Source organism: Diadema antillarum, unplaced genomic scaffold, assembly GCF_040938485.1.
Source record: "Diadema antillarum isolate AM-2024a unplaced genomic scaffold, OU_Dant_1.0 scf00000183, whole genome shotgun sequence".
NCBI lineage: Eukaryota > Metazoa > Echinodermata > Echinoidea > Diadematoida > Diadematidae > Diadema > Diadema antillarum.
The window spans coordinates 437986-510074 of NW_027271072.1; the positions used below are offsets into that span (position 1 = coordinate 437986).

At 36.2% G+C, this 72089-nt stretch overlaps 2 protein-coding genes across 2 annotated transcripts in view; one reads left to right on the top strand and one right to left on the bottom strand.

Moving 5' to 3' along the window:
- The window catches only part of LOC139723221 (circularly permutated Ras protein 1-like), a 24422-nt gene extending 19604 nt beyond the window's left edge, over nt 1-4818 (top strand). The window contains exons 16-18 of the mRNA XM_071634481.1: nt 1039-1130; nt 2830-2962; nt 3832-4818. Coding sequence (XP_071490582.1) covers nt 1039-1130; nt 2830-2962; nt 3832-3978 — 372 coding nt within the window. The 3' untranslated portion in view covers nt 3979-4818. The remainder of the gene's footprint in view (nt 1-1038; nt 1131-2829; nt 2963-3831) is intronic.
- Nucleotides 4819-28591: 23773 nt separating this feature from the next.
- On the bottom strand, nt 28592-55897 carry LOC139723223 (equilibrative nucleoside transporter 3-like). The gene is made up of 11 exons (XM_071634482.1): nt 55791-55897; nt 54368-54494; nt 53059-53137; nt 51062-51195; nt 50178-50269; nt 49065-49115; nt 47912-48009; nt 47468-47519; nt 46692-46789; nt 43697-43894; nt 28592-28747 (listed from the first exon to the last, which is right to left on the bottom strand). The coding sequence occupies exons 2-11, from the start codon at nt 54475-54477 to the stop codon at nt 28592-28594; spliced, it is 1068 nt and encodes a 355-aa protein (XP_071490583.1). The 5' UTR covers nt 54478-54494; nt 55791-55897.
- Between the last annotated feature and the right edge of the window lie 16192 nt (nt 55898-72089).

The following is a 72089-nucleotide window of genomic DNA, read 5'->3' on the forward strand; positions in this document are numbered from 1 at the left end:
CAAATGGCTTTATAGTAACTCTTTTATTGTTAGGGATGAAAGTGTTGGAAGAGCTGCCAAATGCCTAAAAAAGCCACTGAATACTACTGGTGAAAATTCTGTTATCTTACAATACTTGAGCTATTTTTCTCTTTTTAGTCTGAGCTGGAAATTACATACAGTCAATTCTGTGTTAGTCGATGACATTTATGTTGAAATTATAGGCTAGGTTGATTAAAATGAGTCCCAATTTACATTCATAGCCTTATGTCTGTTCTTCCTCTGCACACCCAAAATTCAAATACTGCTGAAATCAATGCATATTTCCCCAGTTGTGCCAAGAATGACATACAATGTATTCAGCATGAACCCGGGTATACATTGTATTTTGTATGACACGCATTGTTCCTCCTATGGCAACTTTCTCGGGAAAATTTCTTTCACAGATTTTCTTTGTATCTGTTTCAACTGAAAAGTTTGATCAGGTGGCTTTTTTTTTTCTTACACATTTTATTGATGATACTTTTGTTTGTATTTTCTGTCTGATGCATACTGTTCAACATGGTAAATTGTGCAAAATCCTGTGTGCACTGCTTTGAATGAATAACCAAATCAAAATAAAACCACCAAACCTTATTCAAATCGACATCCCCCCCCCCCAAAAAAAAAAAAACCCAAACAGATAAACTGTCTTAGGGAGTGGCATGCTAAGTAGTCACATAACACAGTAAATTGTCAGCGTGAAACCATTTGCTCAGAAAAAAAAACAACAACAACAACACCAACAACAATTAATGGAAGGATAGTCAACTTGCAAGAGTCACCCATGAGGGATTGAATTCTTCCAATATTTTCTCTTTTCTCCTCCAGTGATAGACCTCTGCTGTCTCACCTGTACATTGTCCTGGAAGGTGGTAGAAAAAGAAACAAACTTTTGTTGTTGTCTTTTCCACATGATTTTGGGTTTCTTTTTTTCTACCAAAGCTGCACTCAGGAGTCAAACCTATGACTCTATGATATTTTAATCAATCAGTCTTCCTTTCTGTGGTCTCCCTGCAGGAGCTGGACCCCGCTGTGACAGGACTGGCTGCCGTTCAGCAGGCGGCAAAGTTCGGCGAGAAGGGTGAAAAGACCAAAGCCAGGGGCCACATGTGAGTCGCAGTGGAATCTCCTGTTAACTCTCTTGTTCCTACTGTCTCCCTGTTTGGTTCTGTTTGTTTGTTTGTTTGTTTGTTTGCTTGTTTGTTTGTTTGTTTGTTTTCTTTGTTTTCCTGTGTAGTCCTAGAACTACATTACTTGCAGTTGAATATCAACAGAGGGAGATTTTATCCAGGGAGCAAGGAATGGAATACACTGAATTGCATTTTGAAGTTTTGCAAGGAAGTGCATTAAAATTGCTGACGTGTACAGGGTCACAACTTTCTTTTCAGTAATCTGGTTTTGCTCAAATTTCTATTAACCCTTTAGCAACTGAAGATTCAATACATAATGGCCTTTTGTTCGTGGAAGGTACGGCAATATTACCTTCATTTCGACAATATTCTAAATCATGCAAAATAGATCTCTGCATGTGTATTTTTGTCTATTATAGGTTGTGTTTATTTGAAAGCCTATTCAGTCTTTACCAAGAGACTTGTGTGCCATAGCGTTAATTCTGACGTACTTTTGTTGACCTTTGACCTCTTTAAAATTACGTAGTTATATATTCTACATGAAAACAATAAGAATAGTAAAGCATAAAACTGTAACAAATCGGACGGGCAGTTTCGGACGTTTTAGGGAGTAATCTGACAGGTGGTTTCAGGTGGTTCAGTTACTAATGGGTTAACCCTAATCAGGCTGGGGGGGGGGGGCGGAATCCGCCCCCCCTCGACGTTTCGCGCAATATCTTTGCAACACGATAAGCTCCCGCCGCGATGTTTCATGACTTTTTTCTTTCAAGTATCGCGCAACTTTTGAGACCCAAATTGTTGCGCCCACGCATACCGTTTTGACGCGACGCCCATTTGAAGAAAATTTGTCAACCCCAAAATTGCTCCAAAACGTGATTTGTGTACAAATCCAATGCAAATTGTGTTTTTTCAATTAATTCACATAAAAATTCATATCTTCACTTAGAATGGCCGAAATTAATTTATTTTAGCATAATAATGCTTCGAAAAATGTCTGTGACAAATTTTGGCCAAAAAACAAACAAAAACAAAAGGTCAAAAAACAAAGAAATACATAAGAAATTCAAAAAACAATAAAATACATAAGAAATTAATTTCGATACAGATTTTTTTTTATCCTATGTCTCAGAAGAATGATACAAGAAACATTTTTAAAAAGAAATTAGCTTAATTGGAGCATTAATAAGTGATTTAGAGCCAAAAGTGATTTTATGCATAAATTACAATAATTAATTAATATCAAATATAAGAAAAATTTTTCAGAGAAAGCAACCATACATTTTGATAGAATACGTCGCGGGTGTCGCGTGTGCCGATTTTTGGCGCGATCGCGCGTTCCATAGGCGAGATCTGAAGGGGGGGCAGAATCCGCCCCCCCCCCCCCCCTTATTAGGGTTAAACTAACACTCTCATTAATTGTATTTCATTCAGAATTTTTAATTGGGTATGTGCATCCTCAGCTTTCACTGGTATACTTTTCCAGTTTTGCATGTGCCCACCTCCCCTTTGATGTCCATTATGCCTGTGCAAGTGCATGACATATGATGTGAAAGTTGGTTCACTTATACCGCCCTGCGACATATTGAAAGCCACTATGCAGGTATGTCAAGGAAGTGGTTAACTTCAATGTCCCAGTGTGTTGCCAATCTCTGACTTTTTTTTTTCTCGCCCTGTTCAGGTGGGCAGCTGCCAAGATGATGCAGCGGACCAGTGCATCACCACAGGCCAAAAGTCACCAGGTGGAATCTACGGTGCAGTTCCTGAACAAGGCCTCTGCCCTCGACGATGTGTATGGGGAACCGGAGCATGAGGTGGGTGCAAGGGTATTTCAGTCCCATATTAAAGAATGATAGAAGTACCAGAATCTAACTAGCCAGGGGGGTGTTTCATAAAGCTGTTCTTAAAGTTACGAACGATTTAAGAACGATTGGTGATCAGTTCTAATGTGCTATACTTAGCAGAATTTCAATAATTCAGCACAAGAACTGATCACTAGTCGTTCTTAAGTCATTTGTAACCTTAAGAACAGCTTGATGAAACACCCTCCCTGTCTGACAGTGTCTTTGCTATCAGGCTTGTGTTGTCATGGGTCGCATTTTTAGACATATAAGATATAAGATGTCTTGTCCTCACTATCATTTATAACATTTTTCTTCCAAAAAGCTATCACAGAAAAGGAACGAAAGCTGGCTACCACATCAGTGTTAATGGTTTTTCTGAATTCACTATAAGTCTCGGCCTCACAATGATATAAAACTATTTCCCTCCCAAAAAACTGTCACAAAGATGGCAAGGAGGGAGACTGACATATCACATTGATAATCGTACTGCTGTTGCCTCTTTGATAGGGAACATTGATCTTAAAACCCAACTGGTTACAAGGAAGCTTGACAAGAAATTCAGCAGGGAGATCAGAGTACTCTTTGTTTATGTGACATTCTTACCCTGATAAAGTCACAACATTTTAGAGCTTTTCTCACCAGCAAAATGCAGTCTTCGCCTTGCCCACAAGTTATTGCTTGGGATCAGGCCCATTAATCTCTGCAAATTCCGTAATTCAGATGGGCTAGAACAAACAAAAGTGTATTCTATCATGCGTCAGGATAGGTAATGATAAGACATGATATATGCGAATAAAGTCATTTCTTTACAAATCATTCTGCTTTAATTTTTGTTACAGCATTCGGATTTCATGCATGCCCAGACCAATCTCTGCCTGAACCTTCATAACACCGCATTCCAGTCAGCGGAGGGCAAATCTCGCATGATGTCAGCCAAGTATGGCAAGGGGGCTGCATTCAGGAAGAAATACTACGATTACAAGTGAACAAACTAATGGAAGCTTGGCTGACCAATTCCTTGTCCAACATCTCTCTCTCTCTCTCTCTCTCTCTCTCTCTCTCTCACTCGCACACACACACACACACACACACACCCAGGTCGAAAAACCAGTACAAACCCATAGATCTAGAAACAAGTTAAAATTTTCAACTGTTCTTTACTGGTTTTAACTGGTCTTAACTGGTTTCAACTGGTACCAGTTGAAACCAGAAAGCAACTCCAATCTTCCAGTAACAAAATAAGCAGTTCTTATGAAAACCAATTGATACAAGTTGAAATCACACTGTTTACCAGTTGACATCAGTAAAAGTCTACTGGTGGCAAGTTGATGCACACACACACACACACACACACACACACACATTTTCTGCGAGGTGGCGTCATCAGGATAACCAAAATATGACCCATTTCCCATTGTGACATTTTGAGAAATTTGCTTGTGAAGATTTCATCTCTTTATGACTTACTTTGAGATTAAAAAAAAACCTCTATTTTGTAAAATGTGGGGATTCTTCACATACTATACACAACCTTTCCCACAACAGAATATAATGCAAGCAGTCCCCTAGACTTTGAGACACATCTGATTCCAGCAATCTACAACTTTCCATGTCATAGTGTAATTCATGCAGTCTTAACCTGTAGTGTTGAAGACTAGTCCTCAGTATACTTGAGCAGGTGTCTATGGGAAATGAGTGTTGTAGCAAAATCAGCCCATCCTCAATGGGATAATGCAGCTTCCAACTGGTATATTTTATCATAATTATTTAGTTGGTTTTTTGTTTTTGTTTTTTGTTTTTGTTTTTGTTTTTGTTTTGTTTTTTTTTGGGGGGGGCATTGTCATGCAGAATTATTAGAATATGTCTTTGAGATTTAATTTTGCAAGCCTGATATGTGCAATTTCTCAACATCTTGAAGTGAAATATGTCATTTGTCTTCAGATTTTTTTTTTTTGTTGTTTTTTTTTGTTGGGGTGGGATTGTTTATGGTGCATTGGGATTATTTGATTTATTTGTTTTCTTTCTTTTTTTGTTTGGCAGCCCTGTTACAGAATGTAGTCACTTTTAATTCCTGTTTGACCAACCTATCTGCATTCCATGAATGGGGTAGACAGAACAGATGGCCATAGAGATTTTAGTCTCCTTTTGTTTCTCTCTGTCTCTGTCTGTCTCTCTGTCTTTCTGGGTCATCCATAGAAAGGATTCAGGATGCCAATTTTGAATATCCCATTCTAAACTCAATGCATTGATTAAATGTAATTTTGTATCATTTGTATACAAAATGTCTGCTAAATGGATGATGATAGAGAGAAAATTTGGCATAAATATAATAGGTACGATTGTAGGGTATATGTTATATACAATATAGGAATATGATTTTTGTGATAAAATGGCATGAGATCCATATACACTGTAATGCTCAGGACTGTTTTTCTCTTTCAAATTGTTGATATCATATATTTTTGTGCATCTTATGATATTGAAATTTGTTCCATTGTCAACAGTGGTTAAAATTATAAATGTGTTTGATTTTAGATACAGGGTTTATGAATGATTGCATCTAATGTAGAGTAACCATTGTAATTGTCTTGGATTAATGTTCTTTCAGCAGTCAACCAAATGAACACTAGCCTCTGAAATGTAGTGCAATCTTACACACAGAATTTATTAGCTGAAATGTCACACCCTATTGTGTGTAAATATATTTTGATGCCATTTATCTACATTGACTTTTGTTTTGTTTTCGTGTGAGAGTCACAGGCTCTTGTGACAGTCATTTAAAGATTATATTAAAATGTATTATATTCAGTCTCTTATAGAATGAAACAGGAGTTTCAGTTACCAGTATATGCATATGTGACATGTGTACACTTGAATATACTTTTTTAAGAAAGGAGTTTATAGAAAAAATGTGGGCTGTATTTTATATAGAGTAAGGAGAGAGCAGTATAACTTTTCTTGAAGATGTCATGTACCTATTGAAACCTATAAGACAGTGTTCTTCAGCCAGATACTGTGGTATGATCTATTCCTCTTCAATTTGATACACTTTTTTTAGTCTATTTGATCTTTGTTATTCCTTCTCTGTATAGTTTTGTTGTTGTTGTTCCTTTGAATATCCAAGGCTTCAAAGTATACCTATAGCAGAATGGACAAGTATGGCTGCAATTAAATGGCTTTTATCTGTATTGTTCGTAGATATGTTCATATAGTTGTGTTCATATGTTTTACAGCAATTGAGTGTAAAAGAACAATGATAATTGTATCAAACTATGAAAAGAAAATTTGCCCACTTGATTTTTTTTCCTTCGCCTCTCTATGTCACTGTTGCTTGTATCAATACACTTCGATGAAGGTGCATTTGGGTTTTGATGCTTCTCGTTTGTGTGTGATTTTCTGTTTCAAAGAACAGTATCGCACCACCTTCAGTCTCGTTGCCAGAGACTGAAACTTGTTTTCTGGTCGCCCAATGTTCTTCTAATGGTTTTATCCTATTTCAAGGGTGCTGTAGGTTACCATTATGGTAAACATTTGGAAACGACTATAGCTGCTTTGACAAATTTGCTCTACTGAAATGTATATATATATATATATATACACTGTATACAACATGAAGATTTGAGATTTTGGCCGCCATTTTGAATATTTCTGTGGTCTGTGGATAGCACCTTGGACTAGGGTAAAGCCAGTCATTTTTTTTTCCAGTGCTAACAGTACACATATTTACAATTTACAGTAAATATATGATACATTATTGGGATACCTCAATGTACATTACCATTCTGGTGGACATTTTGGATACAGTTTTGGCCGATTAGACAAATTTGCTCTACTGAAATGTAAATTCAGTTACAAATTGAGTAACAAATTATCTCATGCAGCACCCTTGAAATAGGAATAAACCTTTTTTTTAATTTTGATATAAGGCAATATAAAGTAATTTCAGATTTTGATGGCCACTTTGAAAGCCATTTTGAGTAAGAAATCATCTCATAATCCTCAAGGATGCATTGAGCCCCAAATCATACATTCTTATGGTGAGGCTGCCATGTCATCATCCTTGTTCATTGCCATTTGGTATAGATTTTGAAAACATTCTTATTTCTCATCTTAAACACAATATATTCTGAAACTCTGTACTCAGTATAACTAACTTAAAAGTCTGAAAATCATCCGGAGGTATTCTTTAAATTCATTACTCGTAGTTTGAGATCTAGTGTACACCTCCAACAAAAACCGCGAACAAGATGAGCTGATATAAGTTTATTTCACTTGGATGTACACTTTCCGTGATTATATATTCGCCTTAAGACATACTTTTCTTCTTTTTTTTTTCTAACACTGGTCATTCTCCCTTAAACTCTTTGACACATTATTTTCGCCAAAAAATCACTCTACGAATAGTAATAGGAGGTAATTAGTAGAATGCCTTTAATATTCTCATTTATTCAAGCATATTTTAAAACTATGTAGACTATGTAAATGCCCATGTATCATTATCTGTCTTTATCTGTTTACATGTATACGAATATGAATATACATGCATCGATATGAGTATACGGACACATTCGCACATACATTTTATTTATATATAAATATAAATGTTTCGTAGATACATTTATTTATATGCATTATGATATTATATGTATATATATAATATGTATATATAGGCCTATATATACATATATATTATATATATATATATATATATACATATATATTATATATATATATATATATATATATATATACCATCTTTTTTCCCATCTATTAAAGACGTGACGTGAAACATAATGGAAAATCCTCTATTATTTTTCTTGTTTGACATACACACTCTCCTTTTAATCCAGTCATCACTTCGAAATTAGTTTACGAAACAAAATGAAATTATTTTCATTGTTAAAGTTAGAAATAATCTATTGAATATCATAAGATACACAGCAAAATATCGACAATTACCTCCACCACAAACTTGAAACTCAAATTGTTATCAGCAACCTTTCACAACCATGTACAAGTGACAATATAAACTGCAGCATGAGAGGCAGGAAACTAAGATGACTCCTTCTCACGCAAACAAATATGTCTCCCTTGTATATCATTGACTGGCCGTTCATTTACATATCATTAAATATGAGAAATATCTAGAGCAATGAAAATTTGGAGAAAAAAATATCAGACGGAGTTATGAACTGTAAATAATTACAGAGTAAGACAAATTGGCAACTCTTCGTGATGTAGATGTTTGGAAGTTCTCCATTCCGTCTGTTAAAAAAAAAAGTCACCAATTGTTTGTTTGTTTTTTTGTTTTTCGCATAGACAGAACTTGCTTATTTCGCATAGACAAAACCTCCTCCGGCGAGGAGGACACGCAAAATATATTGCTCCTTCATATACCAAGAACAGGTTTAAATGATTTTTTTTTTGAAAAATGAAAATTGGTGAATTTTTGTGTACAAACTGAATGGAGAGCTGCCCAACATCTACATCACACAGATTTGCCCAATTTGTCTCACTCTTCAAACTTTTTCAGTTCATAATAGCTTTACTTGTGTGTCTGATTAAATCCCAAAATTTTCACCGATCTTTTCTAACTTATCTCTTTTTATATACAATAGAATACGGGGAAGATTCCTTTGATTATGGCTGTGAAAAAAAAAATTATTTCTCAGGCAAATCAGCGACCTCTGACCTTGAACTTTAATCTTATTTAAATTATTATCTATCGATATTAGCTGTCCTTTCTACCAATTGCCACTGATGCCAGTTAGTATTTCAATTGAGCTTTCACCCGAAGAGTAATACTTTTCGCAACAGTAAGTTTCATTTGTCCTTAAGGAATTTCAGTCTACAATCGTATATGCATCTTCACCCCATGTATCATACCTGCAGTAAATATCAAATATCAATCATATTCCCCATTATTTCCTTTAGGTGAAGTTAACGAGATCTCGGGAGAACAACATACTAAAACACGACACTTACAGTGACAGTGCCTTCGAAACCCTTTGACGGAGGAATACAAACTAATCATGTCCTCATTTAATTATTGTCTTTTTTTGTAACTTAAATCTTTAATTCAATCCATTGTATGTTATTATAATATAATGACATATCTTTATCAAAAGGAAATATAAGATTTAAAGACATGCCTGAATGATGCAGATCCAATGCTTTTTGTCTCATCTACATCCAATAGGATAATAATCTTGTATTTATACAGGTGTATATAATTATATGAACAAGTCTTCATCTTACTGTTTGTAAACTTGACCATAACTGGAGATCATACATGTACACTCCATTCTGCGTCCGTGTCTTCCATGCTGTGGATTCTGAACAATGCTATAAGAGCGTTTATGGAACTGGATCTAATTACGTGAAAACACCGCAAACACAGTCCTTGCCTGTAACGAATGCATGTTGTATTTTGACATCAGTGGATTACATATAAAGTTGGACCGAAACGTTGTTTGAGTATTCCTCTAAGACTATTAACAACCATTTGTTAAAAAATAAATTAAAAATATAAATAGATAATATGAGAGTAATCAACATAATTATATTCTTTAGTGACCCGTGTGCCGTATCATGACTTAAAGCCGCTGTTTACCATAATTGGGAGCACTGATTAAAAAAAAATGTTCGAACATCACACTTGTATTTTGATGCATGATAGTTCAGTTGCATCACAAAACATCCTACCACCCATTTTCTTTGCTCAATTTTTCAATGATAAACAATTTCGCAATAAAGCCACAAATATAAGGAGACAATCGCTAATTTTCTCAATAAACCATAACTGCAGACGGCTTATTCTAGAAACAATTTTAATGAAATTATTGTTCACATTTTGTATATTTAACAATACTTAACATTGATTATACCGACGACTAATATTTTTACGTTGGTAGAGTTTGGATCCCAACTCACATTTTAGACCTATTTTGAAGCACTATTAAGGCTTTTTTTTCCATCTGCAAATGGTAAACAGTGGCTTTAAGTTATAGGTAATGTCATTATTACCATACCGGAACAATACTCATGCTAGTTTTATATGGTATGGTATGGTATGGTATGGTATTTATTTCCGTATAAAAATAAAAAACGGGTGGATTGCCCATATTCAGCGTTGCCAACATGACAACGCTGTTCTTCCATGGGGTCCACATACAATGAGTACAATATTTATGGACACGTACAAAACAAATTATACAGACATGCAGGTGGAAACACATACAGTAAAATGGGAGAGAGAAAAAAGAACAACCGATGACAGAAAAATCTTAAAGGCAATTAGATATAACAATGACCAAATCAGAATATGTTTAGATATAAAAATGGAGTGTTTGAAAATAAAATCCTCAAACATATCTATGCAGTGAAAGAAAAAACAAACAGATTCTTGTAGAATAATTACTTTGATAAATTTAGATAAAAAATACGTAGTAACGAATCAAAAAATAACTGGGGACTTGTGTAAAATACTTAGATGAATCTATGACAATTTAACAAAAGTAAAATTCGTGGCAAGTGATATGTCAATTACGGAAAACTAAAGGTGAGGTATATAATGATTGTATCGAAATCAAAGAATAATAATTCAATGGATAAAAACAAGTACAATTTGTAAAAAGTTTTAACAAATATTTCGAAATATGGAATAAGTTGGAAAGCTGATTCAAAATTTCAGATGTCATGAGTTGTTAGAAAAACGAAAATAATAAGATATTATTATCTGATACGGATTGCATACAATGTATATACTTATTTACATGAGGTTAAAATCATAAGTAAATGACAAAAATTCAAAAGCAAATCCAAAGAATAGATAAAACAATTGAAAGTTAATACTGGGCATGCAATCGCAACATTACGATGAAAAGAAACAAGTTCAGAAAATATAACACCAAAACAGATTATATCACATTATATATAACTTAATGAAAGACATTTGAGTGAGATTTGAATAAAAAGTACGAAATATATATAACAACAGTAAAACACATCGAAATCAAAAGATAACTTCAAGAAAACAATTGACTGAAACTTGAATAACAAGTATGACATAAATCTGGGGAAAAAACGCAATTAGAAAATCAAATACGAGGGTTGAATTACAATAATTGTTAGCTAGTAGGAAATATGAAGTGGTTAAGGTGAAGATTTGCACAGTAGTTGAATAGTTTGAACATTTTACCTTTGGGGCTGAAAGGATGATAACAAACAAACAAACAAACATACGAACAAATTTAAATTCAACTCTTACGGATTTAATGTTATTTTGGATTTGAAAACATCAATTGTTGTAGAAGATTTTATATTAGAAGGTAAGGCGTTGTACGCCTTCGCACCTCGATATTTGAAAGACTTCTTTAGGGATTCTGTCCTTGGTTTTGGTAAAAGCAGTTTTTCACCTAGTCGGGAAGAGTAGTGTTAGGGAGTTAGTCCATGCATAACCTTTCATAACCTTGTACATGAATATTATAAATAAACTTATGAATAAATTAATGAATGAAAACGTATAGATAGATCAAATGAATATTTACATGATATCGCAAGCATGGGCAATAACTACATAACATAACCTAAATCAAACGTTTCACAGATGTGCACATAAGTACACCGCAAAAACAAGCAAACAAAGAAAATCACATGAAAGATATAGTGTATAATTATCATCAGCATTTTTCACACAGGTAGTGCACATCGTACAGTCCCCACAGAAGAGTAGGGGAGAGTGGGGAGAAGTGAGACAAACATTGTGATTTGATGAATTTTCTTTTGTAACTTTTTAGATATTTAGAATGGGCACTCGTGTCTTGGTCCCAAAGACTACTGATGCTAGGCCACATGATGGGTTGTTACTTCATATTCCTACAAGTCTCATATGATATTTAACGGGGAGAATTGGGCTACCCCCTGGGAGAAGTGGGACAATGGTTGGCGTAAAGTGGGACAAACAGTAACTATTTATAGGCTAAACAATATTACAAGCATATCATATAATAATGTGTGTGTGGTGTGTGTGTGTGTATTAGTGCGTGTGTGCCTGGGCCTCATGTGTGGTCGTGTGAGTATTTACACCTGAAAAGTTTCATCGCAGAATGTGATATATCCATTTTGGTCCATCAGCGAAAAGTACATTTAAAGGGCCTGAAATTTAAAGAAAGTAATGAGAAAATCTATGATATTTTTATCACTAACTTTGAATAAAGGGAAAAGTGGGACAGTGATGATGTCCTAGTTTACCCCAGCACCCCAAAATTTCAAAATGGCGGCTAACATCACAATTGATCTAATTTTCGCAAAATCTTTAAATGCAAATTATTGGAACTCATATTGCCTATACTTATAGCGTGCTAAGTGCCTGCTAAGCTGTACCATGAATTCAGAAAGCACTTCACACTAAATGCAAAGAATTTCAAAAAAATGTCATAAAAAGAATTGAAAATTAAACTTTCCAGCAGAGTTGTTACAGAGCTGTTACCATGTGTTTGTACTCTGATGCCAAATGCCTGATAGGGAATGACTTAAAAGTTGATTAGTTTAAAACTTTTTGAGATATGAGAGGTGTCCCACTTCTCCCGCGTCCAGTTTACCCCACTCTCCCCTACCATTCGACAGAAAAATAGAGTTGTGAGCTTTTGTTTTAATGTCATGACAGTCAGAGATCTATAATGTATATGTACAATGTAAGGACACGGGCGAAATATGTAACAACCCAGTTAAAAAAAGCAGATAATAAACTTTTAATTCACGACTTTTCAATTGCAATCATCATTAACAGTGCTGCTTCTCTTGTCATCTGTTGCGAACCAACTTTTGCAGATGTCACAGAAAAAATAAAGGATAATGCAAAACATACTGATCCTTTATAAGGAAAAGTAAGAAATATTGTAAAACACGTTTTCAAAAAAGATAAAGGTATCTCACAAATAACACACGTTCTGATAATTCAGTTAAAAACTCAGATCGGGGTCAACAATGTTTCGCCATCAGTTTCAGGTCTAGACCAATAGAAGAACGTTGGAGAAAGCAATCCCGCAGAGAATTCCAAAGATCAAAAAGAAGATCATCATTGACTCTGCCTTGTCCGGCCTCGGTTCATATTTACTGTAATCGGAAAATATTACAGTGTATCATTATTCTAAACTGTGAGTACAAACAAAAGTCCTCTGAAAACTTCAGAGATCTATTTCACACGCTATTATGACTTTGAAAATAACTAAATCAATCAAAATACTCAAATACTTTCAGGCATATATCTCATCCAAAATGAATCAGATTTCGTGAATATCATGTAACAGAAATCCCCCTGTAAAATCCTTGTTCTTACTGATTAGTGATGTGTTTATGGAATTCACGCTCCCAAATAATTACAGACTCAAACCAAGAATTCCATAGTCATTGTTGTTCCTTTTTACGCAAATATGTGACGGCTTAAGATAACTTCTAATGATTTCAAGATATTATAAGAACTTTTAATAAGCTATCAGTTGTCACCCTGTTTTAATCATGTAATTATGCCATCTAATTGATTTCATTCATTCGTCTATTCCTTGCACTTTTAGAAAAGGCTTAGTGAGTTCACTAATTGCAACGGTTGCAGTAGATAAAGTAAGAGTGAAAATTTCGTCTTTATCCAACATCCTGCTTGAAACATCTTGCAGTGTCTCTTCATTCCAATTCAAGTTTATGATCTTCAATTTTACTTTAACGGATAACATAAAATCAAGCAAACAAAACTCTTGCAACAGAAAGAAAAGAAACGAAAGTATTTTGAAGGTATCTCATGTTATCTCTTTTTATGTTGCTATATTTCTAATTTTACAGTTAACTACCCAGGAAACTTATCTAAATGTCTGCAACTTCTTAATTTCTAAATGATCCTCAGTGCTTATATCTTTCTCCCTCAAAAGTTCTGCACGACAATAAAGATGATTCAATGTGAATGACCTTCAAGGAAAGCATACCTTTTTAAACATGAAGACAGTCTATTTCTATGATGATATTTTGATCTCACCTGGGTCCGTCCATCATGAGCACAGTCTTGAGAAAGCCATTGGACAAGGAGAAAACAATAACCAGAAAGATGTATAGACCATCGTTGTGGATGAGTACCGAAGTTTTCCTCGAGTCAGGTCGGAAGTTGCAGAAGACAAACAAAGGTATGAACACTCCACGCAAGGCCACAAATGGTAGTATGCAATATTGACTTCTCTGTAAGACCGTAAGACAATTACAACACAATATTCATTAAACAATAGTGGGAAATACAGCATGCTCACTCTTAATCAGTATTTTTTTTTTCTTCCTTCCCTATACTATGAACAGCCGGTATTGTGTCGTAAGCAGGTGATTTGATAACTTCGCTTGTTCTGGCGAGTTTATAGGGAAGTTGTCGCCTCCACGATGAAAGCAGATTGTGATATACCGTTATTGACGGTTTTTATTATGAATTTTTTTTTTTTTGCATTACATTTTAGACTAATGTTGTAACAATCATCTGAGGACTTCCATCTACACACGAAAAGACCACCCCTTCTCAAAAAAGAGAAGAGAAACCAACCCCTCTGGTAGTTTTTGATAAACACCTTTCAGTCAGTTTGCGGAAGTCTAAGGGTTCGTTAAAACGAAAATGAAATAGGGTTCTTTTTTTTCCCGAAGGTTCGTTAATCCGAAACTGATATAAATTTCGTTTATCCGAAGACATAATAAGTTTCGTTATTTTCGAAAATGAAATAAGGTTCTTAATCCTAAGGTTCTTCATTCTCAAACACACAAACTTCCAATACTTAGAGATTTATTAAACCAAAATAAAACAGGGTTCTTTCTTCAAGATGCTTAATTGGAAAAAGAAATAGGGTTCGTTTTTCCGAAGATTCATTAATTTGAAACTGAAATAAGGTTCGTTACAGGGCCGGCGCAGCCGTGGGGGCCGTGGGGGCTCGGGCCCCAACACTTTTTGTGCACCATACAAAGGAATACATAAGGTGTCATCACTTTGGGCCCCCACACTTTTTTCAACCCGGAAGTACGTAAGTGGCACTAAAATAGAAATAGATAGCCGTAGAGATCTTGAAGTATGGCGGCGGTAAGGTTATGTGTTTTCTCTGAAGACCTTTTTTTTATAACACCCGGAAATGGGAGGGGAGAGAATGAGCTGAGGACCTTTCCTTTTTTTTTTTTTTTTTTTTTTTGCTTGTTAGCTCATGAAACCCGGAAGTGGGCCCCCACACTTTTGAAAACACTGCGCCGGCCCTGCGTTATACTGAAGGTTCGTTAATCAAACTAAGGTTAGTTAATCCTTTAAGTGACCTCTTATAATAACAGTTTTTACGTCATGCATGGCTCATCCTGATGATGGTTGTGGAAGAAGGGAATTGTGCCATTCGGAGGATAGGGAGGGGAAATACTTATTTTTTTGATAAATAACAATTACAGAAAAATCCCATTATCAAATGTAACAAAACTACATTTTTGGATTTACAAACCTTCGGAATCATAACGAACCTCATTCAGTTTTCGGATTAACGACCTTATTTCATTTTCGGTTAAGGAGCTGATACCACAGATTGGAGATACGGGGAGGGGGCATGGTGCACATTGAACAAATAGAGGGTTTGTCACTCAGATGTAGGCCCTATAAATTACTCCTGTTCATTATTATTATTCTTATTATGTTTTTGAATGCAAAGGAAACGAAGAATGAAATAAAATCAATCATATCAATAGATCAATTTAAAGCACGTGAAACTAGTGCAGGAAGACACATCTTTTCTTCTGGATCTGCCAGGATATCATCTTGTGAAATGCAATCAGTCAGAAGCTTCTGCTGTTTTGATAAGTAAGAAATAAGATTTCTAATACCAGATCACTGCTGCACCAAGTATCAACATACATTTCAACATCAACAATGTTGTAAATGTAGCAAATCTCTTCCACAGCGCCTATACGTAAAGGAATTAGAAATGTGCTCACCCATGTGATCCATTTCGGCAGGAGACTGCCAACACAGTCGCATAAATTGAAAGTGAAGAAACACACAAGGGGCACGAAGTAATCTCGGACAAACTCGGACGGTTCGTCAGCTACCGAAGGGATTTCCGACAAGATTACGGGGAAGACCGAAAGGGTGACGAAGAAGGTGAACCATACGGCCAAGGCATGCCATTTTATCTGTGTTGTAGGTGAGGTGCATGTGAGAGAGTGAATGAGTGAATGAATATGTGTGTTTTGTGTGTGTGTGTGTGTGTGTGTGTGTGTGTGTTTTAAAATACTTTAGGGTATGTGTAGGCGCGATTTGTTTGATAGCGTATTATTTAGATTATCACATTGTATGCTTTGTTTTAGGCGGGTTGATGGTTGTTAATATAATGTTATTTTGGTGAGAAAACCGAGAGGAGCATATGGGACGTAAGCAAAGAATTCTTTAGTAAGTTACTAAAAGTTCGTGATTGCATGCAGCAATGCTTTCAGGAGCTATGGATTTATCAACGTGAGTCCAATGACAATTACAGATATCTAAGGAGGGAATTGCTATCCTTCATACTTGTAAAATGCTCCTTGAACGCAGTATTAGCACAATAAAACAATTATTATTCGGTGAACGTCACAAAAATGTATATTTCTTAAATACTTTTTTTTTCTTCAGAACGTTCTCATGGTTAACATCTTTGTGTGTTACTCATATGTCTGTAAAATTTTATCGTAACACTGACGATCTACCTATGGGATAACGCACACATACACTCACACACACACACACACACGTATACATTTTATGAATATCAATACAATAATAACGTCACGTCTTTTTGACCATATTCATTTCTGTAATATTTCAGTAATATGTTATGTGCAGTTCCCATCTATATACCCTTTGACATGATGATGTACGTAAATAACACGTTGGATGATTCATCTTATAGTTTTCTAAATCAAACAATTGAATAAAATTTGAACGAGGTTGAGAAATTTTTATTTTTCGTTTATTCCCAAACCCCAACAGAATAAAACGCCAAAGGTTATTCGTCTTTTACAACTTTTTTCTTTTTTCTGGATGAGCCGTTTCATGTATAAGCTGTTCCCCATTGTCGCAGATCGTTCTGCCCCGAGAACAGGATACCAAAGTGATCATCGGATGTAAAATAACACAAGAAAACAGAAATAGGTGACGGACTTCCGTGTGCGGATAACGAATAAATGAACATCACAAACAAATTATCGTCAATAACAAAAAGAAACGAAAGACTCTCACTTCTTTTAAAACGTTCTCAAGCAGATTCCAAGTTTGTTTGAAAGACATGGATTCTTCTGACATCTGCTCGTTCTGAGAAAGGCATTCCCGGATCACCTTCTGTTTGCGGTATCAAATAAATAACCTTTTACTTATTAACTAAAAATGCATTTTCTTTAGCAACTTTAATTTCTTTACTGTTCAGCTGCTAGTTATTGATTGTACAGCACTATTTTGAAAGAGAGAGAGAGAGAGAGAGAGAGAGAACGCTAATTTTAACGCATACACATCGTGTGGTATATATATATATATATATATATATATACTGTAGTATACAAAGAGCAGGGGCCATGCAAGGGGTGGGGATACAGTTCTGACAAATGACGAAATTTTTTCATTTTAATTCTTGTACCACGATTATACAAAGAATCAATTTAAGGCATACTACTTCTTTAGAACAACTAGCACTAGATTAGTAGAGTAAACAAGAAACTAGCAGCCCATGAATGTCACGAAACCTTATTTCTGTAGTTTGGGAGCTGTATTTTTAAGTTACTAATAGTACTATACGTTATCAGTTTTTCCAATTGAAAAAAAAAAACCAGGAAGTTTGGATTGGTTGCAGTAATGTTAAAATCTAATGAAGTGCTGAATTATGGTTGACTTTTTAAGTGACAGCATGTATTTAGAAGATAAAGCATAAACTGCAGGTTCAAGTTTCAGTTTTTCACTCAAACTTGAAAACTTTTTTAAATTTCAAACTATATAGTTTTATTCGGATTTAATAAGTATGTAACAAGTGTCATCTAACCTTTCTTCATTACAAAGATGAATGAGCGACTTGCCAGCAAAAATCAGCCAGGAATTTATGTGTGAAGAAATGGCCTATATTCTGTCGCATGGTTCATTTTCCTTATAATAATGTGTTGTGCATTCATGGACAAGGTGAGGTAAAAGTTACTACCTCAATAAGAATATTTTTGCGATCTTTTTATGCATTATCGGGTTATCGTTGATCTTTTTTAATCATACGCAACCTAAATCTGATCACGTTTTTTTTTTTTCATAAACGTACTTTTAATGGAAAACAGAAAATATCACGTATGAAAAAGCGATGATCAACTTGACGTTAGGATTAATCTCCGACTTAGTTTGTTTGATTGTTTTTCAATTTAAAATCAAGATTAATGATACTTTCCAAAACGGAGGAACTCAATATTAATTTTTCTACATCTACACGAAAGTCTGTAGACGTGTTAAAACAGGAGGAGACCATCGTTTGTTTGTTTTTTCTTTAGTCTTTTATGTCTGATGACCAGTTATAGATTCTGGAAATATGGACTTGTACAGAAGATGTTTCTTATAATTCTGAATCAAAAAGACACACAAACACACACACACACACACACATGATTCTTATGATTTTTTTTGAACACTTGTATTTAGAAATCTATTAATTAACACATGGTGGTAAAAGAAATAAAGATTTTGATACAAAAGACACATTTTTTTAGTCAAACATCTCTTTGACTTCATTCTTTTGTAAGAGTGAATTTGTAAGTGCTACGTAACATACTGTGTTGACCAGCCACCAGAAAGAAAGAACGCAGCAAATAAGAACGATCAATGCACACACGAAGAGACCAATAGCTGCTTCACGCAAACTTCCATGACCTATAAGGAAGAAAAAAAACCATTTAATTTCATTAAAGGGATGGTATGGTATTGGTTGAGATGAGGATTCAGCTTTTAACGTTTTGCGAGATATTTAGAAATCCCCCTACGAAATTTCAAAGAGCATATAAGTCTGAGGGAAAGTAAATGTTTTTGAAATGACTGACATATCCACAAACAAGGTAAAACAAAAAGATCCTAACAAAATTCTTAGCTTGTCACATTTTATTAGGATTGCTTTTTCGGATATTTCAGTCATTTCAATACCAATTTTCATTAAATAAACTGTGAATTCTTCTAAGAAATACGTGTTCTTACATATTTTATAAAAAGTTTCATTATCTCACAAACAAACAAACACACACACACACACACACACACACATATATATATATATATATATATATATATATATATATATATATATATATGTACAAGTTAAAAACTTGCCACCCATCTAAACCAAAACTGTACCATCCCTTTTAAGATATCAATGAATAGTCTCTATGCGTGTACGCATGGAAACAAAATCATCCAAACATTTCACATATAACTATAACAATTATCAAAAAGATGAGTCTTTAACACAGATTTGAAATTTATCAAAATCTGTGATACATCTTATGCTGGGGAGGGGGGGGGGGTTGATAATGATGGCGCCAAATGTCTGAAATTTGACACTTATTTCATAGAAGAGATTCCTTGATTTTGAACGCAGATTCCGACCGGGACGATATGGCTTGATGAGTTCGCTGAGGTATGAAGGGGCATTTCCAGGAAAACATTTGAATACAAGGGTCAGATCCTTAAACCTCGATACACTTACCTGCTTTCAGAGACAACAGGGATGCAATAGCTACAATGGTTCCCCCAGCCCCCTATGGAAAGTGATAGATGGAAAAAATGGAAATTTGAAATAATACAAAATAAAAAATCACATGGTGTACTAGCATTGCCAATCTCTTCCCATCATACTTGTAAAGTACAATTAATATTGGAAATTGTGCCATATTGTCTTAGAATACTACATGAAATAACATTTTAGAGGCAAAGATTCATACTAACCGTCAAACCATGTGCATTTTATTGTCATGATCTAGAAGATAAAGATAGCACTAATCCAAGACTGTTCATTTACCTGTCCCACGAAATAACTTTGAATAGAAGGGCCCTGAAGGTCGTCTTGAAGCCGACCAGCCATCGCCAGGATTCCAGATTGGAACACAGCGGAGGAAACTGTATACGAAACAGATCTAAACATTTTAGAAATAGTTATCACTGTTTTCGATTTCTCATAAACCACTTAACAAATCAGATACAGCGTTTAAGAATTCATAGTGACTGGAATGAGCAGTAAGAATGTTTTCAAAATTCATAATAAATCAAAATGAACATAGATGATGACATATAACAGCTTCACCTAACAATGTACAATTGGGTGATCATGGAATTACACTGATTCAAGACTGGAATGTGTGAGCCTCTAATGTCATTAGCCTTGTTAAGTGTACTGGAACATGAAGAATGGTTTAAAAAGACTGTTGGTGTATCTGCTCAAGGACCACAATTAATTTCACAAATACATATGAACATGGCACTATCAATTATGCATGCCTCTACTTGATGTGAAATTCTATATAAATTGTCTGGAATGCCCCTTTCAGGTTCTTGAATGATATTTCCATTTCCGTTCAGGAAACTAAGATTCAAAGTGGATTGTTATGCTTCCTTTAACTTGTGACAATTTGAAACGAACGGCAACCATGCAGACAAAAACAGTTAGTGTTGAGCCCTGATATATATCTAATTATATATATCCATGTCAAAACAAGTAGGTTCTTACCACTGAAGAGCAATATAGTGAACATGGTAATCCCGAAGAATTTTTCTGGCCCTGTGAGAAATCACAATGTAGGACATAGTTGTGCTATTTAAAACGGTAGGTGATTTACAATACAATGACGAATTGGGAAAAGATCATGTGTCATTAATATCATATGTCTATATTGTTATGGATTTTGACTTAAGTTCTTACTTTGCGCTTACCTTTAACAAGTCATGACGAAGGTTTCAATACTGAAATCTGAAAAGCTGATCAAAACTTTTTCCCCTACATTTACACATATAAACATTCTACGTTAAAAGGTCTCGGGTAAGAGGGAAGTATCATGTATCTGAGAGGTTTGAAATGGAAGCGTGTAAAACAATAGGCTATTTCATTGAATGCTACCAAAGAATAAAGTCGAATTAAAGACAAAAGCTAAGACAGTTCTTGAAATTTCCCAGTGAAATTCGAGAAAAATGATTTAATTGGTTCAACACCACATAACAGTAACTGTTATCACAGTCTTTCAAAATTTCCCACCGGCTTGCACACAAATCGTCCCTTAATTTCCTGTCTTTAGAATGAAATCTTAATTTACACTTTTATGCTTATAACCACCGCATCAAAAGATTTAGAGTATTGATAACCTTGCAATGATGGTCTGTACGGGGAAAGGCTTTTTTTTTTAGTTTTTCATTTTCATTCATTTTTTTTTCATTTCTAACAGAAACATATTAATATTTTACGGAAATTGAATACATAAATTTCATCATAATACATAATAAAGCTCAGGATAAGTTTACAAAGTATTGTAAGTATACGGAAATGCTGGAAATGGGAAGGAATGATAAAGAGCAGTGCTTGTAGGGTGCATTCTCCCACACGTAATGCAACAAATATTAATTATATGATTGATAGACTGATATAAAAAGTGGCAAAACAAAAGGAGCAAAGATATGGAGACCTATAACAGTTACTAACCTAGCTAACACGAAACAAACATCCTGGACAATCCCTACACTAAGTCGCTGTCATGCAGGAAGAGAGAGGAAAGAGAGAGAGAGTGTGTGTGTGTGTGTTGTGTGTGTGAGAAACTTCTTACGTAGTGTGAAGGTAAAAGACAAAAAGAGAAGGAGACTATTGTATAACAAGAGGTGGTGGATGGTTGGAGCCGCTCAGCAGTGATTGTTTGGTTTTAGCAGAAAATAAAGTTGAATATTCCAGTTCTTTGCAACCATTAAAGGATCAGCACAATATTACAATTTCATAATGTTGATATACATAACATTAATTTTCATGATGAGATTCAGATAAATTCTTGTTAATGTTCAGGATTTTTTTTCTTCAAATTATTCTTAAAAGAACTTCAACTACGGGACCTCTTTACACTGTCACAGAGGTTATTCTGATATTTAGGTCCAGCAAATTTAAATATATAGATTGTGTAAAGATAGTCCTATAGTAACGGTTAAAGGCAGAATCGGTTATTTCTTGAAGGAACGGTTTCTCGCAAACATGCTGGTGAAAACGGACGGCAATAAATCATTTCTGAGTTTGTACATAAATTAGCCAAGATGACAATAATAAAGGTCGGTTATCTTTAAAAGATGTTTTCGAAAAATAAAACATCAGTGTGAGCTCTCCAAGATACATGCCAAATTATTCGAATGGCTTTTTTTCTGGAGATGGGACAGTCTGTCAGGTTAAGTTGGATGAGTGTTCCCCCAAGCAATGACACCATAATCAAGATAAGGTAAAATTAAAACTGAATATAACATTAAAAGTAATTGTTATCTCTACACTCTGTACCAAATGCTTGCTCCTAGATGCATACAACCCAATCAGAGAATAGATTGTGAGGCGTTAATATTATCATCGTTGAATTATATCGCCTCGCTTTTACTTTCATTGTTTCTAATTAAATCCGTTATGCCATTTCTAGATGATACCACCGACAGCTTTCCATCGTTGAGAGGCACTTGCGTATATAATCAGTAGTATATAGTGGAGGGCAGAAGATACGTTACTAAAATGGTCATTTTACAACAAAGGAACCACGTGGTAACTTATGAAGTTCAGTGGTCATAAATAGTCCTTGAGTTAAAGAGTTGAAGATATAGAAACTGTGCGCAAGTCATGGAGAGAAGATGACTCAACGCATGTGGGAGGCATAGCTAGCTGTGATGATCAAAGTACTCATTTATTGCAGAAATTGCGGCTGGTCGGTTTGTATCACTTCATTCAAAAATGACAGTCAACATTATAGTGAAATGACGCTGTCTTTTAAGATAATACTCACATTGCGAAGAGTCAACCATCGCTAGAATCACAGTGAGGAGAAAGCTCGCGCTCATGACTAGTGCGCTGATCAGTGTTGCCATCTTTGAATGCCTTTCATTGAATGATAACACAATGTATGTTGAAATTAATAATTTACACGGCACTGAAAATCAGAATTATATTGTTACATCATTAAGTTGTGCATGTTTATATCCAAGACATACACATGTTACACACACACACCCTCACACACACAAACACACATATTGTATACATACATATACTGTATATACATATACACGTATATATGCATAATTCATTCGTATATATCCATATTTATCTATGCATTTATGCACTTATCATATTCAACTCATATATATATATATATATTATATATATATATATATATATATATATACATATATATATATATATATATCAAGAGTAAAGACAGTCGTATAAACACCGCAGGAGCCAAAAAATTGGACTGACGTTTCGGTCAAAGACCTTTATCAAAGTAAGTTTGAACATAAACAATTTGATGCAAGAAACTAAGAAGACGCATAAATTGCCAAGATACACATAATAATTACAAAAGGCTGGCTGGACGCATTATTTGTATCTTGGCAACTTATGCGTCTCCTTAGTTTCTTGCATCAAATTGTTTATGTTCAGACTTTGGCCGAAACGTCAGTCCAATTTTTTGGCTCCTGCGGTGTTAATACGACTGTCTTTACTCTTCATATATATTTATTACACACCGACGCAGAACTTTAATATTTTGATGACTATATTATATTATATATAATATAGTCATATATATATATATATATATATATATATATATATACTTGGTGATTCTATCCTTCTATGAAGAGTGCTCGATATCCTCAAAGTTCAAAATTGCTTTTCAGACCCTGTCGTTTTGAACACGGGTGCTCCACAAGGCTGTGTTTTGTCGGCGTTGCTGTTTATTCTGTACACGAACGATTGTAAATCAGCAAGGGAAAATGTATTCATTTTGAAATATGCAGATGACACTGTCATTTTAGGACTTATTGATGAGGATGAATCTAGCTACCGGGCCGAGGTTAAACGTTTTACCTCTTGGTGTGACAAGAACTGTCTGCAGTTAAATCTCACCAAAACTAAGGAGATTGTGTTTGATTTTCGGAAAATGCCCCCACAGCCAAAATTTATAAATATTGGTGGTACAGATATTGAGATAGTCAAGAGTTACAAATACCTAGGGACAACAGTGGACAGTAAACTTTCTTGGACTGAAGAGTGTAGATCTGTTATCTCAAAAGCCCGGACTCGTATGTACTTTCTGAGAAAACTGAGATCACTACACATTGATAGAACTATTCTCAATCTTTTCTACAAATCACTTGTTGAAAGTATTGTATTGTTTAACTGTGTCATCTGGTTCGGGGTCTGCAGGAAACAAGACTTCAAGAGAATGGAAGCCATAGTGAGACAGGCTAGCAAAATCACTGGGGAAAGTTACGACCTTACAAAGGAATGTACAGATCGGATCGCCAATATGGCAAATGGTATTATGTTAAACGAGAATCACCCGCTACATGATTATTTTGAATTCCTACGATCAGGCAGAAGACTACGGTCTCTGAAATGTCGTACAAATCGATATGCAGACTCCTTTGTTCCATACGCAATCAGGATGTGTAATAACAACCGCTGATTTTTGTATAAAGTGAAGGGAGAGCTGTAGCTGGTTTGGTGTATGACGGCAGGGGGGGTATTTTGTGCATTATCAAAAACACACAAGAATTTTATGGTTTGTAATTATTTGAATAGAATAACTTCTAAGTGAATTAAGATTAATGTGCAATAGTTGTCTGATTGTGCACATCGGGCGTGTCAGGGATTCAGTGAAACGAAGCAGATTTTAGCTGTGTGTATGGGGGGTGGGGTGTAAGGAATATGTGCAATATGTGTTATAATTTATGGATTATGATATTTGGAGTGGTCTGTGTAAAGTAAGGTGTTTTAGAATTTGTGGTTATACAACTTTTTGCGGCAATTGATTTTTCCATAGTTTTCTGTGTATGTACACAAATATATTTATTTTCCCCCTCTGCACGTTAAACACATGATGCTAGTCAATGTTGTGATGTATGTTTGGTTCCCTGTATTTTTTGAGTATTCACTTGATGTTTTATATGTCATGTAATATTATTTGCTTTTTATCTGTTGTCAATATGTGTTTATGAATGTGTGACAAAATCAAATTTCCATGCCATGTTTTTAAACATAATTTGGACAATAAAGAAATGAAATGAAATGAAATGAAAAGGAAGAGCTTTAGGCAGAAGTATTGGAACAAGTTCACTCGGTTGACAGCAGGTTCATCCGTATTTATCGCTACTCGGAGTTTCATGCAACCTCCATATTGCCTGATGATTGCGCCTCACGGAGGTTGCATGAGACTCCGAGTAGCGATAAATACGGATGAACCTGCTGTCAACCGAGTGAACTTGTTCCAATACTTATATGTATATATATATATATATATATGTATATATATATATATATATATATATATATATATTACATATATATAATATTCGAGGAATTCATGTACGAAATAAATCATTTCAGATACATGAAATGATGCATCTTCGCCTCATTTACAGTGTCATGAGATAGAAAGTAAGCCTATCTGAGTGACAAGGAGACTGCAGCTCAAAAAGGATTTTCTAGTGCTTTGAAAACATCTCTGCAGCTGGCCCACTAAGTGTTTAAGCCCCTAGCTTCGTCTCAAACTGGATCTTGTTAATAGAGTGATATGTGGAATTACCCTCCTGGCTGAGTTTGATTTTTTAAAGATACCGCAGTGAGAGCAAAAGAAGAATGCCTCGCATTTCATTTCAACTTCGTTGAAAAAACTCTTGATTTACTTACGCTCGCATAAAGACGCAGTAAGGTCATCATTGTAAGTTATGTCATACTAAATTGCGACAAAACGTGTCTGCAATGCAAGTAGAACTGGAAACAACAGAAAAGTATACTTACTTCACAGGGATGAAGAGAGCCACAAAAAGGGCAAAGGTATACGGAATGTAATTTACGAGTCCGACGTACATAGTGAACCTATTTTTGTAGTCCACGTCATCGCTAACGTTGGCGAATTTGTAGTCCTTGAAGTACTGTACAAATTAAAATTATCTAATTTAATTTGTTATCTTTAATCAAATTAATATACATGGGCTCGCAATGAGAATTAATCTAACATTCGAAGATGTTTATTTTTGGTATAAAGAGAATGGTATACTCAATTAGGAGCTGTCAGGGTGGTTAAAACACGTTCTCCTATGATAACATATCAGACGTTACATAAATTACATATTCGTGGTTTCATTATGGTGAGATAATATATAATGTTGGCCCACTTTTTCGTGTGTCCCAGATGTCTCTCACAAGCCAAGAAAAAAAAGATTAAAGAAAATATGAATAGAAAGGTTTAGTCAATGTTCTCTCACATTGTGACTTCAGTTACATTTATAAGATATTGCGTTCGCCCAAAAATCGACTATAAAACGCTGAATCAATCAACTGATTTGATTTATCTTTACACAATGACTCCGACGATTTGTCTGTGCAGTGTGAAGAAACTTGTAATTAAGAACTCCGGCATTTACCACAATCATCGTCAACATAAACGACAGTCGATCTCAGGGTCATGTCTACCATTGTCCTTGCTGTTATCATTAGTGGACTATCATGTTTATGATGAACATTTCGTCTTGAATTGACAAGATATATAATTGTATTTATACATTTGTACGCTGAATTAATCGACTGATTTGATTTATTTTTACTCCAACTGATTTTCTATGCAATATGAAGAAATTCATAATTAAGAACTCTGGCATTTATCACTATCATCTTCAATATAAACGACAGTCGATATCAGGATAAACGTCTACCACTGTCCTTGCTGTTATTTAATTTAGTAAACTTTGATTATGTATTTGATACATTTCGCCTTGAAATGAAAATATATACATTATATATATATATATATATATATATATATATATATTGAATTGAATTGAATTTATTTCCCCTTCATGGGGTGGAACACCCTGATCAGCAGAGCTGGTTTCCATAGGGGTCCACAGAACACATATGTGTGTGTGTGTGTGTGTGTGTATTTACCACAATACATAATATTTGATAACGGATTTAGTGATTAATAATGGATATATGCAATGATTGTCTTTATGCATACAGTGTATAGCCTTACATCTGTTCAGCCTATAAATATATAATTGTGTGCGTGTATGTATATCATCATCATCACCACTGTTATTTTTTTTCAATTAGTATCACTAAATAATTGATATTAATGACATTTCCATCTGAAATTGCAAAAAAAAAAACCACATGAAATAGATATGTATAGGTAATGTATAGCATAACATACATAATTATGAAAGTGCTACGTCAAAATATATTATGTAGGACTTTCAGTTAAAAACCACAACATACCGGTGCAGCATTAATGAAACTGTTCCAAGGAAAGAGAGCACCGATGCCAAACAGAGCGAAAATACATGTCACACAAAGTCTGTAAACAAAATGACGGGACAAGAACAGAATCATTATTAAACAAATATCACACAAACACATTCATCCAATGCGCACAGACGCAACGTAAATGGTGAATCTTTGAAATATATATGGTATAAAAATGAACAAAAGGCACGAATCGTTCCATATCTCCATGAATATGATAAACACTACAGTGTTACGAATGACTTGAGAGCAATAAACGTGCATTTTAAGAATTAAGACACGGAAAGCTATCAAACCCCCGGGTATACACAACACTACTAAGCTCCAATAAGATAACAAAATTCAAGGATGTGTTACAATGCTTTGCTCCTAAAATTCCAGAAGAAAGCTTTCCATCAATAAATGTCATTTAAAGATAACTTTGTGGCGTGACAACGGAAGTGTTCATCCAATGAGCTTATACATTATTTTGTGCATATATACATAGTATATAAAAACAAATATCGCTTTTCTTTGGTCTAGTATATAATACGCACGTCAAAATCATTGTCCAATTTCATTTCACCTCGGCCTTCTATCTGAGATAATATAATGAAACTGAATTTTACACAAAAACATCATTGCATAATATCAAGTACACTACTAAATCATGCACATCTGTTCATCGTTGCTGTTTGTGCCACCAAGATTACACTATTCGTACTCGAATTGTATATTGACGTTTTCTGTAATATTGCTGAAAATAAATTTGATTCATGTATGAAACTAATATCTTGAAGAAAATGAAATCGAATATACAAATGAAAATGAATAGAAACAAACATTTTCAGAGCAAACTGCAACTTTGGAAATAATAATGTTCTCATTTCGATAAGTAGACTGACTCATAATATGAAACTATGAATAATAGGCCTCCTATCACTAATATTATGTTCACGTGAGACCTTTAAGTCATATTACTCCCACGTCAGAAACCTTAACATTGTAAAGCATGTATAAGTACAACCAAGGGGTTGTTTCATATCAAGTTTCCTTACATTTCCTTCTTCTCTGGGTTGGTTGTCGTCATCCTAGACGAATCCTGAGTGGTATCAATCATAGCTGTCCCCAAGGTGTTAGCATCGTTGTTCTCTTCTTCTTCTTCTTCTTCTACTGAAATATGTTCTGCCATTTTGATGAAGCCGGTTGCCTCCAAGGAACACGAAGAATGATCTGGCTCATAGAGTCAATCAAACCATGGAACTATGAACATGTCGCGTAATCGATATCCATCAACTAGTATACGGCATTCGAGATTTCTCTATAACTCTCCCTCTCTCTATTACATTTGTAGTTTACATCCCCAAATTCAAAGTGCCCCCCCCCCAAGCAATTGACGGGGTTCAAAATTTAAACCCACTTGTTCAATGTATTCTATGTCGACGCTTAAAGATATTTTTCTATAAATCATTGGGTACTGATTGTACTTATATATTACTAATTATCATTGGGTACAAAAACAAAATAGTTTCGATACGCTTGAAACGCCTGTATATTCGTAACGCAAGCGGTTTATAATCAGATACCGATGAAGCAACACAGTAGATTATTTGAGTTCCTAATGCTCTTCATTTAACAAAACTGTGATAGCTATTATATCTTTCTATTTTTGACACGACTTCAGGCTGAGAGTATGAGATATCGTTTTCCGCAGTTATTTTCAACATAACAAGTTTCATAATTCATTCACATGGTAGAAAAAGAGAGAACTTACATAATTTATATATATATATATATATATATATATATATATATATATATTACACTATATTGAAGTAGCTCCGCGTATTGGCAGTACTAGAAATAGCAATAATAAAGTCACAATAGAGGAATGCATTAAATGCCAATTGCCTTGATTTTAATTTCCGAATTTTCGGGGGCCTCCCCCTTCGTCAGGGATGACAGTGCGAATGAATTTCCACAGTGATATTAACAGTGAGGTGTTAATATCCTACTAGCACGCGCAATCTCAGTGTTTTTGTTTTTGTTTTTGTTTTTGTTTTGGTTACACTGAGATTGCGCGTGCAAGTAGGATATTAACACCTCACTGTTAATATCACACTGGAAATTCATTCGCACTGTCATCCCTGATGAAGGGGGAGTCCCCCAAAAATTCGGAAATTAAGATCAAGGCAATTGGCATTTAATGCATTCTTCTATTGTGAATATATATATATATATATATATTACACTATAGATATAGATATATGATTATGATATATAGGTCATATATATATATATATATATATATATATATATGTATATATATATGTATATATATATATATATATATATATATATATATATATACAGAGAGAGAGAGAGATGCAAGAAATGTTGTGCTAACTTTTGAACTCCAAGGTGATGGAGACATTAGTATAGGCCTACTACATAGTACATGACTAATCCAGACGTAGCTTATGCTTTCTATATATCCATTTGGTCTATATATCACATAGTCTCATCACCTGTCTGTCTAATATTCGGTTCGTCTAATTTCCATTATTCCAATTCTAATATCCATTAGTCTAATCACCATATCGTCTATTCGCACTTGGGCTACACCCACTTATAGGCTATATCCACTTTGGCAATTTATCGATTAGCCTTATAACCAGACGGGCTACTTATCAATTAGTCTACTAACCAGTTGGTCTAATGACCTAGCCTAATGCCCGAATTGGTCTAAATACCATTTAGTCTAATGTACATTTCGTCCAATGTTCACGTTGGTTAGGCCTGTGGTAATGTTTACCCGGTGGATTTCAGAATTTGCGCGGTTGCGTTTTTCCAATATGGATCTTCTTGAGATCAACCTGCGGAGTGCATGTCACAGGGAACATAATTACGCAGAATTTAGCAGCTAGCTGTTTATAAGTTTTATGTATTTTCATAGCCTATTTTCCTTTGCATGATTGCCATTGATTGCTGTACAACTTTGGAATACATGTAAGAGGTATACATCCACCGAAGAGGTTGAAGAGAGACTTTCTTTCCACCTCCCTGATGAGACTTTGTATCTGCATGTCTATGATAATTAAGTGAACCAGGGAGGAATGTGCATGCCACCTCCTGGAGTGAACATTACACCAAGGAGGTCCTACCTCCTTGCGTACAGGTAACCACACTTTCTACCCTTGTCATAGCACGTGCAACTGTAACAGCAAAACAGAGAGATAGAGTGAAAAAAAAATACACAAGGTGACGTCTATAGCTACCATGTATAGGAATATCTATTGATTTTATGAAACGCGAGTACTCAACTTTGATGTCCGGAGAACGAATGCCTTAAAAAAAAAAAAAATTACACTAAATCTTTCAACAAACCGGGTACGTGGGCACGGTACAGTCTAATGTATGAGCCAGATCTCAGGCAGTAAATACACACAATAGAACATGCAGAAATAGACAGATCAATCACAATTTATTCGGTAAATGTACCACACAAGAAAGGCACTTCAACGACAGCCAGGTCGGTAATATAAATTCTATGTATTATTTGCATGTTGTCGACGAAACAAAAGTATAAATAATCTCTATTGGAAATTAGACCAAATGAAAATTAGACTAAAAGGTGATTAGCCGAAACGGTGTTTAGACGAAATGCTAATTTTGACGAATTGGCTGGTGGACTAACTGGAAATTATACGAAATGGGAGTAGACTAACTGCCTATTAGACCTAGTGAAACATAGACCCAATCGGGCAGTAGACCAAGTGGTAATTAGCAAAAATGTTCATAGACCAAATGATAAATACTAGTAGACTAAATGTAAGTTTGACGAATCGACAATAGACTAAATGATAATAATGATTAGACGAAGTGGGAAATCCACGTAGACGAAATGACAATCAGACAGTCTAGTCATTACATGAAATGATAATTAGCCAAACTGGGTATTAGACCAAGTGAGGATTAGACCAATTGGGCATTGGACGAAATTGATAGAAGACCAAATGAGTTTAGCCGTAGTGGTGTTAGACAAACTGGGAAGTAGACCATCTGGTAATAGACCAAGTGGCAATAAACCATCACACCCCCCCCCCCCCCCCCAATCAACACACACACACACACACACACACCAAAACAAATCTTTATTTATCATTGTCTTAGATAGTTAATCACACCAAATAATTCTTACGAAGGATCCTCCACTTGAAATCAAATGCCAGTCTTACCAACCCACCCCGATTCGCCAAAAACCAAAAGCGCACATACACACACACACACACACACACACACACATACCCACATCCACGCCGATACCTCCTTCATTTCTGATGTCAATGTAACGTACAGATAATACATATAAAACATATAATAGGCCGCATGCATAAAAAGCGTCAACCGCTCGCTATAGCAACTGTTCCAAGCCCAAGCACAAAAGCCTGTGAAGTAAAAAAAAAATATATATAAAAATATATGCTCAAAGCAATTGCCCAAATCCATCTGCATAGCCTTTTGCCTGTACTCGTAACCCCACTTGCCCTGAACGAGCTGCTGCCTGCGATTTAAAAAAAAAAAAAAAAAGTCGTCACGCATGTGCGAATACAAGAACAAAGGCGGGTTTAATTTCATGTATGTGTGTTGGTTCCATGACATTTTCTCCTGTGACAATTTCATTGCTCCCATGAAATATCTGCACGCTAAGCCAAACATAAATTCTATACCCTCAAACATAACCCTATAATCCTAATCGTGATACTCACATCACAAGGAACAGTACTTGTGGTTTCACTCATATACACTCAGCAAAAAAAGAAAGTAAACACTTTTTCAAGTTTATATTTTTCATAGACTATCTGGTTAAAAATGGTGTTTATATACCATGTTAAAGGTAATTTAATTAGCTATCAACCTAGTAGGTCAATGAAAATGTTGACTTTACGCATGAGTGAACACATTCGTTTTTCTCTTCCAAGTAAAAATTGCAAAATGGACAAGTTGTTATTCAAGCGTATTTGCTCTTCCATGTGATAATGAGAACAAAAAAGACAAATTCGACACAATAGAAATGCAAATTAATTTGAAAGAATCATCCTATGATCTCAATAATGTCTCTGCAACCATCCAAAGATAAAGAAAGGCAAAAAATAATGGAGGAAAATTAAGAATCTTCTGTCAAATCGGCAGTCAAAAGACATAAGAGAAAAATTATGGCAACAAAGAAAGTTAAAGTTGAAACGTTATTCCAATTTGAGAAAATTGGAAATAATATTTGGTTCTTGAATTTGTCTCGTGCATTCTTAAATTCCTTAATTAAAAGGTAAAATGAAGAAATTCTGTCCATTTTATCACCTTTACGGCTTACTCCCTATGTCATTTAAAGATTGAATTGATGGAAAATGCTTATGTTCCACCTTCAGTGTCCCCACTATGTTTTTGTTTTGAATATAAAGAGAAACAAGGGAACGGAAACTTATTTCTGCTGTTACATTCACGTCTCTAATTGCGTTAAATTGGTCTTTTGTTATCATTGGTATCTTGGAGGGCATTTGCAAATGAATTTCAACATGTCCAATTCTGCAATTTTTACTTTTCTGCCTTGGAGGACAAAAACGAATGTGTTCACTCATGCGTAAAATTTCCCTTTGTATAAACCTATCAGGTTGATAGCCAATTAAATAAGCTTCGATATGGTGTATGACACTTTAATCTTTATCAAAATCTTCTATGAAAAATATTAACTGGAAAAAGTGTTTACTTTCTTTTTTTGCTGAGTGTATAATAGAGTGAAAATAGTGTGTTTCAATAGACCGCAAGATAGTCAGATGTGCCCCCAAGGGTCTACCTTAGGGCCTTTGTTGTTCACAATGTTTATCAATGATATTTGTCATGTCCAATTTTCCTCATCCACCAAGCAATCATTGTGTGCTGATGACACAGTAATGTTCAACAGGAGAAAGTCACTACAAGAAATTGAGGCTTCGTTACAAAACCATTTTAATCTCATTGTTAACTGGACGTATGCCAATGATATGTTTATCAATGTTGCTAAAACAAAGGTCATGTTGTGTGGGATAAGAAATAAAGAAAGAAATAAACAACCTAACATCACTTGTGACAAAGAGAGTCTGGAAACAGTTGCAACAATGAAATATTTAGGGATAATTTTAGACTCTCATTTAAGTTGGTTTAGTCACGTATATCACATTTTTGGAAAAAAGTATCCAAAACATATGCATGCCTCCGCAAAATTAAGCCCTATGTTAATCAAAAAACTCTAATTGATTTTTTTTTCTTTAATTTCATCTTTGGGTCTTAACCAATAATAAAAACTTTCTGAAGCCACCCTCACTATAATCCTGATAACATCATAACCCTTTAAATTTGATCTTTACCATTCCATATAAATTTAAAACAAATGTCATTAATCTCTGCCACTATCCACTTTGGAACCTCAAACAACGAAGAAACATAATTCAACTTAGACAAAGCATTATGTCTTAAAGCAAAAATGAACTTTTCCCATGGCAGTAAAATCTCTGTCTCCACCATCCTAAAAATCTCTTAATTTTGCTCAGTATATCTTTGTACATCAATTCTTCTCTGATCCTAAAATCCAATGAAACATACACTCCTAAAAGTCTTTTTCAGTAAGCATATTTCCCATGGGTAACCTTCCAGCCCCCCTTTTCCTTCCCAATCCTCATTACACTTATTTTTTTCAATATATACCATAAGAACATTAATTCATAAAATCCGTAAAAATGTACTGTATTCTAATAATTGACGAGTTATGTCTAACAAATAAAGTCATATCATCAGCATAACACCTGCCGAACTTCAAAACCATCAATCTGAACTCCTCTAATTACATCATCCTTGTTCACAGTCTGCGCCGAAATTTCAGTTACCATCAAAAACAAATATGTTGACAGTGGGTCACCCCGCCACAACCCTCGCTTGATATCAAAATAAGCTGTCAAACTCCCCATTCATAACACAACTACAAATTCCATTGTACATGGTTTTAAACAGAGAACAAAAGAACTTGCTTGTGCAAAAACGCAATATATGCGTATAAATGTACTGCCTGTTGTGTATGATTGTAATAAATATTGTTATATAACTCCTGTTACTATGATATCACTGTGAATTGCACACTGTATATTATTTTGTGTCTTTGTGGATCCTGATGAAGGCCTATAATAGGGCCGAAAGCTCGAACTAAATAAAGGAAACAAAATGCAAAAGCTGTATACGTCTTGACTAATGGAATACTATCTTTCGCCTGTATTCCTATATATTATGTAAAATATCCCGTGAGAGTCAATGAATATAGTTAGTAATTAAATGTTATTACATAATCCTCTCAAATTCTTGACCTCTTTGTTATTAAAAAAAATAGAATATAACATCTTGTTGAAAAACTCAATATAAACTAAGAATAAAGGACATATTTTCGCCCTATGGGCATCTAATCATTGGTTTTATCTGCAACATTTTCTGCTGGCCTAGCTCTTCCCTCTGATGTGCCGAGCGTAAGCAGAGCACTCCCTGGTTCTATCGCATAAATTAAAATAAAATGTTCATTGAAAGGAACAAGCTTGCACTCGATGGTTTTAACTCCCCTCCGCCATGGACTTAAAAGCACTGCAATTTGATTGAAGTGCAGTTTATTATTAATTTGATCCTGTTCTAACCCTCCATGAACGGAATAATAGCAGTGTAGTCTACTATGGCCTATTGTGTGACAAGTTTAATTCCAAAATGAGACGAATAGGTACGATCTGGTCATGTGTTGCGTATCTGGCGTTGTTGTACGACTATAGTGCCCCTAATACGCTGCGCACTTGTCATACAAAGATGCTTCATTTCCACCGCTGATCAACGCTGATCAATATTACTCCATTTTCCATGCATTAACTACAACGCACTTTTATTATTACAATAACACAAATAAACGGTTCGTAAACATCAGTTCTCAAACGTTGTCTTAACTTACAGCAGAGGGAAATGATGTACAAGAAAAGTGGGATGACTTACTACTTATTGCGTTGTTTCACGAGGAAGTCGAATATGACACCGAATCAGCTAATGCCTTCTAGAAAAAAAAGACCTCGGGTATATATCGTCCCATCTACGCAGTGTCGACTGCATGTACACAAAGCGTCGCTCACATAGACACCTGTCATCAACCAACTGTGAAATAAGCGGCGGAGAAGTGCTAAAAAGGGGGAGGGGAGGGGCTATTATGACACTGTACATCACAGACAGTTTTCTGTTATATTGGTATTTTACTCAGGAAAACTTGAATAATTTCGTCTGATAAGGAATTCAATTTCAACGTTTTCATAAGGTTTGTTTGTTTGTTTGTTTGTCATTTTTGTATTTTCTGAAATCAACAAAGGCATGCGTGGGGCACGCAAACCACTAATTTGTTCCGTGAAAATTGTTGGTGGATTGGACTAAGGGGTTCTTTATACTTTAACACTCTTCTCGCTTTATTCGTAACATTCAGATGGATTTTCTGGTCTTGTAATGCGGTCGTGATATATTATGCTAAACAAGGCGATATCTTAACCCTTATTGCCACATCTAAGCTCCTTCGAAACTGCCGTGGAAAACGCCGTTTTCTCTCACTCCTCGCTCATCAAATTGCATTCATCCCTATCTACCTACCCATCTCCTAGCATAACCCACTTCAGTATGTGTATATTCATGTTGCTATGACCGCATCAGACAATGATGCCTTTTCATTGGGGATTCCCCCGTTCCCGACCATACTAAGCGATGATGCCTTTTGTTGGGGGTTCCCGTTCGGAGGTGAATTTCACAATGCCAGTTTGGCGATAGCATACCAGCATATCATTAGCATCATGTCATCTATTGACTTGCAGCCAGAGTATGACATACGCCTGCTAAAGGCAATCATAGACTACTGTTCGGCTGCGACGTAACAAAGCTTAATCCAAAGTACCTTCCAGTACGTGTACCAAGGGATACAAAGAACATGCTACAGAACAAGTTTATGGTGTATCACTCATTGTAATGAAAACGCTGAATGTGCTATCGACTCTATAATACATAAGTATAATGTCGACCCTCATTACATACATTTTTAACCCTAAATATAGAGCAATAATCAAATCGATCATAAATGTAATACATTTTCATTTGACTTGATTTGGTTTCTCTACTATTAACCACGTACCAGCTTTCCAAAATTAATCATACATTGGACAAAAAGAAATAATCATATAATCCAATGTAAACACGTATACCAATCGTAAAATACAGTACATGTATGTGCAAATTAATGCTCATATACGTGAACCATAACGATTGGAAAATCGTTGATTATTCAATCAAATTATCAGGAACAAAATGCAGGAGACCGCAATCTCAAGTAGAAGTTTGATTTTGATGACGGCCTCTGAGAAAACATATCGTATTGTTTATTATGGTTTACTTGTCTTTACAAATCATGTCATACATACTAGATTCTCGCGAGGTGGGGCGAGTAGAAAATGGCTCACGTAGATTATGATTTAATTATTTTTTTCATAAACAATTTTCACATTTTCTCACTGAACAATACATCACTTCACTCCAATCTTCCAAACTTAAATTTTGTTTTAACAGTTTTATGTTCCTCTGAATTTCTTTGCGATACATTAAAACACTGGGTGGTTTAGAGCGAGATATGTCAATCTTATGAATGATAAAAATATAAATGTGGTCGGAATCTTCTGAACACATTAACCCTCCAAAAGTATCATTGCTGTTAATGTTATAAGAATATTTAATCAATCAAAGTTGAATACCGGAGTTCACGTTAACTCTGATAGGTTTGGGGGAGAAAGATTTGCGGTGACACCATGTGTATGTAGTCCTTATCCGGATCGTTGTTTGGCAGAAGAGCCTAGAAAGAGGAGAAATGAAGAGGGAAGCGACATATGGGGGTTGTGAGGAGGGCAAAAAGATGCGTTCACGTGAGAACAAAATCCATATGAATACATTAAATGAATAATCATATCTATAAGATTTGTTTAGTATCAAGAAGAAATATTTAGGTTATAATCACCCACAAAATAAATTTGCTTGTTTTCATTAGAAATCTTAATTAGGCGTGTCTCCAAATTTTCTATGAATTGGTCAAATGGTGTATTCGGCGGCCTACATCTAATCGAATGATTATACTTTGCTGTCGGGGTTATTCATTTCACGTGCGACCTGGCATATTCGGGCTACTACAGTGCGTATTAAAAAAAAGGTAATCCAACTTTGGAGGGCTACCATTCTATAATTGTCAGCTATCGAGAGCACAATGTTGGTTGTAAGGAAAGAGGAACTCTTCTTCTTTCCATTGATGCCTAATTATGTTGACATTGACAAACGTCATGTATGACTGAGCACATGAACTTCAAAGACAACAATGCCAAACTGCACTTTTTCCAAGGTTGCGAGTTATTGTGAAGGAGCAATGCATGTCTGACTGCGTAGATGAGATCTTTCAATGAAAGTGGTCAAATCATCAGGCCAGCCTGGACAATTGCAGATTCGTGTTTTAGGGTTTCTCCTAATATTTTATGGTTCATATAACCTTAATTCAACATGGCCATGTTGTCGATAACTTGGTCCTTCTTATTAAGGCGAAACCATTATCCATTGTACTCTCTTCATATTCAAGACATGGTTTGTCACTGGGAGCTTTGTGTTGAATATGAACAGAGAAAGATTGTGTGGGATGGCTTCTGTGGGAGTGACCAAGTTATTGGACAAAAGGCCATGTTAAAGGTTATGGACAACAAAATGTTAGGAGAAAACCTCAACACAAACCCTAAACACAAATCCTAAACACAAACCTGCATTAGTACAGGCAGACCAATTTGGCAACTTTCATTGACAGATCTCATCCATGCAGTGAGACATGCATTGTTCCTTCACAATAACTTGGAAAAAGTGCATTTTGTCATTGTTTTCTCTATTGTATGTATATAAATACATGTTTATATATATATATACATATATTATACGTACATACACACATACATGTCATTTGTTCCACACATTAACGAAGTGACTTGAAACATCATGGAAAATCTGTTATTACTAACCTTGTCTAGTTCGACATACACGTTTTCCTACTTTTAACCAAGTCATCACTTCGAAACCCTTTTGACACAAAGGTAATGAGAGCGTTAACTCATAGTTTAAAGTAAGAAACCGTTTATTCAATATTATGAGATACACGGCAAAATATCAAGTATCACCTCCACAACAAACTTGAAACTTAAATCGTAAGCAGCAACCTTTCACAACCTTTCATACCTTGTCATAAGAGTCAATTTAAACTGTAGCATTAAAGGCAGTAAACTAGGATTACTCCGCCTTTTCATGCAAGCACTATGTTTCCCCTGTATCGACTGGCCATTCATCTAAATGCTATGAATACATGGAAATTCGTTGCTCTCAATCTTTGGTTTTTGAGGATTGACATTATTTTGCACGAAAGAAATATCTCCTGTTATATTTTTTCTCCCTTTAAAGTAATAAGAATTGAATGGACTTTCATCGCTTGATTATGACTGTGAAATGATTCCTCAGCCAAATCAGTGACCTCTAACCTTGAGCTTATATCTCGTTAAAATCACTGTCTTTTAAGGCCCCGTCACACTACAGCGAATGTCCAACGAATGCCAAGCGAAAGCCCAACGAATTCGAAAATGTGAAGACAGTTTGCATGTCTGACGTTCTTTGAATTAATTAGCTATTCATAGGGATTCGCAGAGATACGCTGGAGATCTTGGACATGTTAAAAAAAAAAAAATCGGCTCCAGCGTATCTCTGCGAATCCCGACAAATAGCTAATGAATACAAAGAACGCCAAACATCTTCCGAACTATTCTATTCGTACCAACGGATGTGAACATATACATGTATCTTCAAATTTTCTAATTTATTTGACATTCGTTGGGCATTCGTTGGGCATTCGCTGTAGTGTGACGGGGCCTTTATAAATATATGTCCTTCGTAACGGCAATACCGTGAACTGGGCATTCCCAATTGAACTTTTACCCGGCGAAGAACATTTTTAACGACACTTATTGTCATATGACCTTAAAGGATTTCAGCCAATAATCTTGTATGCATCTTCGCTTGACATAATCATGTCTGTAGTAAATATAAAACATATTTCCCATTATTTTCTCATGACAAAGTTAACGAGATTTCGGGAGAGCGAACGAAGGTTTACGGAACCCGACACTACAGTGCCTTAAACCCCGTCAAGGATGGGGGAACTTAAATCATTTTTGTCCTCACATTGTAATACTTTTTGGTACCATCACATTCAATTCTATTCTGTACGCTAGAATATGAACATTTACCTTTATCAAAGGCAATGTAAAATACAAAAGGCATGTCTGAATGAGGCAGATTCAAGGCTTCTTGTCTATTCCACATCCAATGGGATACATATTTTTGCATTTAAACGAGTTCCTACGTACAAGTCTTCATTTGGGTCCCGCTGAGCGAAATTTCTTTTAACTGAGCGTTCTAATACAGATTTTGTTTAAAACAAAAATGAGCATGCTTTCTTGAAATAAAGAAGGTCGAATGAGCATCGTTTGAGCATTATTTTCTTTGCAATAAACAATCTAGCAGTAAGGGTAGATCATTGCGCTCTATACTTAAATACGTTAATCTTACGAATCCATAGAAATTTTTAAAGCTTTTCCTTGAGGGTTTGAAAACGGAGTATCACATAATATTTACCTCAGGTCATGATAGCATTAATCCATATTTTTATTCATTTTCACGTTTCCACTTGGCAAACTTCGGGCAAGTTTTCTTATTGAAATGAGCATGCACTCTTTTCATCAAAGAATGCATAAAAGTTGAAACTATTTTAATAATTCGATAACCTCGACCATGTACTGGGAACAATTTTGTACACGGTTATGTTCATCATTCCCGAAGTTCGTTATTTCGAAACACACAAAGTTCCTTATATCTAGATGCTTGTTAATCCGAGCATTTGTGGCGTTTTTGCAAAGGTTTGCTAGTCCACAGATTCGTTATACAAAATTGAAATAAAAATCGTTAATCCAAATATGAAAGATGTTTACTATAATCGAACCTTCGGAATTCAGGTATACGAACCTCATTTCGTTTCCGGAATTACGAACCTTCGGAATTACGAACCTCATTTCGTTTCCAGAATTACGAATCTTCGGCATAACGAACCTCATTTCATTTCGGGTCAACTTTCGGGATAGTGAACTGTCAGAGTAACGGACTGTTACCCATGTATACTGCCTTCTGTGTCCATGTTTCCTATGCTGTGGACGTTTATAACATAATATGACAAGAGCGTTCATGAAATTGGCTTTAATCCACCCGCATCCACCTGACATCGAAAGCGGTGTTTGGCAATAGCAATAGAAAAAGATTGTTAATACATTAAATGCCAAATAATGAAATCGATCCTGTCCAAAGTGTTAACTGATGGATCATTCTGGTCTACGCAAGTTCATGCTTTGTTTGAACATGACTGATGAATTCCATAAATTGTTACGTCGTGCCTAATCAACTGAGAAAGAAGAAAGGTCATGAACCCATATGCACATGATCTAACCCCGAAGTGACTTATAGGTAACGTCATATTTTCACATCCAACACTCATACTAGTTTTATATAAAACAATATGAATAGATGAATGAGTATAGTTACTTAGATTAATTACGTATGAACGTGCCATTCAAAACCTATATATGCGAGCATAGTCTAATAACATAACATTGCCTAAATCAAACGGCACATGATTGTGCATACTTCAATATATCACCCGAAAGACATGGGAAAATACATAGAAAATCCTATACGAAAGATTCAGTGTATACCATCAGCATTTTGCACATGGGTATACAGAGAAACAGTACAGAGGGTATCCTTTGACAGGTAAGATTTGTGAGCTGGTAAGACAGGTAGGGCAGATAAGAGTTGTGAGCTTTTGTTTTAATGTACTGACAGTTAGGGTATCCACACAATATAAGGAGACGGGCAAAATAAGGAACCATGCAGTTAAACAGCCATATCATAAAATCATATCTCACCCAAATATGCTCGAAACCTAAAGTTAGGTCTCAACCAAAATTATAAGATCCCTTTAAAGTCTAAAACGGATGACTTGCAATTAATTTCAGGTCTAGACTAAAAGAAGAACGTTGGAAAAAGCAATCCCGCAGAGAATTCCAAAAATTAAAAAGAAGATCATCATTGAAGCTGCCTTGTCTGGCCTCGAAGAATCCCTGTAATTGGAAAACAGTAATGATAAAGGTATCGTAAAGGGTGAGTACCAGAAAAAGAAAGTCCTCTAAAAACTTCAGATATTCACCTTGAATGTCAGTATTACTGTTTACATCTTGAAACTAAGTTTAAAAAAAAGAAATCCACGAAAGACTTCAGGTCTCCATCAAAGCAGACTGATGTTTGGATGTCATGTTGCATGAAACCCTTCTGCAAAATTTCTATTGTTACCGATGAGTTTATTGGATTCACGCACTTACACAATATTACAAACATAATCAAAGCAAATTTCTGCACAGTAATCCTGTCCGTTCCCTTTCTGCTAATAAGTGACAGCTTAAATGTATGAATTGTAAATATATGATTTCTTTGAATATTAGCTAGCATTTGTCATCCTGTCTTTATGATTAGATTATATTATCTATTTGATGTCATTTATTTGTCCATTCGTGGACTTTTAGAGGAGGCTCTGTAAGTTCACTGAAAGTAACCGCTGAAGTAAATAGAATACAGGAAAATAAGAATGGAAGTTTCGTCTGCATCTAATCTCCTGCTTAAAACATCTCGCAGCGAACCTTCATTCCAATTCATATTTATTGTCTTCAATTTGAATTTAATGGATAAGATAAAATCAAGCAAACGAAAGACTTCAATTGCATATTACAGGAACAGAAAGAAAAGAAAACGCATTATGAAGGTGTCGTATGTTTTTTCCTTTCAGGTTGATACATTTTTCTCCTTACAGTTAAGAAACTTACCCATGTGTGTTCAGACTGTTTCACTGAAGGAAGCGTTTTAATTTCTAAATGATTTCTCGACAGTTATATCTTTCTTCTTCAAAAATTCCCGACAAAAAAAAGAAACAAAAAAGATGATTCAATGCGAATGACCTTCAAACAATGCAAATAACCTTAAAATATTTCATAACTTCTTCACAATGAATACAACAGTCAATTTTTTCTTTAAATCATGATGATATTTTGATCTTACTTCGGTCCGTCCATCATGAGCACAGTCTTCAGGTAGCCATTGGACAAGGAAAAAATAATAACCAGAAAGATGTATAGACCATCGTTGTGGATGAGTACCGGAGTTTTCCTCGAGTCAGGTCGGAAGTTGCAGAAGACGAACAAGGGTATGAACACCCCACGCAAGGCCACAAATGGTAGTATGCAATATTGACTTCTCTGTAAGACCGTAAGACAATTATACCAAAATATTCATTAAACAGCATTGGGCAATACAGCATGTTCACTCTTAATCAGTATTAAGAATGTTCACTCTTAATCAGTATTGCGGTCCGGAGGTGATGTCATAAACCCTCAATTGAACTTTGAATTCTCTCTCCCTGAAGTATTTCAAGCCAATTAATCTCGTGTCGTATACATGCAGGCAGTTGAATCGATCGCTCTGACAAGTTTAGTGAAACGGTCACCTCGACCATGATTTTAATATCGAGTTAATTTGATAGTTTGTTTGTTTGTTTGTTTGTTTGTTTTTGCGCTACGTTATCATAGCACTTTTGTCCTGGCAACTATGAGTATTTCCATCCACACATGGAGAAACAATCTCTCCTTGTAAGATCAAAGAAAATAGTTTGAAATTTGTTTAAAAAATGACCCTTCTATCTCAAAAGATTAACATACCAACCGTTTTCTCGAACCACATTTGATAAATATCTTAGTCAAAAAGACTTTTGAGATAAGATTGTACCCCGCTAACAATCAATCTCCATGAATCTATCCCAAGGCATTGTCCCTCAAACTACGAAAATCACAACATGCAGTATAATGATTTTGCTAGAACGACAATAGAAAAAAAAAATGTTGGCTACTATGCTTACCCATGTGAACCATTTCGGCGGGAGACTGCCCACACAGTCGCATAAATTGAAAGTGAAGAAGCACACGAGAGGCACGAAGTAATCTCGGACAAACTCGGACGGTTCGGCAGCTACCGAAGGGATTTCCGACAAGATTACGGGGAAGACCGAAAGGGTGACGAAGAAGGTGTACCATACGGCCAAGGCGTGCCACTTTATCTGCGTTGTGAATTATGTGCATGTGAGAGAGGTTGAAAGTGAATGAGAGTGAGTGTGTGTATGTGTGTGTGTGTTTAAATGCCCTCATAGGTATTAGAATAGGTGCAAGCGCGATTTCAATGATTGCGCACCATTCAGATTATGATATTGGTATGTTTTGTGTCGGGCGGGTTAATTAAAAAAAAATATATAATTATATTTTGATGAGAAAACAGAAATAAAGAATTTCTAATGGGATTATGTTGTTAAGCGTTCATGATAGCATGCAGCAATGCTTCAGCAGCCATGGATTTATCAATACGAGTCGAAAGACAAGAAAAGATGTTTGAGAACTGAATTCTTATCAGTCACACTTGCAAGACACTCTTTAAACACATTTTACACATTGGCAGAATATTCTATAAAAAGTGGTAATTTTGGTTATAAGAAACGACATTCATTTTTTTCATGTATTTTTTCAACCGGAACATTCTCATGATTAATATGTTTGTGTGTCACGCAGATGTCAGAAAAAAATTATCCTAGCCCTGGCAGTCTATTATGTGCTGTTCATACCTGGATGCCCTTTGACTTGATGATGCATGAAAATCGCAAATCGAATATTTTTTCATGTACACGTTACAATAACACAATTGTTAAATAAAATTTGAGCAGGGTTGAGAAGAAAACTTTAAAATTTTCGTTCATTTCCAAATTCCCCAAAGGTCTTTAATCTTTCACGACTTTTTTTCTTTGTATACGATAAGATTTCGTTTATAAGCTGCTTCACAATTTCGTAGACGATTTTGACTTGAGGCAGGATTCCAGCGGGGTCATCAAAATGCACAGAATTACAGAATGCAGCTGCTCGTGTAGTGACCCTCTCCAACAAACACAGTCACACTACGCTAGTTCCGAAATAACTTCATTGGCTGCCTGTAGACAGACACTTTATTTTCAAGATTTTTTTTTGTCCTTATTTCACTGTTCCTCAGTATAACATTGGCCTGGTAAACCAATACATTCCGTCTAGACTCTTACGTTCTCAGAGCTCTGGCCTCCTTGTTATTCCTAGGGAGCATACAAAGTTGGGTGGGGGGGGGGGGGGAGAACGATTGCTCGCGCTGGATCTACTCTACAGAACTCACTCCCTCAATTACTGATCAAGAATAGTGATTCTACTGAAGCAGTCAAAATAATCTCAAGAAGCATTTCTTTAACTTGGCTTACAATATTTGTTATAGAGCATTTAACTAGTAGATGGAATTGGCAACTTAAAATTTGATGTATCATTATTACTACTAATATTTTTATCATATTATAACAACAAAACTGGCAAACTTTCGTGTTGAGTTAACGAAAAAAAAAACATTACAAACAAAGCATTGTCAATGACAAGAATACGACAGATTCTTACATTTTTGAAAACTCCCCAGAGCAGCTTGCAAGTGTCTTTGAAAGACATGGAATCTTCTGTTTTCTCCTCTTTCTGAGAAAGGCATGCCCGGATGATCTTCTGTTTGCGAGAGGAAATAAAATCACTTTTATATATAGAGAGAGCACAAAATATATATTACGTTACAATTATAATTTCTATACTAATTTTTGGTTGTAGCAATATAAAAACTCTGCTAAGTGTAACACATGCACTTCATGTGGTATAGAAGACTCCTGCATGCAAAGAGCAGGGACCACGCAATAGCTTTGACGCAGAAAACAACTATTTCATTTAGATTCCTTGTACCATAATTGTGGAAAATCAACTGAGGACATACTAAACATTGTTAGAACACGACCGAATAGTCCTTAAGTCACAGAAACCCCGTTTCTTTGGATAGGAAGCTTCTCAATCATAATGTTACTACACTGTATTTACTGTCATTATTTCTCTTCATTTGACTCTTTATATAAAATTGTGTGACTCGGTTGCAGAAATATCAATATGTTTAGAAGATAAAGTTTTGTGTGAGGAATTTTGTGAAAATTTCAACCTACTTTTATTCACATTTATCAAATATTGCCACTTTCTTCTGACCTTTCCTCAATAGGATTAAACTTGCCATGAATGACAAGATGGTAGTTTCTCCGACAAAATTAAGAAGTGGCATATAAAAACTCTCTCGCATGATTTATTTTGCTCGACATATCCACTGAAGGAGGGGATGGGGCAAAGTCATTACTTCTACAAGAGTGTTTTTCTGATTCTTTTTCAGGTGTGATCTTTTTATGCATTTCACTGTTCTTGCACCCGATATTTTGATAGTATTCAACCTAACCCTGATCATTTCTTTTTTTTTAGACGGGGTTTCTCGGGAAACAGAAACTACGTAACATGTATGAAGAAGGGATACATCAATTTCATGTTAATCCCCAGTTTGTTTGTTTGTTTGTTTTTTAATTTGAAATCACGATACAGGCCATTTGTCAAAACAGAGGTACTCAGTATCTTTTCTATTAAACAGGATAGTCTGTAGAAGTGTTAAAACAGGAGTAGACCATCTCTTTAATTATTCAGTCTCTCTAGTCTAATAACCAGTAATGATTCTGGAATTCAGTCTCTCTAGTCTAATAACCAGTAATGATTCTGGAATTATTGGCTTATACAGATATTATGATATTCTTTTTTTTTACTGTGAATGAAAAAAGACCGCATACAGAAAGAACCTCACACCTCACCTTTTGCTTTATGAAACGTATTTGTGGTGAAGCGACAAATGAAAACTTTTCACAGGTAGACACATTTCAACTGGTCAAACATCTTTCCGACATCATTCTTTTTGATAGGAGTGATATTTTTGCTGGTGCTACGTAACATTACCATTCTGACTAGCCACAGAAAGGAAACAACGCAGCCAAAGAGAACTATCACTGCACACACGAAGAGACCAATAGCTGCTTCACGCAAACTTCCTTGACCTGCACCATGGAAAAAGAAAAATGATTTTATTTAATTCAGATATCACTAAAATTGCCCAGTTTCTTCTGTGCTGCAAGGGGAACCATGTACGACCCATCACCCGTATACTCCCATGCCGATATATTTGTTTTTTGTTTTAATTTTGTTTCGCTTTTTTCCCCTTACAGTCAAGAATTTTTACACACCTACCAACTCATTGAAACATTATTTACATATGCACGCACACATATCCTCATGCACACAATAACCTCGTATAAATGATATTGTGTATATGCATAAAGGACGTGTTATCTATCTCTTCAATAATTTGAATCAGTCTCTCATTCAATCCAGACACGGTATGGTTTTTCATTCAGATTACCTACATGTATACCATATTTAGAAAAGATTTGTTTTCTACCCTTTATCTTTAAGCGAAAAAAAAAGACCAGTTGAGTTAGAGGAGATATGTCTGGTCGCTAATTAAACCCTTCTCAAAGTCTCAAAGTAAAATGAACTTGGCTTGGAGGTTCTCCTGCGGTGCCCAGTCACAACCTCTTATATCGAAGACATAAGCGTAGTATAACAGATAGGTCCGAATCAGCTAGGGCCACCTCAAAAATTCAAGAGAAGGTAATGGTGCACCTGTGAATCTCAAACTCAGGTGTCCTTACCATGGTTTGCATTCATACACTTACCTGCTTTCAGAGACAACATGGATGCGATAGCTACAACGGTTCCCCCAGCCGCCTAGGGAATATGATAAGATAGGAAAAAAGTGAAATAAAAACAACATCAACAGCATAGTATTCTAGCAATCTCTTGTCGTAATGCCTTATCGTATTAATATGGCAAGTATGTAACAAAACTTTTTCAAAACTTAAACGAAATTACATTTGGATAATAAAAGCGCAAGTGGCAAAGATTCATCGATATATTATTTTATGCTCGAAAATGGAAGAGCAGTTGGATCAACTATAAGAAACTTTTATGAGGTCAAGACAGAGCTTCCACAGCACTTTAGCAATACATCTAGACTGAATAGCAATTATGGGAGCCGTCATGTCAAAGTCAAACCATGTGCATTTTTACCTTAATAATCTACAAGATTTGACACCATTAATCAAAGACAGTTCATTTACCTGTCCCACGAAATAACTTTGAATAGAAGGGCCCTGAAGGTCGTCTTGAAGCCGACCAGCCATCGCCAGGATTCCAGATTGGAACACAGCGGAAGAAACTGTATACGAAGCAGATTTAGAAATAATCATCACTAATTCGATGATATATATATTCTTTTCATAAAAGTTGTTTTAAAAAGTCAACAAGTTATCAACGACGTGTTGCTAAATCGTTGCGACCTTTTGAAATCGGGAAATCAAGTTGAGGCTTTCAATTGTCAAGTGACTCTCAAATCATCTTAGTAGTAGCCTATATAGCATTCATTTATTTCTGGTTTGAATTTTAGGGAGTTTTTTTTTTTTCTTGATAACGTTACTATCCTGGAAAAAGGAACAGTAGTTTCTTCAGTTCAAAGAGACAAAATAAGATAAGTAATTTCTTAAATGGAAAGGGATTTTTAATTTTCAGTATCTTCTATAATATATTTAATCCAATGCCTTTACAGCAATTCCTAATCTCAATCACTTGAGTACAAACTCTGTACCCGGTATGACCAATGAATTTATAGAGTTGTCTAAAACTTGGTTATACATTAGTGAGTACAGGGTTTCAGAATTTATGGTAACTGGGATGAACAACCAGAATGTTTTCAAAATTCGTAACAAATAACAATGAGCAAGAAACCTAAGAATACATGACTATATAGGTGCTAAAGGAAGTAGAACAAAAGGAGAAAGCATGCAAAACTTGTACATAAGTGGACTTGTTCGGGAAGTGGTATTGTGATGGAATTACATAGCTACATTACTGGAATGTGTGAGCTTCAATGTTATCACCCTTGTTCAGTGTATTATGTTTTGCCATGGGTGTTTTTGTACCATGGATTTATGTACTATTTAATGTAAGATTAGATAAATTGTCTGTAACACTCTTTTAAAGTTTATAAATGACATTTCCATTTCTGATCGGGAGGCTAAGTTTCAAAGTGCATTTTAAGGCTTCCTTTAAATTGCGCCAATTTGGCCAGAACGACAACAGAGGAAAAACAGTATTCTTAATATGTGTGTATATGTATACATATATATATATATATATATATATATATATATATATATACACACTATATACATATATACATATATATGATATACATCACATTAAGTAAGTTCTTACCACTGAAGACCAATATGGTGAACATGGTAATCACGAAAAATGTTCCTGGCCCTGTGAGAAAGACAACATAGGAGAGAGTTATCCCATTAAAGAGGAAATCCACCCAAAAATGAGTAAAGTCTAAAAGAAGAGAAAAATTCCCTACAGAACATTCCAAATATAAAAACAAATGACAAGAAATAAGGAAGTTATGACATAGTCCTTATGAATATTCAAATGATCAAGTTAATTATCTCATGTCCTCATAATTTTCCTGTATAGATTACGAAATTCGGAAAAAGGTAAAACCACATTCGCATACCAAAATATATCAGAGTTACAATTTGTTACAATCTTTGTGTGGTTGTAAAGCTAGTTCATACAACTAAAATATTAGATTTTTGTCAATTTTGTATTATGACTTTTTGAGAGCATGATGTCATCAGTTTGCTGATTTAAATATTCATATGGAGTGGTCAAGACGTGTCCCCCCCCCCCCCAAAAAAAAAAATAAAATTTAAAATGTCATAACTTTCTCTTTTTTTTTGCACGAGTTTTGTCATTTTTGCATTGCTCTACAGGGATTCTTTTTTCTCTCTTTCTTATGAATTTGAAAGAAAAGACAGATTGGATTTCTTCTTTAAAAAATGGTAAGTCACGATACAATAACGAGCTCGGAAAGGCATGTGTCAATAGAAAAATATACAAATACATATATATATATATACGTATAAGGATTGACTTACAACGCTTCTGCCACTGAAGTCGCACACGTCATTAAGAAAAATTCAATACTGAAATCTGAACATAATTATGATCAGAACTTTTTACTGTAGTATTTTTTTTACTAAAACTGTATTTTACACTTGAAAACATTGTGCGTTAAAAAAAAAACCTCATGCAAGAACGAAATATTATTATGCATCTGAGAGGTTTGAAATGAAGCATATATAGAATAAACCAGTAGGTTATTTGTTCAATGCTAAAAATGAATAAAGTAGAATCAAAGACAAAGGATAAGATAAGAAAGTGATCGAAATTTCCTAACGCATTCGAGAAAGATATTTCGATTGATATAACAACAAACGCATATTACATAAGGTGATGGTATCATCGGACCACCGTCTTACTCACATTGCGAAGAATCAACTACTGCTAGAATCACAGTGATGAGAAAGCTCACGCCCATGACTACTGCACTCGTCAATGTTGCCATCTGTGAATGCCTTTAAATGAATCATAACAGTTGATTACGAAATCATAACAATTTATTACGAAATGAATAATTCGCTTTGCCTTCGTAACACACGGCACCGTCAATGAGAATTATGGTGTTTATAAGTCATCAAGTCGTGCATGTTTATGTCAAAGACATTATACATTATACGCATGCATATGATAATAATGATTCATATAATGTTCAATATATAAATACATGTTATATTGGCCTATATTTATCAATTTATTTATCTATCTACTTATCTATCTATCTATTCATTACATTCAACTTATTTCCATAACTTTATGTAGATCTGTGGCTAAAAGTCTTGCAATAAATTTTCCCCATTTGGGGAATATGAACTCATATATTAAATAAATCATTACAGATATATAAAATGATATATCGTCGCCTGATTTACTGCGTCACGAGTAAGAAAGTAGTCATATTTGAGTGACAAGGAGAGTGCAGCTCAAAGAAAATTCTTCAAGTGCTTTGAAAACTCTCTACAGCTGACCCACTCAATGTTTAACCTAAAAACTTCGTCTGCAATTGGCGATCGATATATCGAGTGTTATGCGGAATTACTCCTCTGGCGAAATCTGATTTTTTAAAACATAAAGCAGTGAAAACAAAAGCAGAATAACTCAAATTCTATTTCGATCTTCCTGAAACACCTGACTTACTTGGGTTCGTAAGACGCAGTAAAGTCTTCATTGTAAGTTATGTCATACTGAATTGCGACAATAAGTGTCTACAATTGCAAGGAGAACTGGGAACAACTGAAAAGTATACTTACTTTTTGGGGATGTAGAGAGCCATGAAGAGAGCAATGATATACGGAATGTAATTTGCATATCCGACGTACACAGTGAACTTGTTTTTGTAGTCCACGTCATCGCTCACGTTGGCGAATTTGTAGTCCTTAAAGTACTGTACAAATTAAAATGATTTAATTGCTTTTGTTATCTCTAATCCACTTAATCTCTAGGCTCCACAATGAAAATCAATTTAACATTCGAAGATGTTTGATTTCAGTATAAAGAGAATAGCAAATGGTATTCTCAATTAGGAGCTGTCAGGTTGACTGAAATACTTTTACTTAATATATTACGCTGAATTAATCGACTGGTTTGATCTGCTTTTACACAATGACTCTGTCGAATTCTCTCATATGCAATATCTTAAGTAATTTGAGCACTACGAAGAGTTAGAAAATTGTAATTATGAACTCCGGCATTTATTACTATCATCTTCGACGTACTAGTAGGTGACAGTCGATATCTCAGCATCACGTTTGCTTTTGTCCTAGCTGTTATTTCTTGTGTACTATGACTATGTTCATGAGACGTTTCGTCTTTAATCGACAATATAAATTGTTATCATTATGTCATTATACATATACCACAATATACAATGCATAATATTTGATAAACGGAATATTATTTCTCCCTTCTCTTGGTAATAATCGGTGCGTGCATGGTGCTTTCAGAAAGATCATCTAATTATCTTGACAATAAACTATATAACTGGGAAAAGCCAGTATTAAAAAAGAATGTGATAGGGTCTGAATTGAAAAGTTGGAAAATGCACACCAGTGACCATAAAGATTCGATAAAGAACATATTTTTTTATGAGTTATGTCTTTTGCTCTCAGGTGGTCAACCATGAATGCAAATTTCAATAAACTATTCTGAATTTAACATTCAAGCATATAGTGATGCCATGCCAGGCAATGTTGACAGCTCATTTTGTTTTTGGCTGTTCATCATGCCGTGTGTAAGTAATTTTCAAAAGGCCCGGTCAAAAGGGTAAATCCAAGGATGCGCCAATCAAAAAGATGTGGAAGATTATTGCTGAGATAAGAGAGAAGTAATCGATGAAACTCAGATTTCCAAGCTCTTTTGGGGACTGTATTTATCATATACATACATGGGGCCTATGTGTTGTATATATATATGTGTGTGTGTGTGTGTGTGTGTGTGCGTGTGCTTATGTTGTCATCATCACCATCATTTATTATCACTGAAATAACTTACGTTAATGACATTTTCTCCGTTTTCCATCTGAAATTGTCAAATAATGTAATTGTTCATTAAAGGACAAGTTCACCTTCATAAACATAAGGATTGAGAAAATGCAACAATATTAGTAGAACACATCAGTGAAAGTTTGAGGAAAATTGGACAATCGATGCAAAAGTTATGAATTTTTTGAATTTTTGTGTTGGAACCGCTGGATGAGGAGACTACTACAGCTTGTGAGTCATATGCGTACAACAGTATAAATAAAATGTAAAAGAAAATTCAACATATTTTCACTTTTTTCGCATAATAAAAGAGCACTTGACTTGCCTCTTTCTAAAGGCAGGGGGAATGATATTACCCATAACATTTTGTCGGTAACGAGTCAGGGGAATGTGTACTTTTTTCAAAAGATGGAATTTTGTGAAATTTTCTTTATATTTTCCTTATATTGTTGTACGCATGTGACATCTAAGTTATTCATACACTGCAGTAGTCTTCTCATCCAGCGGGTACTGCACAAAAACTTCAAAAATTCATAACTTTTGAACGGATTGTCTGATTTTCCTCAAACTTTCAATGATGTGTTCTACTAATATTGCTACATTCTCTCAATCCTTATGTTTATGAAGGTGAACTTGTCCTTTAAAACAAGAACTTAACGTAAAAACAACATAAATACATGCATAATTATGAAAGTGCCTATAATAATTATCAAAAATAACTTTGTAGGACTTACATGCAGAGGTTTCAGTTAAAAACCACAACATACCGGTGCAGCTGTAATGAAACTGTTCCAAGGAAAGAGAGTACCGATGCCAAACAGAGCGAAAATACATTGCACAAGAGATCTGTGAACAAAATGACGGGACAAGAACATGTAATGAAAACACATACTATATCGCATGCACGAACGCACTCATCCAATGCGCAGACCACAACGTAATGACGAATCCTTGAAATAATGTTCCTGTTGATTGCATATGAAATAAAAAGCCACGAATCGTTACATATCTCCAGGAATATGATAAACACTTCTGTGTTACGAATGATTTGAGAGCGGTAAACGGTCATTTTACAGATTGAGACACGGAAAGCGATCAAACTCCCGCATTTACACACGTCACTCGAGCTTCGATGATATTAAACAGTAAATGATGTGTTATCTTCTAAACTTCCTATAGTGAACTAAACGCTTTCCATCTACGAATGTGATTGAAAGAAAAATATATATATATACATATGTATATACATTTATATAAATATTATATATATACTCCTAGATGGGTCATTTGGAAGACATTTCCATTCGTTTTATATGCAAATTTGTTATATACATGTTCAATGGCAGTTTACGCAATGGAGACACGAAAATTGTCTCCTTAATGACCAGTTGTCTCCCTAATGAAGACACTTCCCCCCATTATGTCTCCCTAAGGTGCCATCTAGATATATTATATATATATATATATATATATATATATATAATTGCTCCGCGTAATGGCAGTACTAGATATAGCAATAATGTCACAATAATAGGGAAATGCATTACTAATGCCAATTGCCTTGATTTTAATTCAAAATCAAGGCAATTTGCATTTAATGTATTCCTCTCATTATCATTGCTATGTATATATGATCATACATATACACATATATGTATATATATATATATGTACATATATATATATATATATATATATATATATATAATTATTAGATATGAGTTGTATAATTATATTTTGCATCCCTGCCAATCTCCCCTAAATTATATTGATGATACAAGATTATTGCATAATATCAAGTACACTGCTCACACATCTGTTCATCCTTACTGCATGTACCACCAAGATGACACATTTATTCGTACTCGTATCTAAACTTTACAGAGCAAACTGCAACCTCGGCAACAATAATGTTCTTATTTTGCTGTGTAGACTGTGACTCACCATGATATAATGAATTTATATTGCGTTCACTTTAGATTTTGAAGTCTTTTCCACTTTTTGTCTCATCGTAGTTATTTTTGTATTCACTACCACGTGCAAACAAGGGGTTGTTTCATGTCAAGTTTTCCTTACTTTTTCCACTTTTTCGGGTGGGTTGTCGTCATCCTAGATGAATCCTGAGTGGTATCAAGCATAGCTGTCCCCGAGGTATTAGCATCGTTGTTCCCTTCCGCATCTGCCATTTTGATGAAGCCGTTTCCTTTCAACGAACACGAAAAATGATCTGGCTCAGAGTATCAAGTAAATCATGGAGCTCTGAACATGTCGTTGAGATTTTTTTTTTTACACATCTTCAATTTGAAAGCATGTAATATCATTATCTACAGTTTTTATCAACATATCATACTTAGTATCATTCATTTACCACGGCAGAAAACGAGAGAAATTTATAAAAAGGGAAAGCAATAGGTAGGGTATATTAGGTATATTATCGCATGAAACTGTGTAAAATCAGCACGACTGCAAAGGAACGGGCAGAGGAAGCGTGATCGTTGTGATATTATTTCGCAAGTCAGTATATAAGTGTAAAATGTCACTATTTAGGGTTCTCAAACTATCGACAACAACTATATGACTATGGCTAAGAGTTAAGTGATCGTAGTTGCAACTGCTTTGCTTCTTCCAATAATTTATAGGACTCCTCCCACCTTTTATCAGGACCACTTTGTTTAGTTTGGTTTTGTACTTAGAATATCTCAGCCACTTAAACATTTATTTTCATCGAATAAAATCAAATTTGTAATTTCTCTTAGAATTGCATGCTCATTAAAATTTCATAGAAGTTGTTTATGATTATCTCACAAAAATTTAGAACCTAAATCCCCATGTCAACCAAAACTATTTAGAGGCCTATACCATCCCTCTAATCTACATACTTTTCTTCAGGCCTCTTCCCGCCGATGTGCCCATGCAGGGTAAAAGCAGAGTGCTCCCTGATTTAAAATTCCAGGGTGTGTTCATTCGTTTGTCGGTTTCGGATTTGTTTCATGTGGCCACTATAATGAAAGCAGTTATATGATTATTAAGAGGAGCAAGCTACACTCAGCGGCTTTAAGTTCCCTCCGACCTATTCCGCCATGGACTTGAAATCAATCCAATTTGAGGTGCGGTGATATCATTCAATTTGCTCCTGTTCTATCTCTCTTTGAATGGAATTATAGCACGATTGCTTTTACTACGGCAGGTTGTGGGAAAGTTCAAATCCAAAATGAGACAAGCTATAGGCAAGATCTGGTCATGTCTATGAGTTGCGTTTCTGGAGCTGTTGTAAGACTATCGTACCCACAATACGCTGCAAGCTTGTGATATGAAGATACTCCCATTGATGTCGTGACATTTTCACCGCGGATCAACGCTGATCAACATTACTCCACAACCTTGCATTATTAACTACAACGCACATTCATTCATACACGGTTCGTGAACACCAGTTCTCAAACGTTCTTTCAACGTATAGCACAGGGAAATAATGTAAAAGAAAATTGTGATGACTTACTGCTTATTACGGTGTTTCACGACGAAGTCGAATATGACACTAAACCAGCTAATTATGCCCTCCAGAAAAAATATCCATCTCAGGCACAGTATAATAGTCCTCTCTACAACGTATACTAGTAGTCCACTGCATGCACATCCCGTGTCGCTCACGTAGACACCGTCATCAACCCATGAAATGAGTGGCGGTGAACTGCATGCTAGTCGGAAAGGGGGAGAAGGAGGGGGAGGGGATTTGACAGCAGTGTATATTACAGACAGAAATCTATCCGGTATGTCGGTATCTTATTGAGGAAACTTAGATTCATCTGATAAGGACTGGTGCGGGATTCGATTGCATTCGATTTTGTGTGTGTGTGTGTGTGTGTGTGTGGGTGTGTGGTTTTCTTTTGATTTAAAGGTACAGTATACCATTGGGAGCAGTGCTTTGAAAAATGTTAGACTGATATCTCACTTGATGCATATGTGTAGGTCAGTTGTATCACAAAACATCGCAACAAAAAAAATCGCAATAAAGCCTAAAATAAAAGGAGATATCACTATTTTTCTCACATATAATAAACCATAACTGTAGACGGTTTTGTCTAGAGACAATTTTATTATAACTATTGTTCACATTTTGTATATTTAACAATACTTGATAATGATTATAATGATTCAAATTTTTACATTGGTTGTTTCTATCCACAACTCACAATTTAGAATTATTTTGAAGCACTGCAGCTGGGTTTTGTTTCATCTGCAAATGGTAAATAATGCCTTTAATTTAATGAAATGAAATTTAATCCGAAATATGATCAAGAAAGACATGTTGAATATGATGGAGCACGCAAACCACTTTTGTTTGGATTGGACTAGTGGCAGTTTCATGTTCAAGTTATGTTAACACTTTTCTCGCTTTATTCGTAATGTTGAGATGGATTTTCTGGTCTTGAGAAAAAGCGGTTATGATCTTAACTTTTATTTCCAAGTCTATACTACATAAGCCCCTTCGAAACTAACTGGAAACAACCCTCCCTCTTACTCCTCGCTCATCAAAGCGTCTCAACCCTTTTTACCTACCCACACCCCAACCCCCTTCACCTTCACTTGACCACATTAAGCAATCGTGCCTTTTTCATTGGGGATTCCCCCTTTCCCGACCACACCTAATGATGCCCTAGATGGGGATTCCCGTTCGGGGAAGGATTTTTTCCACTGTCGATTTAACTGTACATGCCAGCATCATTATCATGAGCAGGATGTCATCTGTTGACTTGGAGCCAGAGAATGTCATGCGGCTAATTAAGCTGTGTTGCATACTAGACTACTGTTTGGCAGCGGTGTATTTAACACAGCTTAATAAAGTACCCTCCAGTGCATGTACAATGTACAGTATTATTATGCACATCAGTGTACATGGATACAATGTAAAGAACATGCTACATACAGGACAATGGTGTATCACCCGTAAATTATAATGTAATGAAAAATTTTAATGTAATAGAGACCCTAAATGAGACACATTAAACTTAACTACATGACCCTGAATATCATATCAACCTTAATTTGATACATCTTGACCCTATTTAGATGTAACATTTTCACCCTCAATGTAACATCCAACTCAGATCAGTTCAGTTCAGTTCAGTTCAGTTCAAATTTATTTCATATTTCCATTTTCTCAATGATGAGATTACAAAATTATTGACAATAAAACAAGAATACAAAATATATACAATCATGTCTTTTGATTGAAGAAGAAGAAAAAAAAAACATTCTTGACACAAATGTACATGGTCATATCATATGAAGATGTCACAAATAAGTATCAGAAATAATGGGGCCTACATAAAAGCTTTAACGCTTGTAAAACTGTAGGTTCCCAAATTCATAGGCATATAGTTATACGGAGAACGGATATGTTTGTCTTGACCAACTAAAATTATATCAGTACAAAAATCGATAAAGAATAAAGTAATGAACCACATAGATATCGCACAAACCAGACTGTATACGGATCTCGCGGTGTTTGAAAAAGAATGCTATGTATTAAAAGATGTATCGGTACCATTAAATAACTTTAATAACTTGGTGCTGCGGACAAGGACAAAAGACTGGGAGTATAAAAAAAGTTGCTAAACACTTGGAAGTGTGTATCCACTAAGTAATAACTGTTTTAATTTGCGTTTGAAGGTGAATAAAGACAAAGAAGAAGTATTATCTTGATGGAGGTCATTCCAATATCTGGGTCCAGTAAATATAATTGTTTTCTTTGCAAAAATAGTGCGAGTACGAGTGCGAGTACGGGGAACTCAATGTATTATAACATCCTAAAAATAGTAAAGGCCTACATTTTCCTCTTACTGTGGTGATCCCCCCTATAGGACCTATAATGTAATGCATTTTAACATTGAATGTATAATATTCAGAAACTTAGTGTATAAACTCTCACATAGTCTCATTTTTAACACGCACCAAAGCCTGCATGTATGATGTATTATCCAAACCGTTGATTTACGGTGAGGCTGCGACCTGCATTATTCATGTTTACACATAAAACCAGTTACCTGCAATGAAAGACAAAGTGAATTTTAAAAAATCATTATGATGGAACCTTGTCCTCCTGTTGACATTGAGGGTAATGTAGGCATAACATTTAGGGTTGATATCAAATTTACATGTATTGGCAATGCATGTATAAGGACCTATTACATTTAAGGGTGGACTTCGTTGCATTATTTTGTGGTTCAAATGCATGCACTATACCAACATTATAGTGTGGATATTAGGGCCTATGGGCAAAAAGCGCGTAGGAGTGGCAGATGAAAATATGGCAGCCCCCCCCCCCCCCCCCCCCCCCCATCTTGGGCTTTTATAGGGTTAAACAAGGGTAGTCACCTTCTGTAGTCTGCTACATCTGAACAAGGCGATTAGACGAGTTTTGAGAAGTCTCCTCGCTTTCTAATCCTAAACAAGGCGATTAGGTGAGCTTTGAGATGTCATCTTCTCTCCTCATCCAGAACGAGACGATTAGTTGAGTTTAGGGAAGTCGTCTTCTCCTCTTCTCATCCTGAACAAGGCGATTAAATGACATCTGAGAAGTCACCTTCTCGCCTTCTTATCCTAATGAGGCGTGTAGGTGAATTTAGAGAAGTCGTCTTCTCTCGTTCTCATCTGAAAGAGGTGATTGGGTGTGTTGTGAGAAGCCACGTTGTCACCTTTTCATCCAGGACAAAGCGATTAAGTGAGTTTGAGAAAGGCGATTTGGTGAGTTTTGAAAGGTCACCTTCTTTCCTTCTCATCCTAAAGCAAGTAGGTGAGTTTTGAGAAGACACCTTGTCCCGTTTTCATCCTGAACAAAGGGATTAAGTGAGTTTTAAGAACTATGTTTGTGCGTTTTCATCCTGAACTAGGCGAGGAGGTGAGTTTTGAAAAGTCGTCTTCAGGCTCATCTTGAACAAGGCGATTAAGTGAGTTTTGAGAAATTACCTTCTCGCCTTCGAATCCTTAACGATTGAAGCGATTAAGGCGTCCTCTCTCCTTCTCGTCATGAACAAGGCGATTGAGTGAGTTTAGAGAAGTCTCCCTTTCGCCTTCTCATTCTGAACAAGGCGATTGAGTGAGTTTTGAAAAGGTGACTAGGTGAGTTTTGACAGGTCACCTTCTCGCATTCTCATCCTGAACAAGGTAAGTAGGTGAGTTTTTATAAGACACCTTGTCGCCTCTTCAGCCTGAACAAGGCGATTAAATGAGTTTTGAGAAGTCGTCTTCTGTCTTTCTCATCATGAACAGGAAAATGAGCCTGATTAAACGTCTCATTTTTCAAAAGGTCAAGTTTTAGGGTTTATTTTTGTTTTCGAACATACTGATTATAAGTGAGTTCTGAGAAGTTGTCTTCTCGCCTTCTCATCCTGAACAAGGTGATTAAGTGAGTGATGAGAAGACACCTTTTCTCCTCCTTTCCTGAATGAGGCGATTAAGTGAGTTTTGGGATGTCACCTTCTCGCCTTTATATCTTTAACAAGGCGATCATGAGTTCTAGGGAGTTGTCTTCTCGCTTTCTCATCCTGAACAAGGTGATTAAGTGAGTGATGAGAAGACACCTTTTCTCCTCCTTTCCTGAATGAGGCGATTAAGTGAGTTTGGGGATGTCACCTTCTCGCCTTTATTATCTTTAACAAGGCGATTAAGTGAGTTCCAGGGAGTTGTCTTCTCTCCTTCTCATCCTGAACAAGGTGATTAAGTGAGTTATGAGAAGACACCTTTTCTCCTCCTTTCCTGAATGAGGCGATTAAGTGAGTTTTGGGATGTCACCTTCTCGCCTTTATTATCTTTAACAAGGCGATCATGAGTTCTAGGGAGTTGTCTTCTCGCTTTCTCATCCTGAACAAGGTGATTAAGTGAGTTATGAGAAGACACCTTTTCTCCTTCCTGAATGAGGCGATTAAGAGTGTTAGTGAGTTTTGGGATGTCACCTTCTCGCCTTTATATCTTTAACAAGGCGATCATGAGTTCTAGGGAGTTGTCTTCTCGCTTTCTCATCCTGAACAAGGTGATTAAGTGAGTGATGAGAAGACACCTTTTCTCCTCCTTTCCTGAATGAGGCGATTAAGTGAGTTTGGGGATGTCACCTTCTCGCCTTTATTATCTTTAACAAGGCGATTAAGTGAGTTCCAGGGAGTTGTCTTCTCTCCTTCTCATCCTGAACAAGGTGATTAAGTGAGTTATGAGAAGACACCTTTTCTCCTCCTTTCCTGAATGAGGCGATTAAGTGAGTTTTGGGATGTCACCTTCTCGCCTTTATTATCTTTAACAAGGCGATCATGAGTTCTAGGGAGTTGTCTTCTCGCTTTCTCATCCTGAACAAGGTGATTAAGTGAGTGATGAGAAGACACCTTTTCTCCTCCTTTCCTGAATGAGGCGATTAAGTGAGTTTGGGGATGTCACCTTCTCGCCTTTATTATCTTTAACAAGGCGATTAAGTGAGTTCCAGGGAGTTGTCTTCTCTCCTTCTCATCCTGAACAAGGTGATTAAGTGAGTTATGAGAAGACACCTTTCTCCTCTTTTCTTGAATAAGGCGATTAAATGAATTTTGGGATGTCACCTTCTCGCCTTCATTATCTTTCACAAGGCGATTAAGTGAGTTCTGGGGAGTTGTCTTCTCGCTTTCTCATCCTGAACAAGGCGATTAAGCTAGTTCTAAGAAGTCAGTTATTAAGTGAGTTCTGAGATAATTTTGCATCTTCTCTTCTTATCCTGAACAAAGCGATTAGGTGAGAAGGCTTTGAGAAGTCGTCTTCTTGCATGCGCTCTTGTTCTATGAAGCATTTAAGATTTACTGCAATTACTCAATGCTGTATTCAAATCGACCTAAATAAAGAAATAAATCAATTTTTATTTGGTCAAAATTGCAGTTAAGAGGAATACTCATGTTTCATAACATAGGTTTTTCATGGAACACGGACACCCATCAGGGGCAGCGGAACAATATTGTCCCCTCCCATTTCTAACATGTTCCTATACTCAAAATGATAACCTCATAATGACCTCATAGATTTCGTTCATTGTGCATTGGTTGCATTGTAGTTTTATGGTATTATTTATGCACTTATTTTCCATAAAATCATACCTATGGATATAATGTCCTCTCGTTTCAACCTGTCATTCTCTTGATATTCTTCTGAACAATTCCCAGGACTACTCAAGCGAAAAAAAAAAACACTGTAAGACACGATGATTCTGATGTACGGGATTCACTCCCCAAATGTAATAAAAGCTGCCGCTCCTGTTTTCTTTTAGGGCCCTAATGAAAAACAATCAGTGTTGAAATAAAACCATGAGTGATTGATTTGAATGTCAAGGCCTGATTTCTCTTCTTTTCTTCTCATAACCAAACAAAATTCCCTTCTGAATGATGACAATGATTACTTCCCAAAACGAAAATTTGGAGCAATATGCACACTGCGCCAGGACACTTTGCATGCACTGCACAAAGGAATGCAATATCCTTTGAAATAATAAAAAATGACAACTTATTATTATCAGGACATTCTTTTACTGAATCCTCCACAATCATAAAAATATGTATGTATTTTGGGGCCTACTATCGATTTAAGCAAGTGCTTATGATAATCTCACCCTCTGTTATCTATCCTATCAAACAAGGTTTTGTATTGAACACTATTATTTTGTAGGACGTTGTGTTATTAAACTTAATTACCGCCTAATTACTTTGTTGTTTACATCACAAGAACTATAATAATGTTAACATTTATCATGGAATACAGTAAAGTTTCTGCAAAAAAAGTAACATGTGCGGCTTATAGATTTTCATGAGCGCTCTCATTATTTAAATCCGATTCTCATAAAACTTCCACAGTTCTACTAACTTGATATTACCATTCTATCCAGTGCAAGTCACCTTGAAGATCCACTGGAGATGTGTTTGAGACAAGTCGAATCGGGGGTGCCTCCCCATCCTCCCCCGAACTACACCATTGATGAAAGGGTGTATGGGTTCAACAGCTGATCTTACAAGCATTCACTACACTCAGAGCACATGAAACTGAACAGGACAAGGGAGTTCACCGTGTAGTCTTACCATACCATTGACAGACTACCACACAACCTCTGTTTGTCTTCGGTAATTGATGATCTCTTACCTACTCACATGTCCCACTCACTTTCCCGTGACATTCATTACTCACGCTATACTGCGGGCACTGGACAACCTTTTCTTAATTTGCTGTTCCCTGTATACGATCTCTTGCAGTCGAATAATCCGAAGGTTATATAGGATGCTCATAAGGCAGAGATGTACACAAGCGAACCTGTCCCCAATGCGTGCATATAATAATAATAATAATAGTGAGACTCTTGTAGAGCGCACATTTCTACCTAAAAAAAGATACTCAAGGCGCTATAGAACAGAGTACATATTGTGTCACGTTACAACAGTATCACAGAAAATAATAAGACAATAAACCAACAAACAATATATACGTACACATACATTACATACAGGCATACAATATTGTCAATTCAAATTAAAAATATACGTCTTGAGATTCTTTTTGAAACTATCAATGGAAGATGCTATATAGTAGGCCTGTGAGTCCTTATTGTATCAAAAAGGGGCCAACATTAGACACAAAACGCACAAAAGTAGTTTTACCCATCAATCCTCCTCCTATAGTAGGCCTACATGTTGATATACTCAGTATGTATATTATGTTTATACATTGAATATACAGTGTACTATGATAGAAGTCTACGTATAAATCTTATAACTTCTATTCCATGATGATTGCGTAATCGACTCCCCCCCCCCCCCCCTTCACCTTTATAAAAGTTGTTCATCCCAATCTATCCAGTCAAGTATTTGTCTGGTCGTTGAAGTATTCGAGCATAGTAGTTCCTCGCATCATCGCATCGAGAAACGGCAAAAAAGGTTACTAGTACGACATTCGCTAGTCTTCTCTCTAATGCGGTGTGCGTATGGCAAGCCTTTTTTACATTTAAAGTTAATTTCTGATATCACGGATTCCATTTTGTGATATCAAAAAATCAAATTTTTGATATCAAGAATTCAATTTGTGATATCAAGAATCAAATTTGTGATATCACAAATTCACGTATAAGTGTAGCACATGAACTTAATTTGTGATATCAAGAAATCGAATTTGTGATATCACAAAATTCATTCTTGATATCACAAATTCAATTTGTGATATCAGAAATTCGAATTTGTGATATCAAAAATTCAATTTGTGATATCACTGAATGAATTTGTGATATCAGAAATTCGAATTCTTGATATCAAAAATAGGTTTCACGTAAAAAAAAACCAATGGTAATTCGTGATATCACAAAATGAATTTTTGATATCACAAATTCGAATTTGTGATATCACGAAATAAATTTGTGATGTCACTAATTTGAATTTGTGACATCAAGAATTCTTATTTGTGATATCAAAAATACGAATTTCTGATATCACAAATTCCATTTTGTGATATCACTAATTGAATTATTGATATCACAAATTTGAATATGTGATATCAGTAATTCACAGGGAATTCGAGCGTTAGTTTTGCGCTGAAATTCAACTGTGAATTCGAGCGTTAGTTGAGCGCAGAAGTACACAGGGATTTCGATCGTTAGTTCAGTGCGGAAAATCGCTGTGAATTCGAGCATTAGTTTAGCGCAGAAATACAAAGTGACTTCGAGCGTAAGTTTTGCGCTGAAATTCACTTGTGAATTCGAGCGTTAGTTGAGCGCTGAAATACACAGGGAGTTCCAGCGTCAGTTCAGTGCAGAAAAATCGCTGTGAATTCGAGCATTAGTTTAGCGCAGAAATACAAAGGGAATTCGAGCTTTAGTTTTGCGCTGGAATTCAACTGTGAATTCGAGCGGGTTTTTTTAGCGCAAAAATACACAGGGAATTGGAACATTAGTTTTGAGCTGATATTCAGATGGAATGTATACTACTGCTAACTTTTTTTTGAACAGTGTTCAAAATACAAATATATATATGAGAGATTTACACATCCATCATTCCCTAAATGATCATCAAGGTATATTCGATGAATTATTGACACAAATCGATTGTTTTGCAACATGTTGTTTGTCATGAATTCAATGATACTATGTTCACTTAGGGCCTACATTTAATTCATCGTTTTGGTCCTCAAATTGTCATCTATTACTACATTATTGTTAATTATGATACATTTTTCATGTGGTAATCCCCCTTACAGTAAGACTCTTCCATCAAATCGATGATAATTATGACAATGCGTGTGGTTGTATGTGTATGTGTGTTATAAAAGCATACCACGTGTTTGTATTGCGGAGGACCGACCGAGGGCAATCACCCCTCTGGTCTGTGTATGTCAGCAGCGGAGAGTGTCATGCAGGGTGCGGAGAGGGAGTCGTAAACCTGCCAAATGTCCACCACTGGTGTCGGCTAGTGGTCACATAAACGTGTTTCTCCTAAGACATTTTCTCACTCCTCAAAAATACTCCTCCAGAACAATGGGGTGTATCCATTAAGACCAATAGTGTTGGGTGTACAGTTTGCCTGCCCCAATATGTTTATGATTTTGTAAAATAATTTAAAGTGTCATCTATTATAGGCAAATTCATTCAAGAACCAAAACCGGGGAGAACAAAACTGGAATGCACACGCCCAAAAGTCTTCAGACCAGAGCAAGAAGAGTGAAGATATCCAGATCTTCTGAGGAGTTTATGCAGCAGTATGCATGGCAAACAAACAGTCAGAATTTGTAGTAAGAAAAAAGCAGTGGTACGAGGGACTTCAATTTTGTTAATCTGCCCAATGAGAAATTTCTCTTATTAACTCGGAGGAGTAACAGGGGGAGGTCGGGAGAGAGTATCTTTCACATGACAGAGTAAGGAGAAACGCAAACAAAAGTTCCCCAAAGTCAACCAGTCTCTGCCAAATCAGTGGCGAGAAATGGAGAAGAAAAAGAATATAATAATATGTGACTTTGAAGTAATTGGCAACATAATTATCAATAATGGCATTTTAGAAATGTTGCTAAACGATTTATTTTTATGGATTCTTTTAAAACCAATTCCTAATCACTTTCAATGAAGACGAGTTGCCAAAACTCTTCATTTAGGTGTTGTTGTTTTTTGTAACTATCGTTATATACTATGTAATAACACCTGAAATTCCATAGAAATTCCATAGAAATTCCATAGGAATTCCATAGAAATTCCATAGGAATTCCATAGAAATTCCATAGGAATTCCATAGGAATTCCATAGAAATTCCATAGGAATTTCTGCGCTAACCTAATGCTCGAATTCACAGTGTATTTCCGCGCTTAACTAACGCTCGAATTCACAGTTGAATTTCAGCGCAAAACTAATGCTCGAATTCCCTGTGTATTTCTGCGCTCAACTAACGCTCTAATTCACAATTAAATTTCAGCGCCAAACTAATGTTCGAATTCCCTGTGTATTTCTGCTCTCAACTAACGCTCGAATTCACAGTTTAAATTTCAGCGCCAAACCAATGCTCGAATTCCCTGTGTATTTCTGCGCTCAACTAACGCTCGAATTCACAGCTGAATTTCAGCGCAAAACTAATGCTCGAATTCCCTGTGTTTTTCTGCGCTCAACTTACGCTCCAACTCACAGTTGAATTTCAGTGCAAAACTAATGCTCGAATTCCCTGTGTATTTCTGCGCTCAACTAACGCTCGAATTCACAGTTGAATTTCAGCGCAAAACTAATGCTCGAATTCCGCGTGTATTTCTGCGCTCAACTAACACTCAAATTCCCGTTGGTTTTCTGCACTGAACTAAAGCTCGAATTCCCTGTGTATTTCTGCGCTCAATTAAGGCTAGAATTTACTGTTAAATTTCAGCGCAAAACTAATGCTCGAAATCAAATGATTTCTTTGCGAAAGATATGTGCTGAAATTCCATGTAAATTAATGATATCACATATTGGAATTAGTGATATCACAAAATGTATTTCTTGATATCAAGAATGTGAATTCGTGATTATCACTAATTCGATTTCGTGATATCAAAAATTGGTTTTACGTGATAAACCAATTGGTATTTGTGATATCAAAAATTGAATTTGTGATACCAGAAATTCGAATTTTTGATATCACGAAAGGGAATTCGTGATATCAGAAAATCATTTTAAAAAGTAATTTGGCTTGCCATATGTGCGATCCAACTCACAGCACACTGGGTGATTTCAAGTTCGGTGCTAGTGCTAGACAGTGTTATATACCTCATAAGTGAGATTCGTATCACTGATTGGTCAAAAGTATATCACGTGACAAGGTGTAGTCCCGTCTATCTTGCCTCGGGGTTTTCATGTAAGTGATAGAAAGGCAAAACCCTCGTGATAGAAAGGCAAAACCCTCGTGATAGAATTCGTAAACCCTCCGCGACTTTTGTACACATAATTATGTACACTAGACTTCGCGCGCGGTGTCCGCAACCCCTCCACCCGGTACCCAAATGATGGCCAAAGACGTTCACTACGCGCATCGTATAAACGTACGTACAAGTACGTACACATGCAAAATCATCGCACAGCAGGCATGTTTCAACTTGGCATGGTGATCGAGCGCTCCTCCGTGATTTGAAGTGAGCTGGATCAAAGATCGTACACTTTGCAATTAGGATTTCTTAGGATCCCGAAGCAGAGACAAATCTCAGCATGTTGGAAATATCAAATTAAAACACGAGCGACGGGAAACTGGATGTATACTGTAATCTACTGCCACGATTTTATGCAGGAGCTCGCCGAAGGCCGTGTGAGTGAGTGTACAATGTACCGTGCGTACAGGGTAGTCTACGAAATGCACGAAAACCATGCAAGCAAGCGCAGGCTGTGGCCTGATTCTAGGGCTAACGTTTAGGCCTCATTTACAACTACTTCGTATTTGTCTAGCCCTAGATCTTGCTTAAGTCTTAAACGATGAGGTATATAAAACAAATATTAACTGCTCTGTATTCGGATGGTGGAGGAAATTATCCTCATGAGCAGTCAATATTTGTATACTAGTGCTAGCCCCCAAATAACAGCGTTAAAGTTCACATAAGAAGCCGATCGCCAAAAACTGGACTGTTTGTGTTTTTGAAAGGCTTATTAACCATACTTTCCTATCTCACATCTTTCAAACCCCTAAAAAGGTTGGTTTTTGAGGAATATGCGTTCAAATTTCGTCAAAATATCGAAGCCTTATTCCCCGTTGAGTCAAGACCCCTAGATTATGATGTCACGTAAGGGTATTCCCTCTTATGTCCACGCAAATGCAGTGCTGTCAAAGCTTTAAAATTGCGTCATATCGCTCTCTTATGATGGATTTTATGTTCTAATTTGTTTAAGAATTATTAGAAAAAAATGTTCTAGTGAACGATTTTTTGATACATCACATAATATTCAGAAAATTTAGAATTTTGAGAGGACTTTTTTAGTTTTATTTTGGTTGGAAAAATAACGTCCCGCGTAAAAGATTAATCCGCGAGTGATGCGACTCTGTACGTGCCAGCGCGCGGTACGGTGCGGACGCCAGATGCTGCCAGCAAAGAGCTACCTCTGTGTGTGTGTGTCACTACGTGTGTGTGTGTATGTGTTGTGTATGATGTGCATATCGATCGAGGCAGGAAACTGGGCTGGTGTCGCTTGCGATAGCTCCTATAGGCCTACAACACGCATCACAGCATAGCACGCACCCTGTACTGTACATATCGGATACAGTCACGCTCACAAATCACGTACGTCTTGCAAAACAACCAGACTAAATTTCTGTCTACTATTATTAGTTTACTTGTGGATTGGTTATGATCTTATCGTTGTTCATTTATATGGCATTTATATTTCGAAAGTGCACTCGCGATGCTCGAGTCACTGGCACTATAAAGCCGAGAAGTCGGTTGTGAATACAATCATGTCCGCTTAGCCAAAGTGCGAACGTAACCATGCTCGCCATCATGCCGGCTGCCCTGGCTTGCAATCGCGATGCTCTCTCGTCCGCTCGGCTCCCCGAATTTTACCGGCGGGGCTGCCTAGCTGCTGCTAGCTAGCTGCGCCTGCATACATACGCGGGGTTCGTACGTGTTGTAGGGCGCTCAATACGGTACATGTGAATCGAATGTAAACTGAATACCGAGCACGTACGTACGCACGCAGCGCACACAGGGTATGACAACACATAGGGGGAGTGGCTTCTGCGCTTGTTACGCGTATTTTCTAACCGCTGTACGCTCATTATCTGATCGCTGGAGATCCACACGCGAATGCAGCTTTTCGGCGTTGTTTGCAAACATGATTTGGGTCACATTTTCATGCGTGCTCGTAAAAAAATGGGGTGATATTGCTGTGATTTCAAAGTTAAATTTCTCAAGATAGAAACATCATTTCGCCATGAAATTTGAAATATGTCTTAATGAATATGTCTAAAATCGAGACGAGGAGCATCCCCGTCGTTTGCCATTCCATCTCCATCGAAAGGCAGCGGCTCATGACAATAGGGTTGCGGCACCCGTGGCCCTGCCGCTGCTTCCCCGGCTGGATTGACGTCGACAGCACCTTGCTCTCCCACTTCTCCATCGTCCTCTCCCCAGCTTACATCTTCCCAACTTCCATCGTCCTCGTCTATATTCTTGTCCCCTTCTCTGCTTTTGTCGCTTCATTCCTCTTCACTAACGTACTCCTCAAAGTCCATAAAAAGATCACTCTGATAACTCACTGTTCTCGGCCATTTTCGGAAGGAGTGAAAGCTCAAAATTGATCGACGCGAAATTTCGAAACGAACCGCTATGAAAAAGTTACGATGATACAAATGTGAACCGCACGTACGTACGTACAATGCATACGATACGAGCTGCGAGGTGATACGTCATACCGACCGACGGCCGACCGGATCTACTTTCGCACCAAAACTATGAGGAGAAAATTGTGATAATTGTGTGAAATTTGGGCTTGTTGCAGATCATAGTAATTCAAAATAATTGTTTGAGAAGAAGCAGTTCATGATAATACTATTAAGTGTAGACAAACAGTAAAGAGTTGGTGTCAAAAGTATAAATAGCAGAGATTTCAGACTTTGAAAAAAAATTGACAGAAATTCTTTCCCGATGCCAAATGCTTTTCTACAGAGCATCCGGGGCCCGTGGCTCTAACTACCCTGGCGTGACGTCACAACTTTTGGAGTCCCGTACTGTGGCTGGTTTTCGAGGGGGAGGGAGGGGGATGTTTGGGACTTGCAAATAGCGGATATCTAGATGCTTGCGGGGATTTGAGCCAAACTTTTTGCATAATTGGTCAATTACCAACATATATTTCATCTACAAACGAATTTTACGAACATTTATTCCCTTCATATAGGATCTTTAAATCGAGCTCGCGCTCCAAACAACACCGACGGTCAGATTAACGAGGCGATACCGATCAAAATTATCGATCACCAGCACTAGGTGTTGGAATCACACAGCGCCGCGAGCTCCGCGGTAATTGCGCGACGAAAAAAGTGACTGCGCGCGATTACAGTAAAATATTAAAAGATGTAGACAAAATTGCTTAGTTTTAGAGACATAGTGAGGAAGACAGATTAAAATGCTACAGATTTCATCCACTCCCCTAAATACAACTATCTTAAATTTGCTCCCAGGCTCGGATTTATAAAGCCATGTCGAGAGTGTTCGTGTACGTTACGTGGGCGACCACTGCATTAGCATAGACTTTGCACGTAAAACGTGCACCAATTATGGACGTGAATATGAGTCTCGCACGGCAACGCTAACACCAGCACCGAACTTGAAATGACGAAAATGTTAATCCCTAGGGGCTAGTGTTAGTCAATGGCGAAAAAGCACGTAAATCGCTAACACAAACGGCGGAGCTCGGTTCAGCAGACGACATTCGTTATTCACCGAGCCCAGCACCAACTACCGGAAATACGTCATAATTTTGAGGTCAACTCCCAACACCGACGTGATTTCAAGTTCGGTTTTATCGCCGGTGCTAGTGCTGAGATAGCACTAGCACTAGCACTAGCACCGAACTTGAAATCACCCATTTTGTGAGCGCCTACATCGTCTCCATCAGTGCCGTATATAAAGAGAGTCTGACCAACTCATGAATTGGACGCCATGTCGTTACCCAGCGGACAGTGCGCTTTAAGTTTTAGCGCGTGCGCTTGGGGGACTAGCATAGAGATGTATACTAAGAACACTAGAGGGCGGACTCCGTAAAATCCCTGTGACCGATAGAAGGAGGCGTTCGCCATTTTGGTCCGGGCAAATTTCGACTAGCGACCGTACCGATAACGTGTAGCGCTACGGAGCATGCAGGGAGATCCACGACGGGATGCAACGGCAGTAGGCTGGCATCTATGCCAAGGTCTCCATCGGAGTTTGGAAATCGAAAAATGTTCTTAAATTCGCAAATTCTACTTCAAGTAGCATAGATCTATGTTGCAAAATGCCTGGTTCATGTGCTGCTTTTGGATGTAGAAACAGGAGAAAAGAAGGGGAGCGGAGATTACTTTCACAAGTAACTAAAATTACATTTATAGTGTGTGTTAAACAGATTGATTCAAGGCAAAAAAAAAAAAGAAGGAAAAAGAAAAGAAAAGGTCTTGCAAAATTCGTCAGGGGCACTCCGCCCTCCCTCAGCTATTCTCGATCTATTGCTACTATAATATAGATAGCTAATACAGTACATAACTATATGCAAGGTCGGCGGAACGGGGGAGGGGACATTTGCCCCATTAAAAAAAAACAAAAAAACTCCCCTTTTTAAGTTAAAAAAGTGCTCATTTCTAAGTGCCCTATTTGGCCCTTGAGCCCCCCCCCCCCCAAAAAAAAAAAAAAAAAAAAAAAAAATCGTTCCTCCACCCTTTGCTATACCAGCAGTTAATTTCACTAAGATAGTGTGAGAAAAGCTCAGAATACGTAATATATGCCTGGTGACAGGACATACATGCTCCGGCATTGATATCTTTCTGAAAGTAGAATTACCATCATGGGTCTGATTGGGCTTTTGGTTCTTGTAAGAAAGGCAGGGTGAGGATTAGGATTAGGGTCACCGTGGGTGTTATGATTTGGGTTAGGGCTTATGTAAGCTTCAACATTAGCATTTCGAGCTTGAACATCAATATGTCATGGAACCAATATGCCTACACGTACTTATAAAAATGATTTATTTCATTTCCACCACCACCAGAAAAAAAAAAAGAAATACAATGAAACACTCGTATACACAGATAGGACTATAGAATGCAGTCCCCTCATACAGAAAAAAAAAATATAACTGCAAAAAAAATAAAAAATACAAAAATTGACGCAGTATACTGTATCACAAGGGGCATCCGGCAGTCTAGAGACCAAGAGAACCCTTTGTATTGCATGGACCATGGTCGTGTTGGTCGGCTTGAAAGTATTACCTCGTTGAGAATAAAGTGATTTTTTTTTCATTTTCTTTACCACTCATAATAAGAGATTGCTAGCAACTTAATTTTTGAGTTGTTTCCTTCTCTCATCTCCGACCCCCTCATCTTTTTGCTGAAAGGCAATACGTGTTTGAGCGCTTGTTGTATACGTGTTCACGTGTCCACCACTACTGCGCTGCCCGGACCGATGCTTGTTTTTGCCCGGACAAAGATGGCGCGCGGCCTCTTCATCTCGGCACACGAACACTGCGTACGCGCCACACGCAGTCCGCGCTCTAGTATATTATTAGTATACATCTCTATGGGGACTAGCGTGTACGCGCAGGCGTCCCAAAGGCGCAAGGGACATACTGGGTGATTTCAAG

Bases quoted from the DNA above. Each gene is read 5' to 3' on its own strand.
- LOC139723223 (XM_071634482.1), bottom strand. From the start codon at position 54,477: ATGGCAGATGCGGAAGGGAACAACGATGCTAATACCTCGGGGACAGCT. The intron at 50,270-51,061 runs GTAAGTATACTT...ATTCATTTAAAG, and splicing joins GCTCTCTACATCCCCAAAAA to GCATTCACAGATGGCAACAT. The intron at 48,010-49,064 runs GTAAGAACTTAC...CTTCGTATACAG, and splicing joins CACCATATTGGTCTTCAGTG to TTTCTTCCGCTGTGTTCCAA.